General features: G+C 42.8%; 1 protein-coding gene across 2 annotated transcripts; it reads left to right on the forward strand.

Moving 5' to 3' along the window:
* The first annotated feature begins 7,464 nt into the window (after nt 1–7,464).
* cdc25b (cell division cycle 25B) lies at nt 7,465–48,928 on the forward strand. Of its 2 annotated transcripts, XR_010006255.1 has the most exons (17): nt 7,465–7,712; nt 18,687–18,811; nt 22,370–22,421; nt 28,068–28,109; nt 31,243–31,279; nt 31,403–31,513; nt 32,144–32,257; nt 34,149–34,283; nt 36,360–36,446; nt 37,647–37,856; nt 39,094–39,189; nt 39,371–39,433; nt 40,590–40,688; nt 40,874–41,007; nt 42,019–42,130; nt 43,281–45,522; nt 45,627–48,928. XR_010006255.1 is itself a non-coding variant. In XM_062980852.1 (16 exons), exons 1-16 carry the CDS (start codon nt 7,612–7,614, stop codon nt 43,419–43,421), a joined length of 1,659 nt encoding a protein of 552 aa, XP_062836922.1. In that variant the 5' UTR covers nt 7,465–7,611; the 3' UTR covers nt 43,422–48,928. The 2 variants fall into 2 exon arrangements, 1 of the variants encoding a protein (XP_062836922.1); XM_062980852.1 differs by having other exon boundaries at nt 43,281–48,928.
* The last annotated feature ends 23,161 nt before the right edge of the window (nt 48,929–72,089 follow it).

Below are 72,089 nucleotides of genomic sequence, written 5' to 3' on the forward strand. Positions count from 1 at the left end.
TCGCTTATCCAACGTTCTGCCGGCCTGTTTATGCTGGATAAGTGGGACTCTACTGTATTTGTGCCAAACTTGGTCCATTGAATGAGAATACATCCTGCATATCAAATATTTACATTATGATCCATAACAGGAGCAAACTGACAGTTGTGAAGTTGCAACGGAAATAATGTTGTGGTTGGGGGTCACCACCACATGAGGAACCGTATTAAGGGGTCAGTGCTGGGAACCACTGATCTTAACCTTCATCCAGGGATTAATGAAGATGTTGAAGAGTTCTGGGCCCATTGTTTTGGTGTGTGCGAGTGAGGAAACAGTGAGGACATCTCTGCTGTGGCACCCAGGCAGGAAACAATCAGGGCCAGCTAACACCTCCCAAGCAAGGATCCCCACAGGCAGGAATCAGCCAGGCTTTGAAGCTGCAAGGCTACTCAATGCTAATCCAGGTGACAGACAGGAGTTCTTTCTTTCTCCCAACCTGGACGTTATTCCACAAATACATAAACCTTCCTGGCTGAGTTTTTCCAACAGACCTCACCAACTCTGAGGATGCCTGCCATAGATGTGGGCGAAACGTCAGGAGAGAATGCTTCTGGGACATGGCCAGACAGCCCGGAGAACTCACAGCAACCCAGTGATTACCTTGCTTGATGAAAAATTAACACGTGGCCCTTTTACCTCCCAACAAAGGCTTCCCCCAGGCAGGAGGCAGCCAGGCTTTGAAGCTACAAGGCTATTAAATGCTAATCAAGGTGGGCAATGGCAACATTCACACTTGCCTCAGGCAGACAAGAATTATTTCTTTTTCGCACCCTGGACATCATTCCACAGAAAGATATATTTTATTTATTTAGTTATTTATTTATATTACAATACTTATATCTCGCCCTTCTCACCCATAGAGGACTCAGGGTGGCTTACAATAAAACAGACAATTCAATCAATTAAAATTAAATACATTAAACATTGATAAAAATATACATATACATATACATACATATCTATATATATAAAATGATAAAGTTGTTTGTGCAGTGACTATAACAACAAAACTAAACGTCCCAGAAATACGAAATTTGGCAACACAATGCAAAAGGCTTGCCTCCAGGTTACAACAACACAACCACACCACAAAACCACAATCCAGACCCACAAAACTCACAACAACGCATCATGCGATAACAACACAACTAAACGCCCCAGAAATACAAAACTTGGCAACACAATGCAAAAGCCTTGCCTTCCAGTTGTAACAACACAACCACACCACAAAACCACACTGGACCCACAAAACTCACAACAACGCATCGTGACTATAACAACACAACTAAACGCCCCAGAAATACGAAACTTGGCAACACAACGCAAAAGCCTTCCCTCCAGGTTACAACAACACAACCACACCACAAAACCACAATCCAGACCCACAAAACTCACAACAATGCATCATGCGATAACAACACAACTAAACGCCCCAGAAATACAAAACTTGGCAACACAATGCAAAAGCCTTGCCTTCCAGTTGTAACAACACAACCACACCACAAAACCACACAGGACCCACAAAACTCACAACAACGCATCGTGACTATAACAACACAACTAAACGCCCCAGAAATACGAAACTTGGCGACACAACACAAAAGCCTTCCCTCCTGGTTGTAACAACACAACCACACCACAAAACCACAATCCAGACCCATAACACTCACAACAACGCATCGTGAATATAACAACACAACTAAACGCCCCAGAAATACGAAACTTGGCACACAACTAAACTCCCCAGAAATATAAAACTTAATAACACAATGCAAAAGCCTTGCCTCCCAGTTGTAACAACACAGCCACACCACAAAACCACAATCCGGACCCATAACACTCACAACAATGCATCATGACTATAACAACAAACTAAACGTCCCAGAAATACGAAACTTGACAACACAACGCAAAAACCTTGCCTCCCGGTTGTAACAACACAGCCACACCACAAAACCACAATCCGGACCCATAACACTCACAACAACGCATTGTGACTATAACAAATACAAAATTTGACAACACAACTCATCCACCTCCCCAATCCCTACATTCACACTTGGCCTCCAAAAAAACAATTACAATAATAACAATAACAACAACAATAAGAATCAACACCATCACAGGCAAGAAACAGCCAGGCACTGAGGCTGAGAGGCCAGTCAGTGCTACACTGGGCCTCCAAAAAACAATACAGTAGCATCTAACTTATCCAACTTTCATGACCACTACAACAACAATAATAATAAACACCTACACAGGCAAAAAAAAAAGACTATTGTACCACAATAAAAATATAAACCGCACTCAGCAGAATCAGACATTACAATTAACAACAAACCAAAGACAACAGGGATCTCAAGGAATTATCAATCAACACAAAAATTGAAGAAGGTAACAGACTTCAAATACTACTACTAATGTGAGTATAAAGAAGGTGGAGGTCACAGCATCAATACAACCTAATGTAGACTGACCAACACCACCAGACTCAGACACAGCAACGCGTGGCCGGGCACAGCTAGTGTGTGTGTGTGTGTGTGTGTGTGTGTGTGTGTGTATGTGTATGTGTATATATATATATCCCACTTGCCTAGTTCCAAACAGGCCTCACAACCTCTGAGGATGCCTGCCATAGATGTGAGCGAAACGTCAGGAGAGAATGCTTCTGGGACATGGCCAGACAGCCCGGAAAACATACAACAACCCTGTGATCCCGGCCATGAAAGAATTTGACAACACAATAATAATAAATATATTATTACAGCAGAGTCCCACTTATCCAAGCTAAACGGGCCGACAGAAGCTTGGATAAGCGAATATCTTGGATAATAAGGAGGGATTAAGGAAAAGCCTATTAAACATCAAATTAGGTTATGATTTTACAAATTAAGCACCAAAACATCATGTTATACAACAAATTGGACAGAAAAAGTAGTTCAATACGCAGTAATGTTATATTGTAATTACTGTATTTACGAATTTAGCACCAAAATATCACGATGTATTGAAAACATGGCTTGGATAATCCAGAAGCTTGAATAGGCAAGACTCTACTGTATAAATCCCACTTGCCTAGTTCCCAAAAGCCTCACAACCTCTGAGGATGCCTGCCACAGATGTGGGAGAAACGTCAGGAGGGAATGCTTCTGGGACATGGCCAGACAGCCCAGAAAACTCACAGCAAGCAACCCAGTGATTCTAGCCAGGAAAGAATTCGACAACACAATAATAATAAATGTATTATTATTATTACTAGCTGTGCCCGGCCACGCGTTCCTGTGGCTTAGTCTGGTGGTGTTGGTCAGTCTACATTAAGTTGTATTTATGCTGTGACCTCCACCCTTCTTCATACTCACATTAGTAGTAGTATTTGAAGTCCGTTACCTTCTTCAATTTTTGTGTTGATTGATAATTGCTTGAGATCCCTGTTGTCTTTGGTTTGTTGTTAATCGTGATGTCTGATTCTGCTGAATGCGGTTTACATCTTATTGTGGTACAATAGTCTTTTTTTGTTTTGCCTGTGTAGGTGTTTATTATTATTGTTGTTGTAGTGGTCATGAAGGCTGGATAAGTTAGATGCTACTGTATTGTTTTTTGGAGGCCCAGTGTAGCACTGACTGGCCTCTTAGCCTCAGTGCCTGGCTGCTTCTTGCCTGTGATGGTGTTGATTCTTATTGTTATTGTTGTCATTGTTATTATTGTAATTGTTTTTCTGGAGGCCAAGTGTGAATGTAGGGATTGGGGAGGTAGATGAGCACTGAATGGTCTTGTAGACTCAGTGCATGGCTGATTCTTGCCTGTGTAGGTGTTTATTAGTAGTGGGTGAGTGGATGGATAGATGAGTGGATGGATAGATAGAGTGGGTGCTCTCCTTGTTTCCTTTATTCCTATGCTGTTCCCTTTCTCTGCTCCAATCCTGAGCTCGCTGATAAGAACACACTGGTCAGGAAGGAGGGTAAATATAGCCGGATCAATGGTCTTTCTCTCCCTTTTGCTCTTGGCCTTCCGGGCAGAGAGGGAGGGCTCTTGTCCCTGGCGTTCCTTCTCTTCCCTTCCCTCCCTCCTTCCTTCATTCTATCCGTCCCAGCCTTTCCTGCCTGCAGAGCCATGGAACTGGGTCAATGGGTTGGATGGCGGGGAAAGGGAGAAGGAAGAGGCCTCTAATTCAAATGCATGGACTCCATGCCATGGGGTGCTGGGATTTGTAGTTTGCATCCAGTCCAACCCCTTTCTTTCTTTTTGTCATGGAGGAAGAACCCACCCAAACCTCTCAGACAGATGGTCATCTGGTTTAGTTGTGTTGTTATAGTCACGATGCATTGTTGTGAGTTTTATGGGTCCGGATTGTGGTTTTGTGGTGTGGTTGTGTTGTTACAACCAGGAGGCAAGGCTTTTGCATTGTGTTGTCAAGTTTTGTATTTCTGGGGCGTTTAGTTGTGTGCCAAGTTTCGTATTTCTGGGGCGTTTAGTTGTGTTGTTATAGTCACGATGCATTGTTGTGAGTTTTATGGGTCCGGATTGTGATTTTGTGGTGTGGTTGTGTTGTTACAACCGGGAGGGAAGGCTTTTGTGTTGTGTTGCCAAGTTTCGTATTTCTGGGGCGTTTAGTTGTGTTGTTATAGTCACGATGCGTTGTTGTGAGTTTTGTGGGTCCAGTGTGGTTTTGTGGTGTGATTGTGTTGTTACAACCGGGAGGGAAGGCTTTTGTGTTGTGTTGCCAAGTTTTGTATTTCTAGGGCATTTAGTTGTGTTGTTATAGTCATGATGTGTTGTTGTGAGTTTTGTGGGTCTGGATTGTGGTTTTGTGGTGTGGTTGTGTTGTTACAACCGGGAGGGAAGGCTTTTGCGTTGTGTTGTCAAATTTTGTATTTCTGGGGCATTTAGTTGTGTGCCAAGTTTCGTATTTCTGGGGCGTTTAGTTGTGTTGTTATAGTCACGATGCATTGTTGTGAGTTTTATGGGTCCGGATTGTGATTTTGTGGTGTGGTTGTGTTGTTACAACCAGGAGGGAAGGCTTTTGTGTTGTGTTGCCAAGTTTCGTATTTCTGGGGCGTTTAGTTGTGTTGTTATAGTCACGATGCGTTGTTGTGAGTTTTGTGGGTCCAGTGTGGTTTTGTGGTGTGATTGTGTTGTTACAACCAGGAGGGAAGGCTTTTGCGTTGTGTCGCCAAGTTTCGTATTTCTGGGGCGTTTAGTTGTGTTGTTATAGTCACGATGCGTTGTTGTGAGTTTTGTGGGTCCAGTGTGGTTTCGTGGTGTGATTGTGTTGTTACAACCGGGAGGGAAGGCTTTTGCGTTGTGTCGCCAAGTTTCGTATTTCTGGGGCGTTTAGTTGTGTTGTTATAGTCACGATGCGTTGTTGTGAGTTTTGTGGGTCCAGTGTGGTTTTGTGGTGTGATTGTGTTGTTACAACCGGGAGGCAAGGCTTTTGCGTTGTGTCGCCAAGTTTCGTATTTCTGGGGAGTTTAGTTGTGTTGTTATAGTCACGATGCGTTGTTGTGAGTTTTGTGGGTCCAGTGTGGTTTTGTGGTGTGATTGTGTTGTTACAACCGGGAGGCAAGGCTTTTGCGTTGTGTCGCCAAGTTTCGTATTTCTGGGGAGTTTAGTTGTGTTGTTATAGTCACGATGCGTTGTTGTGAGTTTTGTGGGTCCAGTGTGGTTTTGTGGTGTGATTGTGTTGTTACAACCGGGAGGCAAGGCTTTTGCGTTGTGTCGCCAAGTTTCGTATTTCTGGGATGTTTAGTTTTGTTGTTATAGTCACGATGCGTTGTTGTGAGTTTTGTGGGTCCAGTGTGGTTTTGTGGTGTGATTGTGTTGTTACAACCGGGAGGCAAGGCTTTTGCGTTGTGTCGCCAAGTTTCGTATTTCTGGGGCGTTTAGTTGTGTTGTTATAGTCACGATGCGTTGTTGTGAGTTTTGTGGGTCCAGTGTGGTTTCGTGGTGTGATTGTGTTGTTACAACCGGGAGGGAAGGCTTTTGCGTTGTGTCGCCAAGTTTCGTATTTCTGGGGCGTTTAGTTGTGTTGTTATAGTCACGATGCGTTGTTGTGAGTTTTGTGGGTCCAGTGTGGTTTTGTGGTGTGATTGTGTTGTTACAACCGGGAGGCAAGGCTTTTGCGTTGTGTCGCCAAGTTTCGTATTTCTGGGGAGTTTAGTTGTGTTGTTATAGTCACGATGCGTTGTTGTGAGTTTTGTGGGTCCAGTGTGGTTTTGTGGTGTGATTGTGTTGTTACAACCGGGAGGCAAGGCTTTTGCGTTGTGTCGCCAAGTTTCGTATTTCTGGGGAGTTTAGTTGTGTTGTTATAGTCACGATGCGTTGTTGTGAGTTTTGTGGGTCCAGTGTGGTTTTGTGGTGTGATTGTGTTGTTACAACCGGGAGGCAAGGCTTTTGCGTTGTGTCGCCAAGTTTCGTATTTCTGGGGAGTTTAGTTGTGTTGTTATAGTCACGATGCGTTGTTGTGAGTTTTGTGGGTCCAGTGTGGTTTCGTGGTGTGATTGTGTTGTTACAACCGGGAGGGAAGGCTTTTGTGTTGTGCCGCCAAGTTTCGTATTTCTGGGGCGTTTAGTTGTGTTGTTATAGTCACGATGCGTTGTTGTGAGTTTTGTGGGTCCAGTGTGGTTTCGTGGTGTGATTGTGTTGTTACAACCGGGAGGGAAGACTTTTGTGTTGTGTCGCCAAGTTTCGTATTTCTGGGGCGTTTAGTTGTGTTGTTATAGTCACGATGCGTTGTTGTGAGTTTTGTGGGTCCAGTGTGGTTTCGTGGTGTGATTGTGTTGTTACAACCGGGAGGGAAGACTTTTGTGTTGTGTCGCCAAGTTTCGTATTTCTGGGGCGTTTAGTTGTGTTGTTATAGTCACGATGCGTTGTTGTGAGTTTTGTGGGTCCAGTGTGGTTTTGTGGTGTGATTGTGTTGTTACAACCGGGAGGGAAGGCTTTTGCGTTGTGTTGCCAAGTTTCGTATTTCTAGGGCATTTAGTTGTGTTGTTATAGTCACGATGCATTGTTGTGAGTTTTGTGGGTCCAGTGTGGTTTTGTGGTGTGATTGTGTTGTTACAACCGGGAGGGAAGGCTTTTGCGTTGTGTTGCCAAGTTTCGTATTTCTGGGATGTTTAGTTTTGTTGTTATAGTCACTGCCCCCACAACTTTATCCTTTTATATACATAGATGATGATTATTATTAGTGATGGGATAGATATAAAAATGCCCCCCCCTCCGCCCCGTGCCTTTTGGGCGCGTCCACACAGGGGGACTGATGCGGTTTGAGCCCGCTCCCCCCCCCCACTTCCGGTCCGCCTCTCCATTGGCTGCCGGCTGCTCCGCTCTTTGGCGCTGTTATTTTTCGAATATCAAGAGAGGGGGCGTGGCGTGGGCGGGGCCTGGGCGCGGACCCCGCCCCTGGCCTTTAAAAGCGGCTGCTCCTTCCCGCGCCGGCTCATTTCGCGGGGCCTGCGTCTCCCTTCGCCCGGCCTTCTGCCGCTGCCGCTGCCGCTCGGGCCTGGAGGCTGGAGGGAGGGCCGGACCCGCGTCCTTTTGCTGTGTGTGTAGGAGAAGGAGAAGGAGAAGGAAGGCATGGACCCCCGGCGGGGCAGCGCCCTCCCGGGCCTCGGTTGGGGCCTCTCCCCGGTCGCCAGCCTCGCCCTCAACATGGACCGCCTGGCCGGCCTTGGAAGGTCAGAACCTCTCTCTCTCTCTATATATATATATATAAATATTTATTTCTGTCTCTATATAAATATATATTCTCTTTATAAATATATACAGTAGAGTCTCACTTATCCAAGCTAAACCGGCCGGCAGAAGCCTGGATAAGCGAATAGCTTGGATTATAAGGACTGATCAAGGAAAAGCCTATTGAACATCAAATTAGGTTATGATTTTACAAATTAAGCACCCAAACTTCATGTTATACAACAAATTTGACAGAAAAAGTAGTTCAATACGCAGTAATGTTATATTGTAATTACTGTATTTACGAATTTAGCACCAAAATATCACGATATATTGGAAACATTGATTACAAAAATGGCTCGGATAATCCAGAGGCTTGGATAAGCGAGGCTTGGATTAGTGAGACTCTACTGTATCTCTATCCCTCCAAATATAATCTCTCAATAAATACATATATATCATAATATCTATCTATCTATATCTCTAAATGTATATATACGTATATCAGTATATATATATCTAGATGTATATATATCAATCTCTCTATATAAATATATTCTCTCTCTCTGTATATATATATATATAAATGTGTATATATCAATCTCTGTATATATAAATATATTCTTTCTATCTCTAAATATATATCATAATATCTATCTATCTATATCTCTAAATGTATATCAATATATATATGTCTAAATGTGTATATATCGAACTCTCTATATAAATATATTCTGTCTCTATAAATATATCATAATATCTCTATATATCTGTATCTATAAATATGCTCTCTATCTCCCTCTATCTATATCATATTTATGTATATCTCAATATATCTATATATCAATCTCTGTATATATAAATGTTCTCTCCATGTCTACAAATATATATATCATAATATCTGTATATTTCTTTTTAAATATATATATATCTCAATCTCTGTTTATATAAATGTACTCTATCTCTCTATAAATCTGTATATATCATAATATCTATACCGTATATCTATATCTATATCTATATATATCTTTCAATCTCTCTCTATAAATATATTCTCTTTATCTCTCTATATATAGCTATATCTCATAATATATCTATATATCTCTAAATATATATATATATGTCAATCTCTATATAAATATATTCTTTTTCACTATAAATATATATATCCATATAACTATCTCTATAAATATATTCTCTAAATATCTATCTCTCTGTAAAACTCCCATTCTATATATATTTATATCTATAGCCTCTCTATTTTCTATCTCTGGGCCCTTCCACAAAGCACTATATATCCCGGAACATCAAGGTTGAATATCCCACAATATCTGCGTTGAACTGGGTTAACTTGAGTCCACACTGCCATATATCCCACTTCACAGCAGATAATGTGGGGTTTTATTCAGCTGTGTGGAAGGGGCCCACACTCAGAGATATATATTGATGGAGATTTCTCTCTGTTAATCTCTTTGTCTATCTCTCTCAATATACCTATTTATAAATATATATATTTAAACAATATTGATGCATCAATTCAATTAACAAACTTTTGCCATACAAGTCTTACCTCAATATACATTGTTCCAAAAGTCACTTTTTACCTTAATTGAGGCTTTAGATATTCCTTGCATGTGTATCTCTATAAATATATCTATGCATATATCTATAATTATATATATAGTTGTGTAACAATAACATAAAAATAGCAGTGTATTATTACCATTCATAATAATGGTGATAATACATTGCTATGGATATGTTATTGTTATTAATGTTAATAGGTTAGTATTTTTATTGTTATTATTTGGGAAAGGGGGTTACTCAACTTTCCTTTGGTCTTGTTATTATCCTACTATGCAACACGGTTTTTGTCTTCCTGGGTTATCAATGGCATTTCATAATTTTCTCTCTCCTAAAAACATGGGGAAGGGTTTACTAACCTGCCCAAAGTTTTGCAAGGAGGAACATCACCCTCCCAGAGCACATGTTGCTCTCGGTTTTTAATGACTGTCTCATGGTGGAGTCTCATTCAATTCAAACTAGGGCCCATCATCCACCATGCCTGCTTTGAACTGGGTTATCTGAGTCCACGTTGCCATATGGGTGGCCTCTTAAAGCAATTTCTAGACGTGTTGACACGGTAAAGCCCAGTGGTGCAGTAGGCCTACTCTAAATGGAGGCCATGCCATTCAGGCCTGAACATTCCCCCAAAAATGCACGCAGCTTTTGGAAGGGCAAGGGAATGCATGGAATGCTTGTTGGGGAAGGAAGCTTGCAATGGTATCAGCAGTCACAAATGGCATCTTAAAACTATATATATGTGTGTACATATAGCATATATGGTATGAATTGTATGCATATATTGCATGCATATTGGGATATAATATTTGTGTGTATATGTGTGTAGCATATACAATATGAATTGCATACATATATTGCATATATGTAACACATTTTATACATACAGTGCATGCATATAGGAATATCAGTATGTATATGTGTGTACAGCATATATGGTATGAGATAGGCATATATTGCATACATTTAGGAATATATTAGTATGTGTATATAGTATGGATTGTGTACATATATTGCATATATAATGCATTTTATACTTTCATTGCATTCATATTGGAATATTATATCGGCAAATGTGTATATATAGCATATACAACATGAATTGTATTCACATATTTATATATAGTGTATTATATACATAAATTGCATGCATATTGAAATATAATATCAGTATGTGCATATGTATACATGCATGCAATAAATGTGTGCAGTTTATACATAAACACACACATATATACACATACTAATGTTGCATCCCAATATACTTTGAAATCCTAAGAAAAGAACTGGCTGAAGTCCTCCCTCTGGTCCGGGCCTAGCTCCATTGGGTTTTGGGAAGGGAAGGGAAAAAAGAAGGACCTCGTGGTCAAGCCTAGATAACAAAGGGCTAAATTTTTCTTCTTCCTTTCTTTTCATTTCCCTTCCTTCCTTATTTCTTTCCTTTCCATGTGCTCCTGGGGACCTGGATTGAACTGGTCCAGAGCAAAGCATGGCGGTGTTTGCGCCAGTCTTGTGTGCAAGTATATAGTGCATGTAGTGCCTGGGATGTTAACAAAACGAAGGCTGAGACAGCGCTGTGTATCCCAGAGCTGTGACTGTATTGAACTCTATATAAGTCTCACCCTGATGTGACATTGAGTAGGGTCCGGCAATTGCGGCTAGAATGTGGGAGGAGAAGTGCATCGCTTTGTAATTCTGCATGTGTACAGTGGCAGTGAAGTTATTCCATTCTGTTCACACTAGGAAATGAACCCTGGGAGATGTAGTTTGCCAAGGTCTGGTAAATAGTGCCAGACCTCGCCGAACTGCAACTCCCAGAATCCCAGAGCATCGAATTACAACGGTGTCAAATGGCATGAGCCTTTCTCCAGTAAGGAGGCATGCTTAGTTTCAAAGGGACTTTGGGGTCCCTCTATATACTTTTGCAAGGGCATGGGCCAACTTGGGCCCTCCATGTGTTTTGGACTCCAACTCCCACCATTCCTAACAGCCTCAGGCCCTTTCCTTTCCCCCCTCGGCCGCTTAAGCTGGATTGTATAGATATAATGCATCTATGTGTGTTTTATGCATACATTGCATAATAACTTTATTTTTATACCCCGCCCCATCTCCCCAAGGGGACTTGGGGCGGCTTACATGGGGCCAAGCCCAGGCAACAAACAATATAAAACTCAGCAATAAAAAACAAATAAACAAATAAAATCACATATACCAATAAACAATAAACACACTTTGATAAAAAAAAACCAGGGTTGGCTCCTAAAAAGGGTAGTGGGCCAGAAAAGTGCAAATAGTGCATGCATATTAGAATGTAATATCAGTATGTGTTTGTTTGTGTGTAGCATATATGGTATGAATTGTATGCATATATTGCATGCATATAGGAATATAATAGTATGTATATGTATAGCATCTCTACTTCATATATATAGTGCATATAATAACACAGGGTCTATTCCCATCCCAATTTGCACTTCCAAGAATTTGCAGCACTTATCAGTCACCTTGTGTTTGCAATATTTATATGGTGTACCTTACCCAGTCTACTTTTACAACCTCTCCATTTTAATCCATGATTTTATTAGTTTTTGTCATTTATTTTTTATTGGGTAATGCTTAATTTTTTTATAATTGTGCCTGTCTCTTGTCTATTGTTGTGTTTTATATTGCTACTTGCTGTGGCAAAGTGGTGGTGGTGTTGGTTAAAAATTGTTGTGTAATTTTTATTGGACGTTATTTGCATTTTTTAATTAATTTTATTGTAAGTTATATTTTTATTTATTATATTTTATTATTTTCTTGTATTATTTTTAGTTATTTTCTGTTATTATAGTATTTTATTGTATCAATTTTTAGTGTTTTTTATTATTTTTTATTGGGTTGCTAGGAGACCAAGTGGGCGGAGCTTAGCACTCTAACTGGCAGCAATTGGATAAAAGCAATTATTCCTCTCCCTCTAATTAGGACTTTATTTTTCTTTTCTTTTTGTTGTATCAACCTAGAGCCGTGGATGATGGGTTGTGTTGTCAAATTTCGAGGTTGGGGGGCCTGTTGTTTTGTGGGTCGCCGTGATTCCATCACTCTTTTATATATATAGATTGTTTTTATTCGGGCTTGGCCCCATGTAAGCCGCCCTGAGTCCCCTTTGGGGAGATAGAGGCAGGATATAAATATAAAGTTGTTACTATTCTATACCCTGTTTCCCCGAAAATAAGACAGTGTCTTATATTAAATTTTGCTCCCAAAGATGTTCTAGGTCTTATTTTCAGGGGATGTCTTATTTTTCCACAAAGACAAATTCACATTTATGGTTGAATTTTTAAAAATGAAAATTTATTATCTACTGTACAGTAGTTGTCATCACAAAACAGCATAACCAAACTGTGAATCCTTTCAAGAATTTCTATATTATATTTTATTGCTATACTGTTTTAAAATTACTGTTTTAAATTTCTGTTTGTATGTGAATTTATGTTGTTGTTGGGCTTATCCCTGTGTAAGCTGCCCTGAGTCCCTTCTGGGAGATGGAGGTGGGATACAAGAATAAAGTTATTATTATTATATTATTATTATTATTTCTTGTTACTACCTTTATTTCCATGTACAACAATCTATGGTATGTACATTTACTGATCCCGCATGCTTCCAAACAAAAATTTTACTAGGTCTTACTTTCGAGGGAGGCCTTATATTTAGCAATTCAGCAAAACCTCTACTAGGTCTTATTTTCTGGGGATGTCTTATTTTCAGGGAAACAGGGTACATACATTGCATGCATATTGGAATATTATATAAGCATGTGTATGTCTCTCTGTGTGTATAGCATTTAGTACACGGAAGGAGTCCTTCTGTAGCTCCCTGTCCCAAAATCTTTGTTCTCTGGCCCTGTTTTTGACCCAGGAGAGAGCGAGAGAGGCCTTTTTGGGGGCTGCTGCTTTCCTGCAACACGAAACAGCACAGGAAAACTCATTTTGCAGCTGAAGAGGGTTTTGCATTCCTTGCATGGGCCTGGCGGGAGGAGCGCTATGTCCTTTCCTCGGGGGGAAGAAGAAGAAGAAGCAAGGCTTTGTTGGCTTTTTTAAAATAATGACAGGGTGCCCATCCCTGGCAAGGCAGCCGGACGTTGAGTTGCAAAGGAGGCCTCTGTTGCTCTTAGCAGGCCTGGGCCAAGTTGGGACTTCCCTCCAGGTGTTTTGGACTCCAACTCCCACCATTCCTAGCAGCCTCAGGCCCCTTCCTTTCCCCCCTCGGCCACTTAACATTAGTTCCACATTTAGTGCAACACAATGCTACGGAGCCCTGGGAGTTGTAGTTTGGCACTCTCTGTCAGAGAAGGCTCCAGACCTTGCAAAACTGCAACTCCTGTAGGTTCAAGTGACCTCCAAAGGGATCGAGGAAGGCTTTTGCAGGCATTCAGAGGACTGCTTGTATGCAATGTATAGTATAAAATACATTACATATACACATTAAATGTATACAAGTCATACTGTAGATGCTACATGCACATACTGATATAAGATTCCAATATGCATGCACTGTATGTATAAAATGCATTAAATATATATATATATATACCAGGGGTCCTCAAACTTTTTAAGCCGAGGGCCTGTCCACAATCCTTCAGACTGTTGAGGGGCCGGATTATCATTTGAGAAAAATACAAACAAATTCCGATGCACACTGCATATGTTTTATTTGTAGTGCTGCAACAACAACAACAAGAATAATAAAAGAACAATACAATATTTAAAAATAAAAACAATTTTAACCAACATACATTGATCAGGATTTCAATAGGAAGTGTGGTCCTGCTTCTGGCCAATGAGATAGTCAAGTTAATTAGGGTTGTTGTTGTTGTTGTTGTTGTTGTGTGCCTTCAAGTCATTTCAGACTTTGGGTGAGCCCAAGTCAAAAATGTATTTATTTATTTATTTATTTATTTATTATTTACTGCATTTATTTATTGCATTTGTATCACACCCTTCTCACCCCAAAGGGGATTCAGAGTGGCTTACAAATTATATGTACATACAATATATTATATTATTAGCATAGCACAATATTAGCATCATATATTACTATATTGAACTATACCACTATACTGTAATATTATTAGTAATCTTATATGTAATATAGAATATATAATTAATATTACTATATGGTATTATTATTAGTGTTATATTGTATTACATTATAATATTATTATCAATATTATATGTATATACAATATATTATATTATAAAACTGAGGGCGGGGGCCAGGTAAATGACCTTGGAGGGCCGCATCCGGCCCCCGGGCCTTAGTTTGGGGACCCCTGATATATACAGTAGAGTCTCACTTATCCAATATAAATGGGCCGGCAGAACGTTGGATAAACGAATATGTTGGATAATAAGGAGAGATTAAGGAAAACCCTATTAAACATCAAATTAGGTTATGATTTTACAAATTAAGCACCAAAACATCATGTTATACAACAAATTTGACAGAAAAAGTAGTTCAATACATAGTAATGCTATCTAGTAATGACTGTATTTAGGAATTTAGCACCAAAATATCATGATGTATTGAAAACATTGACTACAAAAATGTGTTGGATAATCCAGAACGTTGGATAAGCGAGTGTTGGATAAGTGAGACTCTACTGTATATATATAGATTCACATACAATATATGCACAAAATTCATACTATATATGCTACACACACATGTGTGGGTCGACTGGGCAGTGGGGATATCCAGTTGCCAACCCTGGATGGCGAAGCGCTACGCCCGTCTTCACTGGTAAAGAGTCTGGGAGTCCTCTTGGACCCTTTACTGACGATGGAGGCCCAGGACTCTGCCGTTAGCAAAACCGCCTTCTTTCACCTGCGGCAGGCTAGACGGCTGGCTCCTTATCTGTCCAGGGACAACCTGGCTACGGTGATCCAGGCCACGGTCATCTCAGGACTGGACTACTGTAACGCCCTTTACATTGGTCTTCCTGTGTCGGTGATCCGGAAGCTCAAATTGGTGCAAAATGCAGCTGCCCGGCTCCTTGCGGGAGTCCTGATGAGATGCCACATAACACCAATCTTACTGCAGCTGCACTGGATCACTTCCAAAGTGATGGTGCTTACCTTCAAGGCCTTAACATGGTCCGGGGCCAATGTACCTGAGGGACCGCCTCACCCCCTACCAACCCCAGAGATCCTTCCGTTCTGAGGACCAAGACCTGTTGGAAGTCCCCAGTTTTAAGACCTTGCGTCTAACAACAACCAGACGCAGAGCCTTTTCAGCAGTGGCCCCTTCTCTCTGGAACTCCTTGCCACCTGAAGTTCGTGCCTTGCGGGACTTGTCGGCCTTCCGCAGGGCATGTAAGACACACCTGTTTCGGCAGGCTTTTGAGTTCTGTTATTGATGTTTTTAAATTGTTTTACATTTTAGTCTGTTTTTGGAAGCCGCTCCGGGCCCTAGGGGAGTGGCGGCATCTAAGTTTGAAAAATAAATAAATAATATTCCAATATGCATGCGATGTATATATAAAATACATTATACCTATACAATTCATATTGTATATGCGATGCATGCATAGGAAGTTTAACACAATGCTGTGGAGCCCTGGGAGTTGTAGTTTGGCGCTCCTTGGCAGAGAAGGCTCCAGACCTTGCACATATATATACACACACTAATACATTTTTTTATGCATGCAGTATACACATGTAACTGGTACCGTATATGCTACACACACATATTATATTCCAGTATGCATGCAATGTATATATAAAATCGACTATACCTATACAATTCATAGTTGTATATGCGATGCACGCATAAGAAGTTTAACACAATACTATGGAGCCCTGGGAGTTTGTAGTTTGGCTTAAGCGGCTGAGGGGCAAAAGGAAAGGGCCTGAGGCTGTGAGGAATGGTGGGAGTTGCAGTCCAAAACACCTGGAGGGAGGGCCCAAGTTGGCCCGTGCCTGTCGTATACCTATTAAGTAACATTCGAAAGGTGAAACGAAACCAGCTTGCAGCAAAGCTGCCAATCCCCTGCAAAAGTGCACAAGGCAGAGAGGGAGCATGGAGAGAAGGTTGGATGATTAACTGTATAAATTCAAGGCGTGTGCCATTCGAAAACAAGAGGAAGAAATGCAATTTAAAAGAGTGCCCGCGTTTCCGCTTCTCTGCACAGCGGCTGCACAAAGGAGGAAGTTGGGTTTTGGTGACGCTAACGCACCAAGATGGAAGCGAGAATGAAAGAAAAGGTCACCAAGAAAGCACAGCCTCATTTTTGTCTGCAGGACGGGCTTGGATTGAACCCAGATCCCTTCTGCAGCCTGGGAAGAAGTTGCAGTTAATCAGGCCACTATTTTGTGCAACGTTTTTAATGCAAGCAGTCCCTAAGTTAATAACAAGATTGGTTTCAGTAGGTTTGTTCTTATGCTGAATTTGTACACAAAACAGGAACATTTTAAAGTATAACTCCAGCCATATGCGCACACATATATAATAATAATACAGCAGACAAAGAATCTATACAAGAAGACTGCACTACAAACTAGAGCTGACAGCTGACACAGCAAAACATTGCATGGAAAGTTCCTTGACAAAATTGAAGGAAAAGCTGATAAGGAGAAGACCTGGCTCTGGCTCACGAATGGGACCCTGAAGAAGGAGACAGAAGGCCTGATCCTTGCAGCCCAGGAGCAAGACATCAGGACAAAGGCCATTAATAATAATAATAATAATAATAATAATAATAGAAGACCTGGCTCTGGCTCACGAATGGGACCCTGAAGAAGGAGACAGAAGGCCTGATCCTTGCAGCCCAGGAGCAAGACATCAGGACAAAGGCCATTAATAATAATAATAATAATAATAATAATAATAGAAGACCTGGCTCTGGCTCATGAATGGGACCCTGAAGAAGGAGACAGAAGGCCTGATCCTTGCAGCCCAGGAGCAAGCCATCAGGACAAAGGCAATTAATAATAATAATAATAATAATAATAATAATAATAATAGAAGACCTGGCTCTGGCTCACGAATGGGACCCTGAAGAAGGAGACAGAAGGCCTAATCCTTGCAGCCCAGGAGCAAGACACCAGGACAAAGGCAATTAATAATAATAATAATAATAATAATAATAATAATAATAATAGAAGACCTGGCTCTGGCTCACGAATGGGACCCTGAAGAAGGAGACAGAAGGCCTGATCCTTGCAGCCCAAGAGCAAGACATCAGGACAAAGGCAATTAATAATAATAATAATAATAATAATAGAAGACCTGGCTCTGGCTCACGAATGGGACCCTGAAGAAGGAGACAGAAGGCCTGATCCTTGCAGCCCAGGAGCAAGACATCAGGACAAAGGCAATCAAGGCCAAGATCGAAAAATCAGCTGATGACCCAAAATGCAGACTGTGTTTATTGAAATACTGCAAAACAGCGAATCCGTGAAAAGCGAACTGCGAAGTAGTGAGGGAACACTGTAATGGCACTTCAGTCTTGGATCTTGGGGAGAGGGATAAAATTGTAATTGTGCAATACCTTGGGAGTATTAGTAACATGGGACTGAGAAAAATCTATGTTTGCATGCATGCATGCTTTGGATGGCCTAGGGAAGGGTTGACACCCCTATGATGTTTCCTTTGCTGCCGGTGCTCCTGTTCAGGAGATCCCACCTCACTTTCTTTCCCTGTGAGGCCTGGATTCTGAGAAATGTGGCTTTTTGAGCAAACAAAGATTGGAGTTAAAGCTCCAATGGATGGAGACCCCTTTTCCTCTTCTTTCCCCCCTTCTTTTTCCCCTAAAAGGAAGAGAAGGACAGGTGGAGAGATCTTCAGCCTTCTCTGCCCAAGGGGTTCCTAAGACCACTAGAAATATGTGTTTTCTGGTGGGTTTTGGTGACCTCTCTCAACCCGGCCCAGGGGTCCCGACCCCCAGGTTGAGAAACGCTGATCTAAAATATCAATGAACATGATAATAAAGTGATACTCTAATTCTGAACTTTCTTCTCTTGAAACATACTATGTTTTTAGTTCTGTTACAATTTCCTATCTATTTATGTATATTCTGTTTTGTTATTAGAATTTCCCTTCCCTTTTCTTGTGCCACCTTCATTCACCTGGACCAACTTGTCTTGCCTAATTTCCCCAAAATGTCATTGTTTCTGTTGCGGGTTTGTCCCCTTTCCTTCAATGAACATAAACTCAATACATTTACCCCATACATCCCAATAATACCTGTTTCCAAAGATCCCTTTTAGCTTTAATGTCACGAGTCAATTTATCGTTGAGCGCTGTATTCCAAACTTCCCTTTCGTTTTTCCACTTCTTTGCAATGACCAGCCTTGTAGCCATTAATAAACTAGACCCTCACGTTCCTTTTGTTGTTTTCCTTGCGGTTCCAGCAATTGCGAGACTCCGAAGCGGAAGAAGCGCCTGGGGATGGAGCTCAAGGCGGAGTGGTCCTCCCTGGACTCGGTCTCCTCCGAGTCTTCCCAGGATTCGGCCTACTCGGAGTCTGCCGATTCGGGTGAGTTGGTTGTCCCATGATGATGATGATGATGATGATGATGATGATGATGATGATGATAACTTTATTATTGTATGCAGCCTCCATCTCCCCGAAGGGCTCACATAGGGACAAGCCCCCCTTTCATCTACTTACCTATGAGATTTTATTTTATTTTGCAAAACTGAACTGCGAATGGTTCTTTGGGAGCTTCCTTGTTCCTGGCAGGACGTTCTGTTTTGAATGTCTCGACTTGCCTTGCAGAGCAAAGCAAGCAGGCATTAGGGTTTACAGAATTCCTCTTCTGTACCTTCAGGTTGACTCTGACGTATGGTTAAGGGGCCTGAGGCTGTTAGGAATGGTGGGAGTTGGAGTCCAAAACTCCCACTCCTAGCGGGAGGCTGGTTTCCAATGAACACCAGAGGTTCCTCCGGGAAAGAGCCGCTCATGATCACGGGGAGAAACTAGATTTCCTTTTCTCTCCCGCCTTCTTATCAAGACAAACAAGCCAGAGCTTGGAGAGGTTTCCCCTCCTATCAGCGTAGCTTTGATCTCTTAAGGCTTGGGTCAAGATGACTTCCAGGAAGCCTTCCAGGCTGGCCACGCTTGGCTCTTTCTCCCTTGGCCTCTCCATGCTTTCAATAGAGTTACAAGCTGGGTTGATGCAGGGAACGCCGTACCTGGGTTTCAGGAAGACCTTCCTTCCTTCAACAAGGTCCCTCATGACCTTCTGGCAAGGAAACGAGTCCAAGGAAACGAGTCTGGGAAAACATTGGTTAGATGGATCTGTAATTGGTTAAGCGGATGAACCCAGAGGGTGATTCTCCCCAAGGCTTCCTCTTCATCCTGGAAATAAATAATAATAATAACAATAACACTGGGTGCTGTGCCAAGAGATCTTAGCCGGCATTTGGAAACAATAGGCATTGACAAAATTACGATCTGCCAACTGCAAAAGGCCACCCTACTGGGATCTGCACGCATCATCCGAAAATACATCACACAGTCCTAGACACTTGGGAAGTGTTCGACTTGTGATTTTGTGATACGAAATCCAGCATATCTATCTTGTTTGCTGTGACATAATAATAATAATAATAATAATAATAATAATAATAATAATAATAATAATAATACATCACACAGTCCTAGGCACTTGGGAAGTGTTTGACTTGTGGTTTTGTGATACGAAATCCAGCATGTCTATCTTGTTTGCTGTGACATAATAATAATAATACATCACACAGTCCTAGACACTTGGGAAGTGTTTGACTTGTGATTTTGTGATATGAAATCCAGCATATCTATCTTGTTTGCTGTGACATAATAATAATAATAATAATAATAATACATCACACAGTCCTAGACACTTGGGAAGTGTTTGACTTGTGATTTTGTGATATGAAATCCAGCATATCTATCTTGTTTGCTGTGACATAATAATAATAATAATAATAATAATAATAATAATAATAATACATCACACAGTCCTAGACACTTGGGAAGTGTTTGACTTGTGATTTTGTGATATGAAATCCAGCATATCTATCTTGTTTGCTGTGACATAATAATAATAATAATAATAATAATAATAATACATCACACAGTCCTAGACACTTGGGAAGTGTTTGACTTGTGATTTTGTGATATGAAATCCAGCATATCTATCTTGTTTGCTGTGACATAATAATAATAATAATAATAATAATAATAATAATAATAATAATACATCACACAGTCCTAGACACTTGGGAAGTGTTTGACTTGTGATTTTGTGATATGAAATCCAGCATATCTATCTTGTTTGCTGTGACATAATAATAATAATAATAATAATAATAATAATACATCACACAGTCCTAGACACTTGGGAAGTGTTTGACTTGTGATTTTGTGATACGAAATCCAGCATGTCTATCTTGTTTGCTGTGTCATACAATATAATAATAACTTTATTTTTGTACCTCGCCTCCCATCTCGCCAAAGGGACTCAGGGCGGCTTACATGGGGCCAAACCCTGGTAATTACAATAACCAGAATAAAACACATCAAAAATAAAAATGCAAATATAAATTTTTACACATCCAGATAGTAAAATTGAAATGGTGACCATAGCAAAACATAATTTAGACACCGAAATAGAAGTCATAAAAAGGAACTGGGCAAAGCGCACAGAGTGAGTTTTGTAAGCACAAATGAAATGAGTGGCGTGCCATCAGAAGGGTTCTGTCCTGGTCCTGGTTCTGTTCAGGTTCTTCATTAATGACTTAGATGAGTGGGGTCCAACCTGCAGGCTGCGGGCCACATGCAGCCCACTAATTCATGCTGGCCCTTGCCCTTCTTACTGGAAAAATGTTTTAATTATGTAATTACTGTATATACTCGAGTATAAGCCTAGTTTTTCAGCTCTTTTTTTGGAATGAAAAAACCACCTTGGCTTATATTCAGGTCGGCTTATACTCAAGTATATATGGTATATTTATTATTTTTCTCTATTATTGGTATTGTTACATTTATTATTTTACTCTATTAATTATTACATTTATTGTTTTATTGTTACTTTTACATTTATTTTACTCTATTTTTATTATTCATACATTTATTATTTTACTCTATTATTACATTTATTATTTTACTGCATTTATTATTATTACATTTATTATTTCACTCTTATTATTAAAAGGCTACATAAGCACATTTACGTTGAAGAAGATGAAAATAATGATTTAATCAGAGTTGGACACTCATACCTTAAATTGCAGTTTGAGATAAAGATTCAAAAACATTTAAACTACTGATGCCTCAATTAATGTAATTTTGTTGGTATCTCAGCTTATACTGGAATCAATGTTTTCCCAGTTGTTTTGGGGTAAAATTAGGTGCCTCGGCTTATATTCGGGTCGGCTTATACTTGAGCATATACGGGTATTAGTATTTTAATTATGTAATTCAGTATTAATTATAGTATGTAGTTTGTTTTCTTTCTTGAACATGAGGAAGGACTTCCTCACTCTGTGTTTGTGAGAGAGAGCTGTTCAGCCGTGGAACTCTCTGCCTCAGTGTGGTGGAGGCTTATTCTTGGCAGGCTTTTCAGCAGAGGCTGGCCATCTGCCAGGGGGCTTTGAATGCGACTTTCCGGCTTCTTGGCCGAATGGAGTTGGACTGGATGGAAGCCTTTTGGAAAATATATAGGTGTGGGCCAACTTGGGTCCTCCAGGTGTTTTGGACTGCAACTCCCACCATTCCTCGCAACTCCCACCATTCCTCGCAACTCCCACCATTCCTCGCAACTCCCACCATTCCTCGCTTAAGCAACTGAGGGGCAAAAGGAAGGGGCCCGAGGCTGCGAGGAATGGTGGGAGTTGCGAGGACTGTTCCAAAGTTACTGGGGTGTTGCACGCCCGTCTTCTAGAAGCATTTTCCCTTGACATTTTTCCTGCGGATGCCGCTAGCAGAAAACGCTGCTAGAGCACATTGGCCACGCAGCTCGGAAAACCACACAACCCATACCCAGTGATTCTGGCCACGGAAGCCTTCCAGAATGCAATTTTAACCCAAGCGCTTTGTGTGTCTCCGCAGGCGTCGGCCCAGATTCTCCGCGGGACTCGGACCTGGAGAGCTTCGAAGATGTGTAAGTCGGAGCTCTATTCCTTCAAATCGGATTTCAAACTCTGTAGCGTATATTGTTGGAAACAGCAACCTTCTCCAAACCTCCAGACTTGTGAACCAGGTCTGGGACTGTTCAGGACTCAGACTCCATTTTCAAGGAGATATGGCAACAGATGCTAAAATAGCAACTTTCTCCAAGCCTCCTATACTGGTTGTTTGTTATGTATACAAATCAGATTGCATACTGTATTTACATTAATGTCTTGGTATGCAGTTTTACCTTAACTATGTTGTGGGCGGAGCTGCACACCCTGTGACCCAGATCTGGGTCTGTTCAGGACTCAGACTCCATTTTCAAGGAGATATGGCAACAGATGTTAGAATAGCAACCTCTCCAAGCCTATACTGGTTATTTGTTATGTATACAAATCAGATTGCATACTGTATTTACATTAATATATTGGTATGCAGTTTTACCTTAACTCTACGTTGTGGGAGGAGCTGCAGACCATGTGACCCAGATCTGAGTCTATTCAGGACTCAGACTCCATTTTAGAGGAGATATGGCAACAGATGCTATAATAGAAACCTTCTCCAAGCCTCCTATACTTGTTATTTGTTATGTATAAAAAACAGATTGCTTTCTGTATTATATGTTTGTGTCTTGGTGTAGTTTTACCTTAACTATGTTGTGGGAGGGGCTGCACACCATGTGACCCAGATCTGTGCCTATTCAGGACCTATTTTAGAGATGCTATGAGACTCTCAGATATCATGACACGCATTAGACTTGCAGTTCAGATTCCATTAGACTCTGAGAGATGTTTTAGAGTAGATTTTGGACTGTAGATTCTAAGAAAGACGTGTTACCTACACAGAGAAACTACTTCAAATCCTGTTTGTAACTGGATTGATAAACAATGTACCTGTATGCTGAGTACATGAAGTTTGTGAGTAAACCAACTATGCTATTTTTAATGAATACTACTTTATTTTTTGTCTCTTGAGAGTGTGATTTAAATTAAGATGTTTTAAGGTGGACAAGAGCCTCTTGGCATTAACCACAACCTTTACCCACTCCAAGGCCCCCGGTGGCGCAGCGGATTAAACCGCTGAGCTGCTAAATTTGCTGACCTAAAGGTTGGCGGTTCAAATCCGGGAAATGGGGTGAGCTCCCACTGTTAGCCCAAGCTTCTGCCAAGCCAGCAGTTCTAAAACATGCAAATGTGAGTAGACCAATAGGTACTGCTCCAGAGGGAAGGTAATGGCGCTCCATGCTGTCCACATGACCTTGGAGGTGTCTCCGGACAACGCTGGCTCTTCGGCTTAGAAATGGAGATGAGGACCAACCCACAGAGTTGGACACGACTGGACGTAATGTCAGGGTGAAAACTACCTTTATTAAGATTTTTTTGGGCAGCTGAAATAACCCTTCTGAAACTCTGCTATATATTTTGTGCACTGGCATATCTCAGTTCCTAACAGATCAGAGACAATCGGTTCAGTCTAATAACTAAAGTTCCTAACAGTTCAAAGGGGAAACCAGGGACATCAGTCTAACAACTGAGAAACCCAATGGCCTTGCATGAGTACTAGTGGATATTTGCCACTAAGGAGAAGCTTGACTCAAGCGAGTATTTAACTCTTCTCAGGAAGATGCTATTTTACAAAAAGGTTGTGGTTATTCCAAACAGTGTGAATAATGCCAATTGATCTCCAAAAAAGAAGGGAGTTATGCTTCCAACTGGCTTTGGAGATTCCTGGCTTTCCAAAAGGTTATGATCTCTAATAGAGTCGTGCCTTTGCAAAAAAAAAAAAACAAACACGTCCTGCACGTTTTGTTCTGTGTTCGTTAGAGGCACCCTTTCGGCCTCTCTTTTTAAACAAAGCCAATGAGGCTTTTAACCATTCAATGGCTGGCTCTTGGCCTGCATCCTGCTCCTTCCACAGGCCGTTTTTGGCAGCTGCTGCAAACGTGCAATCGAGGCAGATGGCAGGCGGGAGGGAGGGAGGGTCAGCCTTCCTTTCTTTCTTTCTTTCTTTCTTTCTTTCTTTCTTTCTTTCTTTCTTTCTTTCTTTCTTTCTTTGTAACCGCAAACATCTGCCGCCTGCATTCCATTCTTCCCTTTGCCAAAGAGGCCTCTGGAAAGGCCGGCATGGCTTCCCAGCTCGGGAGCCTCCAGCAAGCGAGCCCCACCGCGTGTTGCCCCATTCCTTTCTCCCCCTTTGTACTTCCGTGTGGCCCCCCAGGACCCCCTTTCTGTCCGTTCTTTGGGGGGAAAGAGACCAGGAGCTGCTTTGAGCTTCACACTTTGAGGTGCAACAGGCCTTTTGGCCCCAGAATCACAGGACCATTGACCGCTTGTTGTATTCGTAGGTGCTTTGCAGACACTCCCTTACAGTGCTAACACTTTAAAAAAATTAATTTTCATATATATCTATATATATAAAAAGGGAATGAAATTTCGGCCTAGGACAATACAAAACTACACATCCCAGAAACACTAAACTTGGCAGCACAACCCCTCATCCATGCCTCTACGTTCATACAACAAAAAGAAAAGAAAAATAAAGTCCCAATTAGAGGGAGAGAAAGAATTGTTTTTATCCAATTGCTGCCAGTTAGAAGGCTAAGCTCTGTCAGGGGAAAACCTTTACCCTTGACCTTAACTACCACCAATACCTCAATACTTTATTTCCCATACCACTATACTTCGCCACAGCAACGCGTGGCCGGGCACAGCTAGTATTTTTATATATATATTTATATATATATATATATATTTTGCACGGTAGAGTCTCACTTATCCAAGCTAAACGGGCCAGCAGAAGCTTGGATAAGCAAATATCTTGGATAATAAGGGGAGATTAAGGAGAAGCCTATTAAACACCAATTTAGGTTATGATTTTACAAATTAAGCACCAAAACTTCATGTTATACAACAGATTTGACAGAAAAAGTAGTTCAATACGCAGTAATGCTATGTAGTAATTATTGTATTTACGAATTTAGCACCAAAATATCATGATGTATTGAAAACATTGACTACAAAAATGCCTTGGATAATCCAGAACCTTGGATAAGCGAATGTTGGATAAGTGAGACACTACTGTACACAATAGAGTCTTGCTTATCCAACATTCTGCATTATCCAATGCAGTCTGCCTTTTAGTAGCCAGTGTTTTCAATGCATTGCGATGTTTTGGTGCTAAATTCGTAAATATAGTAATTACAGAATCTGACACTAATTGCACTTTTTTGGCTCAGTTCTTTTTTTTAGAGACAACCCAGGATTTTATCATAGTATATTTATTGTATCTTGACTTATGACTTGTTTTATTGTTGATTGATTGTTTTATTGTTATGTTTTTATATTGTTTGTGACTTGGGCTAGGCCCCATGTAAGCCGCCCTGAGTCCCTCCGGGGAGATGGGGCGGGGTATAAAAATAAAATTATTATTATTATTATTATACAACATAATTATACTCCTCGACCTTTTGTATTGGTCGCACTTCTCCTGATGACTTGACATTAATTCAGGGCTCCTCCCTACCCAATGTGACTTTAAATGAATCTCTTCTACTTTATCTATTTCTGAATTTGCAACTCATAATGTGCACTTTCCTTATCCACTATTGCAGCCTCATTGTTTTTGATTTGATGTTTTAATACTGCGTTTCTGTTTTTTCGGTTATTGTGTATATATTATTATTGGTTTTAGTTATTGTATTTTGATGTTTCGTGTTTTGTTATTGTTTTGTATCTGATTTTTCTGTAAGCAGCCCCAAGTCCCCTTCGGGGGAGATGGAGGCGAGATATAAATAAACTTATTATTATTTATTATTATTATTATTTATTACTACAGTAGAGTCTCACTTATCCAAGCCTTGCTTATCCAAGCCTCTGGATAATCCAAGCCATTTTTGTAGTCAATGTTTTCAATATATCGTGATATAACTTGGGCAGAAGCAGGGTCTCACTTCCCAATGAAATCCTGATAGGTTTACAGTATGTTGGTTAAGATTGTTTTTATTTTTAAATATTATATTCTTCTTTCATTTACTAGTATTGTGCTATGGTAATAATATGATATATTGTGTATACATATAATATTGATAATAATATTATAATGTAATACAATATAATATTTATTTATTTATTACAGTATTTCTACCCCGCCCTTCTCACTCAATAGGGGGACTCAGGGCGGCTAATAATAATAATACAATATAATAATATGGTATAATATAATAATATTAATTATATATTAAATGTATAGGATAGTACCAGATAGTAATATATAATGCTAATGTTGTGCTATGTCAATAACATAATATATTGTACTAGCTATGCCCGGCCACGCGTTGCTGTGGCGTTATCTGGTGGTGTTGGTGAGAAATTGTTGAGATAATGGTGGTATTGAATGTCTGTTGTATGGTTGTCTTTATGTTTAGTATGCACACTGAAGTGGATTATATGGCAGTGTGGAGTCAAGATAATCCAGTTCAAAGCAGATAATATAAGATTATAAATGGGTTATATAGCTGTGTGGAAGGGCCTTGAGTGAGGCTAACTGTGCCTGTCCCCTGGTCTGAGGAGGTTGCTAGGAGACCAAGTGGGTGGAGCTTAGCCTTCAAACTGGCAGCAATTGGATAAAAACTATTATTCCTCTCCCTCTAATTAGGACTTTATTTTTCTTTTCTTTTTGTTGTATCAACCTAGAGGCGTGGATGATGGGTTGTGTTGTTAAATTTCGAGGTTGGGGGGCCTGTAGTTTTGTTGTTTTGTCCGCTGCCCTGATGCCATCACTCTTTTATATATATAGATGTACATACAACTTGTAAGCCACTGAGTCCCCTTAGGGGTGAGAGAGGGTGGGGTATAAATGTAGTAAATAAATAAATAAGTAAATAAATGTTGTTGGGGGTTTTTTTGCATTACAAATAAGACATGTGCAGTGTGCATAGGGATTTGTTTTTTTTTTTTTTCCAAATGATAATTTGCCCCTTCAGCAATCTGAGGGACCATGAACCGGCCCTCCACTTAAAAAGTTTGAGGACCCCTGCTCTACGGTATTAAAACGTTACTGTGTATTAAACTGCTTTTTCTGTCAATTTTGTTGTATAACATGATGTTTTGGTGCTTAATTTGTATAATCATAACTATTTTGATGTTTAATAGGCTTCTCCTTAATCTCTCCTTATTATCCAACATTTTCACTTATCCAACGTTCTGCCGGCCCGTTTATGTTGGATAAGTGAGACTCTACTGTATATGGACAATGAACATAGTGTTAGAATGGTCAAACCCATAGCATTTAAAACATCCCAGTTAAAAACAGATTAAAACATCATTGCAAGTCAAAACAGTTAAGATCACACCATCCGAAAGTGACAATCCAAGGTGGATGCAATGTCGGTTCTCCGTTGCGTGTGTGGTTCAATGTCTCTTATTGCTGTTGTTCCGCTCGTGTTATATTGCTGTTTTGATCTTATGTTGTACTGTTTATTTTATGTAATGTATTATTTAATTGTATTATGTTATGGTTTATTGTATTGTCTTGGGCATGGCCCCATGTAAGCCGCCCCGAGTCCCCATTGGGGAGATGGTGGCAGGGTATAAATAAAGTTTTATTTTTATTATATTATTATTATTCCCTCCGACAGGTTTGAGAGGACGGCGCTGGAGTCCCGGAAAGGCCCCCAAAGGTACGTCCGGCGCCCGAAGGTTCTGCTGTTGCGTGTTGTGTTTGCGTCTGAAATGGAGAAGCCGCTCCTGCGTGTCTCCAAAGGCCGGCCGGTGCAGGATGATAATAATAATAATAATAATAATAATAATAATAATAATAATAATAATAAAACTTTATTTATACCCCGCCACCATCTCCCCAATGGGGACTCGGGGCGGCTAACATGGGGCCATGCCCAGAGCAATACAACATAATAAAATATAGAAACAACATATCATAACACCATTTAAAATACAATAAATAATAATAAACAGAACATCAAGAAATCAAAAAAACAATAAAGCAAGGGCAGGCCGCTTGAACACAGAGATAAAACCCGGAGTGAGAGGGTTAGGGTTAGGGTTAGGGTTAGGGTTTAGTGCCCGTTCCCTTTCTCTTTCCCTGGTTGCCCCAAAAGAGCATTACTGCCTTGACTTGCTTCTCATGCGTCATCGCATCTAACGCGCACCTCCATTTCCAAAGCCCTGAAACTAACAAAAAAGATTAGCTGGTTAATACAATGTATAGTGGCAAAAGCTGCACTGTGTTGCCAAAGGGTTTCATGTCCAGAATCACTGGGTTGCTGTGAGTTTTCTGGCCTGTCTGGACATGTTCCAGAAGCATTCTCTCCTGATGTTTCACCTGCATATGTGGCAGGCATCCTCAGAGGTTGTGAGGTCTGTTGGAAACTAGGCAAGTGGCGTTTATATACCTGTGGAATGATGTCCAGGGTGGGGGGAAAACTTCCATAGGTATATACACCCCACTTGCCTGGTTTCGAACAGCCCAAATGGCCATGTTCCAGAAGCATTCTCTCCTGACATTTTGCCCACATCTATGGCAGGCATCTTCAGAGGCTGTGAGGTCTGTTGGAAGTGAGGCAAGTGGGTTTGTATATAAAAAAATATACTTGTGGAATAATGTCCAGGGTGGGAGAAAGAAAGAGCTCTTGTCTGTTTGAGGCCAGTGTGAATGTTGCCATTAGCCACCTTGATTAGCATTGAATGGCCTTGCCGCTGCAAAGCCTGCCTGCTTCCCTCCTGGGGGGGGGGGTCCTTTGTTGGAAGGTGTTAGCTGGCCCCTGATTGTTTCCTGTCTGGAATTACCATGTTTTTTAAAAAATGTTGCTCTATTTACTATCCTGATTTTAAAGTTGTTTTTAATACTGGGAGCCGGATTCACATTTTAATTGCCTTGATTCAGTGCAATGGAGTCGCCTAGTTTGACACAGCCTTCTCTGCCACAGAGTGCCAGTTCCTCAGCAAACTATATATCCCAGCCCATGTGCACCCTAATTTTGGGAAGGAAGTTTGATGAGCATTAGATTCAAGTAAATACGGTGCTCTTTCCTTGCTCTTCTAAGTAACTCTCGGACGTTCAGCCTTGGCTAACCTGTCATCATCCAGAAGAAAAAGGCCCTTTTGACCGTTTCCCGGGTCCTTTGGACAGAAGCCGGGGACCGTCTCCATGGTGTCCTCTCAGGGCAAAGCACCACTTGGTGTTGCTTTGAAAAGGGCATTCTTCTCCAGGAAGTTCCTGGCACATAAGCTCCTCTTGCAAAGCCTTGGAGTTTTCCATCCATTCCCTCCTCGCTTCCCTCTCTTTTGCACTCTCTTCCTTCTTGTTTGTCCCCAAAACTTGGCGTTTGAGGCATTGTTTCTCCTTGGCTTCCAGGCAGGCTTCCCCTTAAAGAGGCTCGGTTGCGAGGCCTCTTTTAAAGGCAACCCTCTGAGTTCTGTTTCCCAATAAAACTCTTAGGCTAGGAGTTGAAATACACAGATTTATTTGCAAGTAGAGACCTGCGGGCGACGGCTCTGGAAGGAAAGCATCACGTGAATGAAGTCTCTCACAAGGTTCTTGTGACAAGTACATTTTGCACCTTTGAACATCCTGGTTCTCGTGCCCCTTCTTCTTGTCTTTCGTCTTGTCTCTTTCCCTTTCCGTCCTGCACGTGGTGGTTTGATCAGTTGCTTATCAAAACAGTTCAGGAAAGCAGTTTCCCGTAATTTCCCCGATTACAGTCCTTCAAGATATCCATGTGTTGTCGAAGGCTTTCGTGGCCGGAATCACAGGGTTGTTGTACACATGTATACATGCACATATACTCATATATACTGTAATGAAGTATGAATTTTGGGTTTACAGATGTTATGTTTAATTGTGTGTATATGTTTTAAATGGGTAAGTATTAGAGTTACTAGTGCGTGGGGATGGTAGCCAGCTCAGCATTCTGAGGCAGGTTGCTAGGAGCTAGCTGGATGAAAAAGGAGGGAATGTTTTAAAAAGAGTTCAGTCTGTGATCGAAGGAATCACAGGGAAAGACTGGTTCTGAGGTGGTTAGAACCAGGGAAGTTCAAATGTCAGTCTGTGCTCTGATGAGGCACAGGGAAGATTGATTCTAGATTGATGGGATCAAGGAAACTCAATTGTTCATTTTGAGTCGGTTTTAAATAAGTTTGGTGACTTATTTAATGTGGTCTGTGTCCTGGAAAGGCACAGAGAATCTGTGATAGTATATCACAGGGGTGACTGGTTTGAAGTCACTCGATAGTCCAAGTTTCAGACTTTGGGAACCAATTCCAGCTGGACTCACAGAGATCCATTGAAGTAACAGAAAGGAACAGAGGAATAGGTTTGAACTACTTTAAGTAAAAGAAGTGATGCTTTAGAGAGTTTGATTCATCTCATTCTAGTATTGTAACTGTTAATAAGAATACCTCTAAGTGAAACATCTTTTGTAACCACCAAGCATGTGCCTGAATAAACTTGATATTGTTCTTTCAACATCCAAGCCTCTGTCGCATATATTCTAAACCAAGTTACGCTACCCTTTAAAGTAAAACATCTCCCTGAGTCATTGGTGGCTGCATCTTTCTAAATTGGTGGCAGAAATATAGGGAACAGCTAATGCAAATAGCCCATGATAGTCCTTCGCAAGTTGGTGGTAGCGGTGGGATAAAAAGATTCTCCCTGCCTGAAAGAACCTTGGACGTTCATAGTCCCTTACAAATTGGTGGCAGTCGTTACAAATCCTTTGCATATACACATCCATACAGATACATATATGCCCATAGAAAAGGCTGTGGCCTGATTGTGCCTTTTTTCCTTCCTAGGGATTCCTTCCCCATCCGACGGATCCAGTCCTTGCCGGTAAGTGAATGCACCAAGAAGGCCAATGTGTCTTGCCCAGAAAATCCCTCTAACTTTTGATGTTCAAAAGAGTCCGGGACCTCTATTACATGTCTTCTTCTCTCCGACCGACCTTCTCGGCAGGTGAGGCTCCTGGGGGCCAGTCCTGCCCTGAGGAACATCTCCAACTCCAAGGAATTCAACAGTCCGGCGGCTCTCGAGCGGGACTCACCGCTGGGCAACAACGCGGAGAATGTAAGTTGCGCATGTTGTTTTTGCGTTACGTGGGAGACGGAGCCGTCGGGAATCCCTTTTGGGGCTTCGGTCCAGATGCCGGTCCCATCCGCTTCATTGGTGGGGTTTGCATTATTGTTGGGGATAGTGGTTATTGTAATATTTACATTTCTACCTTTTGGACTCAAATCGGTTTATGATTCCATTGTTGATTCTAGCACAGGCACGGTCCAACTTCAGCCCTCCCTCCAGGTGTTTTGGACTACAACTCCCACCATTCCTGGCAGCCTACACAGCCTCAGGTCCCTTCCTGAAGCGGCTGAGGGGGGAAAGGAAAGGGCCTGTAGGTGTTAGGAATGGTGGGAGTTGTAGTCCAAAACAACTGGAGGGAGGGAAGAAGTTGCGTCCCCCTTTCTTCGTTGTGCTCTGAGCATCTTTCACAAAATTAAACCCAAGGGAGGGAAAAGGAACATCCTAATGTCCGAAGGTTGGAAGGGGGGACCTCAAGGGCCATGCAGTCCGACCCTGTTGTGCCAGGCAGAGGAGGACACAAGCAAAGCCCTCACGACAGATGTCCTTTCAGTGTCTCCAGAGAAGGAGACTCCATCAGGGATCTGGAAAACTGCAGCTCTTTCTCTTTGTTGACTCCAGGAGGGTGTCCTTTTCAAGAAGCCCCTGCGTCCGAGTGGCCGGTCGGGTTCCTCGCGTGGCGCGGCAGAGCGGGACCCCTTTGCACATCGGCCCAGTTCGGCCCCGGACCTCATGGTGAGTGAGTGAGGGGCAACGGGGGCTGGATGTTTTGGAAAGTTCAAAGAGATACCTAGGTATATCAGTCTAACAACTGAGAAACCTAATTGCCTTGCATGAATGCTAGTGGATGTTTGCCACTAAGGAGAAGCGAGTTTTTGACTCTTCTCAGGGAGATTCCTGGCTTTCCCAAATGGAAATGGGTGCCGTTTTCCAAAAGGTTATGGAGATTTCCATTTCCCAAAAAGGTTATTATGGCATCATTTTCCCAAAATGTTATGATCTAAGGTAGTGGTTCCCAAACTTTGGGCCTCCAGGTGTTCTGGACTCCAGCTCCCAGATGGTTGGGATTTCTGGGAGTTGAAGTCCAAAACACCTGGAGAGGCCCACAGGTTGGAAACCACTGCCTTAGATCATAACCTTTTGGGGAAATGATGCCACAACCTTTTGGGAAATTGAAATCTCCATAACTTTTTGGAAAACGGAATTCATTTCCATTAGGGAAAACCAGGAATCTCCTAGAGGGGAGTCAAAAACTCACTTCTCCTTAGAGGTAAACATCCACTAAGCATTCATGCAAGGCAATTAGGTTTCTCAGTTGTTAGACTGATATACCCAGGCATCTCTTTGAACTGTTCAGGACAAAGATATGCCAATGCACAAGAAAAAACACGCACACACATACAGTAGAGTCTTGCTTATCCAACATAAATGGGCCGGTGGAACATTGGATAAGTGAAAATGTTGGATAATGAGGAGGGATTAAGGAAAAGCCTATTAAACATCAAATTACATTATTATTTTACAAATAAAGCACCAAAACATCATGTTTTACAACAAATCGACAGAAAAAGCAGTTCAATACACGGTAACATTCTGTAGTAATTACTGTATTTATGAATTTAGCACCAAAACATTGCAAAATTGCAAAATGTTTTCAATGTTGTACTGAAAACATTTACTACAGAAACACGGACTACTAAAAAATTGACAACATTGACTTGCATTTTTGCGCATGCCGGCCTTCCCTTGCAATTTTTAATGGTTCCACTTTTGTTCTGACACCCGCTGATGTATTTTATTTAGGAATGTTTATTTTATTGTTGTAATTATGTATGCTGTTATTGAGTTCTGTTTTATTTGTTGATTTTTGGGCTTGGTCCCCATGTGAACTGCTCCGAGTCCCATTATTATTATTACAAATAAAGGCCCCAACTCTCCTGGGCTTCAGGAAGAACGTTAAGATATTGCTTTGCGCAAGCATTTAATGAATAAGTACTGTATTGACATGGTCTGAATTTAGGTTTATGTGCAGTAGGTCCTTGGAAGAATGGTATTAAGTAACTACAGTAGAGTCTCACTTATCCAAGCCTCTGGATTATCCAAGCCATTTTTGTAGTCAATGTTTTCAATATATCGTGATGTTTTGGTGCTAAATTCGTAAATACAGTAATTACAACATGACATTACTGCGTATTGAACGACTTTTTCTGTCAAATTTGTTGTATAACATGATGTTTTGGTGCTTAATTTGTAACATCATAACCTAATTTGATGTTTAATAGGCTTTTTCTTAATCTCTCCTTATTATCCAAGATATTCGCTTATCCAAACTTCTGCCAGCCCGTTTAGCTTGGATAAGTGAGACTCTACTGTATATGTTTTAAGCTTGACTAATGTATTTTATGGATTATTGTTAATGGTTTTAGAAGTGTTGCTGTTATTACTGATCTGTTTGGCATTGAATTTTGACGGTTGTTGTAAGTTGCCCTGAGTCCCCTCGAGTGAGAAGGGCAGGGTAGAAATGTTGTAAATAAATAACTAACTAAATAAATAAAGATAGAATTGCATAAAAAGCATCTCCTCTCCCTGAAGAGACCTTGGTCCATGCTCTGCCTGTGCCCTTTAGTGCTGCAGCCCAGAGAAGGAGAACGCGGGGCCCGCACCCCGGAGCCCGGCCTTCCTCCGCCGCTCCTCCTTGGCCTCCTTCCTCTCCGACGAAGACGACGGGTTCATGGAAATCCTGGACGAGGAGCAGATGAAGGTGAGGGTTGGGGGGTCTCTAAACCGTGATGGCCTGGATGGCACAGTGTGGAGTGGGCACAGCATGCCTCTGAGTTGGTACATGTCTTCTGCTTTGAAGATTTTTTTTATCAGATCTCTGCACCTGAAGTTGCCAGGAATACTTTTTGAACCTTAATATGCTTTTTAATCTGTTTTCAGTGGCCTAGATTGCTATCAGGCACTTTCAGAGAAAGAAGTACACACAGAACCCAGTAAGGGGCCGGGCTGTGGCGCAGCTGGCTAGTAACCAGCTGCAATAAATCACTACTGACCGAGGGGTCATGAGTTCAAAGCCCGGGTCGGGACCATTAAATAGCCCGGCTTGCTGTTGACCTATGCAGCCCCAAAAGACAGTTGCATCTGTCAAGTAGGGAAATTTAGGTACGCTTTATGCGGGAGGCTAATTTAACTAATTTACAACATCATAAAACTGCCAGCAAAACACGAGGAAAGGAATGAAGAAGTACAGCCACTAGTGGACAGTGAAGCAACAGCTCCCCCTGTGGCCGGAATCGTGAAGCTGGAAAAAAATGTTAAATGCCTCTGTGTCTGTCTACTGTATGTTGTTTGTCTTTTGGCATTGAATGTTTGCCATATATGTGTTCATTGTAATCCGCCCTGAGTCCCCTTCGGGGTGAGAAGGGTGGAATAGAAATACTGCAAATAAATAAATACTGGGTTATATAATAGTAATACTGGTTTCATAGGCAAAGGGGAAGCATCACATATACTCTTAACTCATAATCCATTCATTCACTCATTCATGCTCACCACCCGTTTTCATTCAGTTCATCCCATATACTCAAACATGTCAGGGAATCAGCGACCCCGACTGTTTGATGAGCCAGGTCCCACCTGTTCTCACCTGTCAGACCGCTCTGCAAACGGCGAAAGTGGCACCGACCAAAAATGACAACTTTGTTGATTTATATCTGCTGAAACTCAGTGGCACTGAAGCTTTATTTACATTATTTACAGTGCTAAATAACCAAAGCTATCAGGACACATGTTGCATCCACACAATCAAATATGGAACATGTCAGTCTCTACCAAAGTCTGTTCTCTGTACACAGAAGCACCTCCTCTGCATTCCACAGCCTGTGATGTATCTTCCTGTCACGTAGCACAAACAGAAGTCTTTGCCATTTGCCCTTCCAGCAATCAATCAGGGCTCACTGCAATTAACCTCTTGACTGCTGGAATGCTTGCTGGAATGAAACACACAAATTTCCACAGCAACAATAGATTAAACATTTCACTACATATCACAAAAACACTGGGAGGTATATTACAGAACTAAGGAAGGGAGGTTTATAATTGTTGTCGAAGGCTTTCATGGCCAGAATCACAGGGTTGTTGTGTGTTTTTCAGGTTGCATGACCATGCTCCAGAAGTATTTTGTTCTGATTTTTCGCCCACATCTATGGTATACCTCCCAACCTCTGAGAATGCCTGCCATAGATGAGGGGGAAACATCAGGAGGTAATACTTCTGGAACATGGCCAAACAGCCTGGAAAACTCACAACAACCAAAAGTTTTATATATGTGTGGAAGGTCCAGGGTGGAAGAAAGGGCTCTTGTCTGTTGGAAGCCAGTGTGAATGTTGTAATTAATCACCTTGATTAGCATTAATGGCCCTGCCAGATTCATTCCTGCCTGGGGAATCCTTCGTTCAGAGGTATTAGCTTCTCCTGATTGTTTCCTATCTGTAATTCCTCTGTTTTCTGAGTGTTGTTCCTTATTTACTGTCCTAATTTTGGAGTTTTTAAATACTGGGAGCCAGATTGTGTCCCTTTTCATGGTTTCCTCTTTTCTGTTGAAATTCCCCACCTGCTTCTTCTGGATTTCAGTGGCTTCTCTGTGTCGTCTGACATGGTAGTTGTTAGAGTGGTCCAGCACTAATCTAAACTAACCTCCTTTGCTTAGTTGCCTTCTTTGGGGACGATGGGACAAAGGACTAGAGACGGGCCTCTCTTGCCCTGAGCACTTTGTAGCCGAGTCCCTTGAAGGGGAGCCGGTTCTGACCCCCGTTCCTCGGTTCCTCTCTTCTTCCAGGGCGACGCAGAGGTTCCTCCGGGGATGGAGAACCTGCTGATGGCTCCCTTGGTCCAGAAAGAAGAAGAAGAAGCCGGCGCTGAACTGGTGAGTGGGCCCGGTCCCCTCCCCTTCCTTATTCTGGGGTTCTGGTCGGCTGAACCGTCCTGGAATGGAAGGGAAATGCCTCGGGAGACTCAGAGTACTGGAAATAACTGCACCCAGTCTCTGGGCACATGTTCTTTTGGAAATAAATGGCAATCATAACCTTGTTAAAAAGGAAAAAAATGATGTCATATCAGTTTGGCAAATGTGAATCTCCATGGATATGTGGAGACCACCTTTTTAAAAACGGTCATCAAGAAAAGCATGGCCTTGTTAGAAGCCAATCCTCTGAACAAGCGATATTCACAAGCATTCATGTCATGGCACACAGGTATCACAGCTGTTAGACTGAAGAACCATGTCTTTGAACTGCCAAGGATGAAGACGTGCCACTACAAAATATATTTCGTTAGCAGAGGATGGTTGTTTTTTTCAGTTGCAATTGCCCAAAGGATATACTCGCCCTTGAAAACTCTTAGTTTAAAATATGCACTTAGAGATAAAAAAAAGTCTTCCTTGAAAAATAACATATCTTGTTTACTCACAAACATCTTGTATCAATTCACCATACAGGCACATTTCTTATTTAAAGTTCAGTTACAGATAGGATGTAGTTTCTCTCTGTGTGTTGAGTACACAGGGTATCATTCTTAATCAAGAGTCCTTAGTCTTTAGGTATAGTTGCACTCACTGGACTCCATAAGTCATACTTCTTTACTGGAGTCCAAACAGCAACGTGCATCCACCTCCACCGAGGTGTAAAGCAGACAGAATAAAATGGTAGAATCGTAGAGTTGGAAGAGACCTTGCGGGCCATCCAGTCCAACCCCCTGCCAAGAAGCAGGAAAATCTAATTCAAAGCATTCAAATACAAAATGGAGTCCTGAGTCTGAACATGCTCGGTACAACCACTTGTCTATAACCCCTCCCACACCAAAGAGCTACAGTTAAATTGGCAAATCAGCATACGCATAGAATACAGATTAGCAAATATATATATATATTAAGAAATAAATAGTGAAAGGCTTTTACGAGGTTGCCATTTCCAACACAGAGGTTGATTCTAGGGAGACGGGAGTGGTTCAGAGAGGCGCATGAGGGATGCATATGGGGTGCGTTTTGTGCTGAAAACCCTCAACGGGTCAGAGGCGCACGGCCAACGACACCTCTTTCCCTCTCCCCTCTTGACCCTGGATCCCTCAGACCCCGGTGAACGCGGGCAAGTGCCGCCGCCTCTTCCGCTCGCCCTCGATGCCCAGCAGCGTCATCCGGCCCATCCTCAAGCGCCTGGACCGGCCTCAGGACAGGGACGCCCCGCCGGTCAAGAGCAAGCGCCGGAGGAGCCTGGCCGACAGCAACGCCTTCTCTGCTGCTGCAGCCGAGGAAGAGGAGGAGGAGAAGGCCGAGGAGCCGGTACACTCGCCGCAGGAGGATGGGTGGATGTGGGGGGGGGGGTGTTGTGTGCTTTGGGGTGGGGATGATAGTTTGCAGGCTCCCGTTTCCTCCAGAAAAAGGGGCAGGCGGACTTCACCTCCCAACAGAGCCAGTGCCGGGGTGTTGTGTGGTTTCCGGGCTGTATAAAACAGATCATTGAAGAAAGTACATATAAAAAGGGAAAATCGCCAAGAGTAATCGGAAGTTAAAAAAAGCCCAACCAAGCTGGTGAGGAGTAAAACACTTCAAATAATAATAATATTAATAATAATAATAACAACTTTATTTTTATACCCCGCCCCATCTCCCCGAAGGACCCGGGGCGGCTTACATGGGGCCTTGCCCGATAAAACAATCAAATATCAATAACACTGCAATAAAACAATTATCCCATTAAAAACATCAATATCAGTAAAAACAGTCGTTAAAATCGACATGAAACATACAATATTGAAAACAGGAGACTAATTCATAGAACCCGGGCAAAGTGCAGAATGTGCCAAAATGAGGAAGGTAATTTCACAGTTGAGAATGGACAATAAAATGCAGTATAACATTGGCAACACCTCAAGAATGGGGCTATTATAAAATGGGCAGATAGATCAATCCAACAACAAATTAAGCGTCAAAGGCAATAATCCAAAAGGTACAGGAAAACAGGAGTCAACATGAGAGAAAAACCAATCACTTTGGCTAAAACATGAACTGGAAACAGGACTTGAGATCCGCGCTATCTAGCAGCGTTGCCTGATCTGAATCCTCAAAGAGGGCCTCAAAACATGAAGGCATTTCTTTGACCCTGACTTTCTTCTTGTGAGATTTTCTCTTCTCTTCCTTCTCACGGAGCCTTTTGCATTTCCTGAGCTGGATGTTTTCCTCCCTCAGCTCAAGCCCGATTCCCCTGTCCAACACACTGTTCTCTCGGGCGAGCTATCTCTGCCTTCCAAGCCTTTATCAGGGGTTGCTAAGCTAAATGTAGGTGAAAGGTGCCCACCATTCACTGCATCTCCCTGTCTGCTGGAGTCCGAAACAGTTTCACTTCCAAGCCCCGTCTTGCAGGCAGAATCTTTCTCTAAAACCCCCTCATGTCCCTCAGTGAAAGAACCATCCACCGCTCTCCCAGTCCCTCCCAGTTTCCTCATCTTCATCACTCTGAACCACAACCTTCTGCGCCTGCGTTGCTCACGCTCAGGCTCCTTCCCTCCGTTCCCTGCAGAAGCCGCGCATGGTGCGCTCCCGCTCCTGCTGCCCCAGCGAGATCGCCAGCATCTTGGACAACGACCAGCGGGAGCTGATTGGGGACTTCTCCAAGGTAAGGCACGCGTGACTTTGAAGGAGGGAGGGAGGGAGCGAGAGGGGAAAGGGGCCTCCCCTTGGAAGCAGGCTTTGCACCCAAAATGGAAGCAAGAAGCATTGGGTGGAGCCGATGCCGCTGCTCTGTTGCCGATCCTTCACGGTCCGTTCTCTCCCTCTCGCCCCTCTTCCAACACCAGGCATACATTCTGCAGACGGTGGAAGGGAAGCACCAAGACCTCAAGTACATCTCTCCCGAAATGGTAAGAAAACCGGCTTCGTGGGTTTCCTTTTGCATCCCATCACCATTGGCAGGAGCTAAGGCTAACAGCAGGAGCTCACCCTGTCCTGCAGATTCGAACTGCCAACCTTCAGGTCAGCCGTTCAGCAGCACAAGGGTTTAACCCATTGCGCCACTGGGGCCCTAATGGAGCTATGGGTTTAAATTACAGGAAAGGAAATGAATACAGTAGAGTCTCACTTATCCAACACTCGCTTATCCAACGTTCTGGATTATCCAACACATTTTTGTAGTCAATGTTTTCAATACATTGTGATATTTTGGTACTAAATTCATAAACACTAAATGGTACTAAATTCGTAAATACAGTAATTACTACTTTTTCTGTCAAATTTGTTGTATAACATGATGTTTTGGTTCTTAATTTGTAAAATCATAACCCACTTTGATGTTTAATAGGCTTTTCCTTAATCTCTCCTTATTATCCAACATATTCGCTTATCCAACATTCTGCCGGCCCGTTTACGTTGGATAAGCGAGACTCTACTGTAATAATGATAACAATAATAGCTTTATTTATATTCTGCCCGCTCTCCCCAAGGGGACTCGGTGCGACTTACAGGAAGAACACAATATAAATCAAAATAGGCGCATAACAATATGGGATAATTAAATCAACAAAGTAAAGACATCATAATACATAGGAAAGAAGAATAACAATAGACATGTTGAGTATAACTCTTAAGATTCCATTGAACATCAGGAAGAACTTCCTGATTGCAAGAGCTGTTCAGCATGGAACTCTGCCTCAGAAACTCCTTCCTTGGAGGCTTTTAAACAGGCTGGATGGCCATCTGTCGGGTTGTTTTGATTGTTCTTTTCCAGTATGGAAGAAGGGGTTGGACTAGATGGCCCACAGGGTCTTTTCTTGCCATTATCCTATGAGTCTTAAATCAGGTGAAAGTGGTGAGCTACTATACAAGGTCAGAGGCTGTGCTATGAAATCTCTGCTAACTGATCAGGACTCTGCAGTGTTTTGGATCGGAACAAGCTGCGTGTCCGTCCCATTGTGCAGCTGGAGGAGGCTTTAAGAGGATTGAATTCTCATGCCTACCTAGCAGGGATATTGTGTTGTTTGGAGGCAGGGATCTGACCGTGGGTCCCTTTCTCTGCCCCAGATGGTGGCTGTTCTGACGGGTCAGTTCAGCAGCCTCATTGAACGCTGTGTCATCGTGGACTGCAGATATCCGTACGAATACGAAGGTGGTCACATCAAGGTTGGTCCCTTGCATGACCGTGTGGCGGGGGGGGGGGGGGGGTCCAGGTCCAGGTCCATTTCTCAACTGGACTTTCCAGTGTCCTGGGTTGCTTGCCTTTCTGCAGTGTCTCCCTCCAAGCACAGTCTTTACACCGCTGTACAACTGGAGGGGTCCGGACTGACCCATGTAACGTGTGTCTTCAGGGCGCGGTGAACCTCCCTCTGGAGAAGGACGTGGAGGAGTTCCTCCTCCAGAAGCCGATGGTGCCGTCGGATTCTTCGAAGCGAGTGATCGTCGTCTTCCATTGCGAGTTCTCCTCCGAGAGGGGCCCCCGCATGTGAGTAGCCCTTTCGAGCAATGGCCCCAGGAGGGAGAAAGGGGAGGATGGGAGCTACAATAGTGAATCGCTGTCGCGGTTCAGTCAGCTGAAGATTGGTATTTCATAATCCGAAAGAGTGGAGGATGGTTCTTTCAATAAGGGAATTTTAGAGCAAGATTCTGTCTGTGAGAGTAGGTTTGAAAGCGAAAGCGAACAGGGAGATGCAGTGCCTGGTGCAGACCTTTCTCCTACTGATAGCTTAGCAACCCCAGAGAACGAAATAGAGGGGAGAGAAAGCTCACCCAAGAGAACATCTCTGCTCAACAGGCGTATCGGGCTTGAGCTTACGGAGGAATCAAGCAAACTGAGAAAATTGAAAAGACTTTGTGAGAAAGAAGAACATAAAAAGTCTCACAGGCACGGAGGTCCAGGCCACAGAAGTGACTTCATGTTTTGCAGTCTTTGAACCAGAGAAGTGTCTCTTTGGGAATTCAGATCAGGCAGCATGGCATAACAGTGAGGATCTCGAGCCTTGTTTCCAGTTCATGTCTTAGTCCAAGATCTTGGGCGTCTGGATGCAAAGTATAAGAAGTTTTTATAGTTTGGCTTTTGGATTCATGCTCATGTTTTGGTCCTTGTTTCTCTGGACTTAGGCTCATATTGGATTTTGAGATTTCTGTGCCTTGTTTATGAACCAGCTTTGAACCGTTTGGATTATTATCTTTGGAGTGTTTTCCTACTGCCAGTGTGGTTTGGAGGAGGAGGAGGCTGGAAGTCACAATAGTGAATCACCCACTTTGAACACTCTGATCCCCGCATAGACAGATGTGCCTTGCGCTCGTGGGTCTTTGCAATACAGATCCATCAGAGCTGTTGGTGTTTAGGTGGCATTAATTCGCATTCAGTCCGCAGTGTAGATGCTGCACTCCTTGGTCTCTGTCACCCAAACAGGCAAGGGGTCGCACCCCGCTTCGTCTACAAGGGGAGCGCCGTCTGATGGGTTTTTGTCCGGTTTCCCCCCCCTCGCAGGTGCCGCTTTGTCCGGGAGAAGGACCGGGCCTGCAACGATTACCCTTCCCTGCACTATCCCGAGTTGTATGTCTTGAAAGGAGGCTATAAGGAGTTCTTCCCACAATACCAAGTGAGTGAATTGTTTTGGAAAAAGGATGCCATAATCTTTTGGGAAACGGCATTCATTACCATTTGGGAAAAACAGGAATATCCCCGAGAAGAGTCAAAACCCGCTTCTCCTTAGTGGTAAATATCCACTAGTATTCATGCAAGGCATTTAGGTTTCTCAGCTGTTAGACTGATGTCCCTAGATCTCTCTTTGAACTTCTAGGGACAAAGATGGCTCTTCCGGTGTGCTTTCGGAGAGTAACTGTTCCTTTGCTACTCCCCCCAACATTTATCCTCTGGACTGTTTCACTATCTGACGTCCCTGTCTCCCCAGGTTTTTATTCTGATCCCTTTCTCACCCCGAGTTTTAATTTAGTGTTCATGCAGCCCGCCCTTGTTATATTGCTTTCTTGATCTTATGTTGTACTGCACATTTTTATTTATTGTATTATTTAATTGTATTATGATATGATTTTTATTTATTTTTTATTTTTATATATTTTGTTATATTGTATTGTCCTGGGCATGGCCCCATGTAAGCCGCCCCGAGTCCCCGTTGGGGAGATGGTGGCGGGGTATAAATAAAGTTTTATTATTATTACAGTAGAGTCTTGCTTATCCAACATTCGCTTATCCAACGTTCTGGATTATCCAACGCATTTTTGTAGTCAATGTTTTCAATACATCGTGATATTTTGGTGCCAAATTTGTAAATACAGTAATTACTACATAGCATTACTGCGTATTGAACTACTTTTTCTGTCAACTTTGTTGTATAACATGATGTTTTGGTGCTTAATTTGTAAAATCATAACCTAATTTGATGTTTGTTAGGCTTTTCCTTCATCCCTCCTTATTATCCAACATATTCGCTTATCCAACATTCTGCCGGCCCGTTTATGTTCGATAAGTGAGACTCTACTGTATTATTATTATTATTATTATTATTATTATTATTATTATTATTATTATTATTATTATATGCTAATGCACAAAACATATATAGAGAGAGCAAAGTTTCAGAAGTGTTCTTTTAGTTGCCCCAAAACATCTCCTCTCTATATCTTGCTCTCAAGAGACAAAAATAAGCACGCTTCTTTAAAAGTAACATAGTTGGTTTACTCACAGACGTCATGTCCTAACGTGGCTTCCTCTGTCGTCCTCTCCCGCAGTCGCACTGTGAGCCGCCCTCCTACCGGCCGATGCACCACCAGGACTTCAAGGAGGACCTGCGCCGCTTCCGCCTGAAGAGCCGCACGTGGGCCGGGGAGCGGAGCAAGAGGGAGCTCTACAGCCGCCTCAAGAACCTATGAGCGCAGGGCGGCAGCAGCAGCAGAAGAAGAGGCACTTGGGGGTTGGGGGTGGGGGGCTAGACAGGACTGGATATACGGGGCCTTCGCGGGCAAGAAGGAAGCCATCTCTGCCGTGCATCAGCAGGAAAACCAAGAGAAGGGACATCTGCGGAAGGAATTTGACGCCGAGTAGGAGAGACAATTTGCAACAGTTCCAACAACGAGGACGTCTCCGTCGATCTCCAATAGTGACCCAAATGAAACACTGAACTTCCTCTGGTGTCGCGGATGCGGAGCTCTTCTTGGGACACTTGTATCCGCGTCCTTCTCGACGCCGAGGAGGAAAGGGACACAATTTGCAACTTCCAACAACGAGGACATCTCCATCTCCAATAGTGACCCAAATGAAACACTGAACTTCCTCTGGTGTCGCGGATGCGGAGCTCTTCTTGGGACACAATTTGCAACTGTTCCACCAACAAGGATGTCTCCATCCATCTCCAATAGTGACCCAAATGAAACATTGAACTTCCTCTGGTGTCGCGGATGCGGAGCTCTTCTTGGGACACAATTTGCAACTGTTCCACCAACAAGGACGTCTCCATCCATCTCCCAATAGTGACCCAAATGAAACATTTAATTTCCTCCAGTGCCGCGGATACGGAGCTCTTCTTGGGACACAATTTGCAACTGTTCCACCAACAAGGACGTCTCCATCCATCTCCCAATAGTGACCCAAATGAAACATTGAACTTCCTCTGGTGTCGCGGATGCGGAGCTCTTCTTGGGACACTTGTATCCGCGTCCTTCTCGACGCCGAGGAGGAAAGGGACACAATTTGCAACTTCCAACAACGAGGACATCTCCATCTCCAATAGTGACCCAAATGAAACACTGAACTTCCTCTGGTGTCGCGGATGCGGAGCTCTTCTTGGGACACAATTTGCAACTGTTCCACCAACAAGGATGTCTCCATCCATCTCCAATAGTGACCCAAATGAAACATTGAACTTCCTCTGGTGTCACGGATACGGAGCTCTTCTTGGGACACAATTTGCAACTGTTCCACCAACAAGGATGTCTCCATCCATCTCCAATAGTGACCCAAATGAAACACTGAACTTCCTCTGGTGTCGCGGATACGGAGCTCTTCTTGGGACACAATTTGCAACTTCCAACAACGAGGACGTCTCCGTCGATCTCCAATAGTGACCCAAATGAAACATTGAACTTCCTCTGGTGTCGCGGATGCGGAGCTCTTCTTGGGACACTTGTATCCGCGTCCTTCTCGACGCCGAGGAGGGAAGGGACACAATTTGCAACAGTTCCAACAACGAGGACATCTCCGTCGATCTCCAATAGTGACCCAAATGAAACATTTAATTTCCTCCAGTGCCGCGGATACGGAGCTCTTCTTGGGACACAATTTGCAACTGTTCCACCAACAAGGACGTCTCCATCCATCTCCCAATAGTGACCCAAATGAAACATTGAACTTCCTCTGGTGTCGCGGATGCGGAGCTCTTCTTGGGACACTTGTATCCGCGTCCTTCTCGACGCCGAGGAGGAAAGGGACACAATTTGCAACTTCCAACAACGAGGACATCTCCATCTCCAATAGTGACCCAAATGAAACATTTAATTTCCTCCAGTGCCGCGGATACGGAGCTCTTCTTGGGACACTTCTCGTCTCCATTGCTGCAACCGTGCGCCAACGTAAACAAACAGAGGGTGGGCCATAGAAAAGAGTGGGAACATGTTCATTTGTTTTATTTTTACCTGCGTACAACACACTGATGTCTCAGGGAATCGTCCCTTTCCGGGAAGGTGCGGAGTAACAACGGGGAGAGAAAGAGGAACCCACCTTCGGAAGGGAAGGGGAAGCTACCGGCTGAGCCAAACAAATCCTGGAACTTTTCTGAACATCGAAGCCTTTTGTGTGCAGTTTTAAGGGGGATTTTTAAGTTTTACTGTGACGCCTGTTTTTACTTATTTTAATCTTGAGATCATGCAGAAGAGCCTTTTAACTTGAAGCCCACCCCTCTTGATCCAAGCTTTCTGGAGCGTAAGAAGAAAGATTGTTTTTAGCCACGGAAGGAGCAAATTTTGTCGCTCCCTGCAGGTGTTTTGGACTTCAACTCCCACCATTCCTGGCCTCAGGCCCCTTCCTTTTGCCCCTCAGCCGCTTAAGCGGCTGAGGGGCAAAAGGAAGGGGCCTGAGGCCAGGAATGGTGGGAGTTGAAGTCCAAAACTCCTGCAGGGAGAGCCCAAGTTGGCCCTTGCCCGATCTAGTTGAGTTGGTGCTTTGTATTGTGTGTCGGAATCACTATGGGGGTGTTGTTGTGTGGTTTCCGAGCTGTACGGCCAACATAATGTGCGCTTGCAGCCTCCGCAGGGGAGAGAGACGTTGGGAGAAAACCGTCCCCTTTTTGCAAACTTCATTGCTAGATCACATTGGCCATCCAGCCTGGAAACTGCACAACAACACCCCACTGTGCATTGTGTGACGGATGCTTCTTCTCATGTGCCAACCCCCAGCTGGCTCTCTACCTCCACTAATATGTTGTTATGTGGTTTCCGGGCTGTGTGGCCAACGTAATGTGTTCTAGCAGCACCCGCAGGCCAGAGAGACGTCAAGAGAAAAGCATTTGCCTTTTGCAATCTTCGTTGCTAAGAACACATTGGTCATCCAGCCCAGACACCGCACAACAGCATCCTACTGTGTGCATTGTGTGTTTGACGTGCCTCATGCGCCAAACCCAGCTAGCTCTCTGCTGGAATCACTAAGGTGTTGCGTTTTTCGGGATGTATGTCCCATGCAAGGTGTCAGGAGAGATGTCAGGAGAAAATGCTGCCAAGAACACTTTGGCCTGGAAACGACACAGCAACACCGCACTGTGCTTTGTGTGATGGATGGTGCCTCTCGTGCACCAAACCTAGTGGCAACACTTTACTAAGAGGAGTGGGAACGTGGTTTAGTGGCGCACCTTTGCTCGCCACTTTGCTTTACAGCCGTTGCCTATTTCATGGAGAACTCCCACTGCCAGCACATGATGCAGAAGCCAGTGAGGAAAGTCATTTTAAAAAGATTATTAAGAAAAAAAAGTTAGCAACATTAGCACCGATGCATAAGGGTGATAGGCTTGTGTGCTTTGTATTGTGTGGTTTCCAGATTGTATGGCCAATGTAATGTGCTCTAGCAGCATCCACAGGAAAAGCATCAAGAGAACACATTGGCCATAGAGCCCAGAAACCGCACAACAACACCCCGCTGTGTGCTTTGTGTGATTGATGCTGCCTCTCATGCGCCGAACCCGGCTGGGTCTGTACTTCCAAGCGTCTGCTCTTTACTGGGAGGAGTGGGAACATGGCTCAGTGGCGCACCTTTGCCCACCACTTCGCTTTACAGCCGTTGCCTATTTCATGGAGAACTCCCACTGCCAGCACATGATGCAGAAGCCAGTGAGGAAAGTCATTTTAAAAAGACAACACATGTGATTATTAAGGGGGGAAAAGAAGCAACATTAGCACTGACGCATAAGGGTGATAGGCTTGTGTGCTTTGTATTGTGTGCCAGAATCACTAGGGTGGTGTTGTGTGGTTTCCAGATTGTACGGCCAATGTAATGTGTTCTAGCAGCATCCACAGGCGAGACATCAAGAGAACACATTGGCCATCCAGCCCAGAAACCGCACAACAGCATCCTACTGTGTGCATTGTGTGTTTGACATGCCTCATGCGCCAAACCCAGCTAGCTCCCTGCTGGAATCACTAAGGTGTTGTGTTTTTCGGGCTGTATGTCCCATGCAAGGTGTCAGGAGAGATGTCAGGAGAAAATGCTGCCAGAACACTTTGGCCTGGAAATGACACAGCAACACCCCACTGTGTGCTTTGTGTGATGGATGGTGCCTCTCGTGCACCAAACCTAGTGGCAACTCTTTACTAAGAGGAGTGGGAACGTGGTTTAGTGGCGCACCTTTGCCCGCCACTTTGCTTTACAGCCGTTGCCTATTTCATGGAGAACTCCCACTGCCAGCACATGATGCAGAAGCCAGTGAGGAAAGTCATTTTAAAAAGATTATTAAGAAAAAAAAGTTAGCAACATTAGCACCGATGTGGTTTCCAGATTGTACGACCAATGTAATGTGCTCTAGCAGCATCCACAGGAAAAGCATCAAGAGAACATGTTGGCCATAGAGCCCAGAAACCGCACAACAACACCCCGCTGTGTGCTTTGTGTGATTGATGCTCCCTCTCATGCGCCGAACCCGGCTGGGTCTGTACTTCCAAGCGTCTGCTCTTTACTGGGAGGAGTGGGAACATGGTGCCTTGGCGCACCTTTGTCCCCACCTTCTTCGTGGAAGATGCCTTTCCTGTGGATGCTGCCGGAGCACATTACATTGGCCGTGCAATCTGGAAACCACACAACAACCCTAGTGAGTCTGGCAGAGGCCAGTGATGAGGAAAGTCATTTTTTTAAAGATAGCAAGAAAAAAAGGAAGCAACCTTAGCATCGATGCATAATAGTTTTTTTTAAAAAAGTATAATTTTAAAGTTGTGTTTTATTTAAAATGCATAGCAATGCAATCAGTCCCCTTCTTGGAGGCATGTGTGTGCGCGTGGCCGGGAAGGAGCCACGGAAGAAGTGCCTTGTGCATTGCGCAGCCCGTGTCTGGCGGGGAAGCGCAAGGGAGGGAAGAAAGGAAACCCAGTGGTTGGATATCGAGGGCGGAAAGGAGGAGACTTGGGGAGCCCTGGGGAAAAGGAAGGAAGGAAAGAAAGAAAGAAGGAAGGAAGGATTGGTGCCAGTTGTGTCTTGGTTTTGCTGCGCGAGAGAGCGAGGGCTGGGGGAGTGTTTTTGGTGTTACGGGACTTTAATGTGTTCACCGCCTTATTTATGCTTCTTGTGTGCATGGATGCATCGAGCAAAGTTCACACTCTGGCAAATTTGTAGGAAGGAGGCAAAGATGTCCGTGGTGCCAATTTTATAATCCAATTCTTAGACGCAGAATATTCAGATCCGGCTTTGCCAGTCCCGGTGACCTCTTTGCGGGGAAACAGAAGATGCTTTCTTCCTCCTCTGTGTGGACTGGGCCCAAAACCACTGTGGCTTTGCTGCTGCTGTGATGCTGCACTGAGCCTGGGCCCGAGTGTCACTCTCTCGCCTTCACGCCTGGGCTTTCGGGAGAGGCCGCACGGACCCCACACTTGACCCCACACTTGACCCGAGACCCTGCGTTCCCTGAGCCAGCCCCTCCTGGGCCCACGAGTGGGTGTGTGGGTGGGTGGGTGCCCGCGTGCATTGATGCAGGAGCGAGTGTCGAGGGGGGAGCCAGCCTCTTCCGCTTTGCAGCCCCACATCACGGGAGGGAGTCGGGGTGCCTTTTGTGCGTCTGTTCACTTGTGTTCCTCCCGTGCGCTTTTGTGGTAGGATAGGAGTGAATGCCAGTGTAAATGCTCTTGGTGAAAAAGTGGGCTCCCTGTGCAATCGGGGAGCAAATAAAACTGCCGGGTTGTGGATAAAAGAAGGCCTGGCGGCGTGATTTTTGCATTGGGGTGGGCTCTCACGGCGTGCAGACCCACAGAAGATTCCTCCTTTGTATACTCAAAAAAGTAACACAAGTACAGTACAGTCTCACTTATCCAACATAAACGGGCCGGCATAAGCTTGGATAAGCGAATATGTTGGATAATAAGGAGGGATTAAGGAAAAGCCTATTAAACATCAAATTAGGTTATGGTTTTACAAATTAAGCACAAAAATATTATGTTATACCACAAATTTGACAGAAAAAGTAGTTCAATACGCAGTAAATTACTGTATTTACGAACTTGGCACCAAAATATCACAATGTATTGAAAACATTGACTACAAAAAAGCGTTGGATAATCCAGAACGTTCGATAAGTAGAAGAAAATGCAAAACTCAAGGTTTATGTGTTGAAGGCTTTCATGGTTGGGATCACAGGGTGGTTGTGTGTTTTCCGGCTGTCTGGCCATGTTCCAGAAGCATTCTCTCCTGACATTTCGCCCACATTTATGACAGGCATCCTTAATATACCTCACAACCTCTGAGGATGCCTGCCGTAGATGTGGGCGAAACGTCAGGAGAGAATGCTTCTGGAACATGGCCACACAGCCTGGAAAACACACAACAACCCTCAAACTTTACTCTTCTGTAAAAAATACAGCTATCTCAACGCCAACTTTCAAGTAATAGTCACGTTTCCTCTGAGTATCAAACTCACATATGGCCCTTGCATTTAGTTCATGCAGTGCTTTCCATCAGAAAATACGTATATCTTCTTCCAGTCTCAATTTCTGATTCATGGAGTCAAGCGTGGAAGACAAATTTGCCAGCATCAAATAGGCTGCAATCCAGGAGCTTAGGCAAGCAAGCCCAAAGAAATAAAACAAACTCCTTTGAGGGTGGCCCAAACCTGTTGACCTTAATTACTCAGCCTGTGGGTTGTAAACATTGACTACAAAAATGCGTTGGATAATCCAGAACGTTGGATAAGCGAGTGTTGGATAAGTGAGAGACTACTGTACATAAAATCCAGAGAGCCAAAATCCACAGCAGATATAAATACATAAGCATGAAAACAGAAACTTAATCCAAGGCAATCCCTTCAAAGAACGTAGGAAAACGGTAAACTTGAATGTGAACATAGGCAGATAGGATACTTGAATCATGAACTTGAGGGACGGGACAGAAGAGCCATCTTTAAGGCAATGTTGTTTCTGAAAGCCTGAAGCCCACAGTCCTTAATTTAAGCCTGACCAAGAAGCCATGAGATCATGCCAAAGGCACCTGGGCCTCACAGATTCTCTCAAAACATCTAAGTCAGTGGTTCTCAACCTGTGGCTCCCCAGATGTTTTTGGCCTTCAACTCCCAGAAATCCTAACAGCTGGTAAACTGGCTGGGATTTCTGGGAGTTGTAGATGAAAACACCTGGGGAGCCAAGGATTGAGACTACTGGTCTAACTAGTCTATTTTTCACTCCCTCTGTTCTCAAGCCTAATCTAGCTTCTCTTGAAAACTCGTCAGATGAAGGCCGTTTCCCAAGGGACCTGGGACTTCCACTTTCCTTTGCTTCCCCTGTTGCTTGGGAACAGGTGCTGGAATCCAAAACATTGGCCACATTTGATTGTGATTGTCTCCTAACAAACAGACTTGTCACTAAAACCTATGAAATCCTTTGTCCTCTGAAATACCAGAAAAATCCTCAGCCGCTAGCTGAGCCACAACAGTCCCTTGGTGTTTCTGCCAGGTCAAGAGCCAGGACTGCTCATGGAGATCCACTTACATTGCTACCGTGTTTCCCCGAAAATAAGACAGTGTCTTATATTAATTTTTGCTCCCAAAGATGCTTTAGGTCTTATTTTCAGGGGATGTCTTATTCTTCCATGAAGAAAGATTCTCATTTATTGTTGAACAAAAAAATGAACATTTATTATATACTGTACAGTAGTTGTCATTACAAACCAGCATAACCAGACAAACTGTGAATCCTATCAAGAATTTCGTGTTACTACCATTATTTCCATGTACAACAATCTATGGTACGTACATTTACTGATCCTGCATGCTCGGGTGTTCTGTTCGGAAGGAGTGCTTCCAAACAAAAACTTTGCTAGGTCTTACTTTCAGGGGAGGCCTTATATTTAGCAATTCAGCAAAACTTCTACTAGGTCTTATTTTCTGGGGATGTCTTATTTTAGGGGAAACAGGGTAATGGAGATCTCAGAGTAGCTCTCCCGACCTTTTAGAGATCAGCTCCAGGATTCTGGACCATTGGCCAAGGCCACAAAGGTTTTTGGGAAACGAGGTCCAAATGGTCAAAGGTCCAGCACAGGCCTTGGCCGACGGGCCTTGGGTGCCTCCCTTGGTCCCTGCAGATTGTCAATCAGATGGATGGAAGTTGAATAATAAGCACCAACAGCTCTGGGAATCCATGGCTTGTCCATATTCTGGAAAACCAGCCTTGATTTTGCCCTTTTGCATAAGGCAGGCCCCTTTGCAACACCATTATCATCTCTATCTTTATTTATATCCTGCCACCATCTCCCTGAAGGGACTTGGGACGGCTTACAAGGCACTTCCGGGTGCACATGTAACATGTAAAAATGGTACAAAAGTATTAAACAAGTCACATAAAATTATAACGGCAACCCCCATCAACACATCTATATACAGTAGAGTCTCGCTTATCCAAGCCTCTGGAAAATCCAAGCCATTTTTGTAGTCAATGTTTTCAATACATTGTGATATTTTGGTGCTAAATTCGTAAATACAGTAATTACAACATAACATTACTGCATATTGAACTACTTTTTCTGTCAAATTTGTTGTCTAACATGATGCTTTGGTGCTTAATTTGTAAAATCGTAACCTAATTTGATGTTTAATAGGCTTTTCCTTAATCCCTCCTTATCATCCAAGTTATTCGCTTATCCAAGCTTCTGCCGGCCCGTTTAGCTTGGATAAGTGAGACTCTACTGTATATAAAAGAGTGATGAAATCACAGCACCGGGCAAAACAACAAAACTAAACACCCCACAATCTCGAAAATTGACAACACAACCCCTCATCCATGCCTCAAGGACAAGACAACAAAAAGAAAAGAAAAAGTCCTAATTAGAGGGAGAGGAATAATTGTTTTTATCCAATAGCTGCCAGTTAGAAGGCTAAGCTCCACCCACTTGGTCTGCTGACAGAAGGTTAAGCTTCGCCCACTTGGTCTCCTAGCAACCCACTCAGCCCAGGGCTGTTTCGCTGTTTAGTTTAAATTAGAAATGGTCAGAACATTAGAGAGTCATCTCTGGTTGCTTGAGAGTTTGTATTAATATTATGACAGTCAACTCTCATTTAACCGGCACCTCTGGGGAGCAGTTGATGTCAGATAACTGAGAGGTGACTAATAACAGCATGCACACCTGCCACACCGAGACTATTCAGTGTATTCCAGCTCACCAAACTAGGATTACAATAGGAAGAAAACGGCCACACTTTGTGGCTGCAAGGCTATTCACTGCTAATCCACCTGGCCAACAAACAAATCCAAAAAGCCACAGCAATGCGTGGCTGGGCACAGCTAGTACAACATAAAATCAAAATAATAAAATTTTATAACAACAGTGGATAACTGCTTTCAATTCATGAAGTGCCAAGTGTCAGCTTCATAGGGACCCACTCAGCCTACTCAAGGCCTATCTGAACATCCATGTGTCCTGGTTGGAAATGAAGGACTGAAGGGTGGGGGCTAATCTAGTCTCTTTGATGGGACTAGAGAAGGGCCTCCCCCGTCATTTTGGAGCCCGTGCTGGTTTGTAGAAAGAGATGTGATCATGGAGATAGTTGGACCCAAAGCATATAGGGCTTTATAGATCATAACCTGCACATTGAATTGTACCCGCAAACTTGTCAGAAGCCAGTGGAGTTGCTTCAGCGACGGGACAGAAGTGCCCTTGGGTTTGGGGCCCTGGAAGCAGACCCCAGCAAATAATAATAACAACAATAATAAATAATAGTAAAGGCAAAGATCCACCCAGAGGAAAGGTGTTCTCACCATACATCAAGGGAATCACTGACAGCATAGGGAAGCTGATGAAGAAGCACAACCTACAAACCATCTACAGACCCACAAAGAAAATCCAACAAATCAGCGAAAGACAAGAGGGATCCTCTCTCCTCTGCAGGAGTCTACCGTACACCATGCAGCTGTGGACCGGTCTACATAGGGACCACCAAACACGAGTCAAAGAACATGAAAGGCACGGCAGACTCACTCAACCAGAGAAATCAGCCACAGCAGAGCACGTGATGAACCAGCCTGGACACAGAATACTATTTGAGAACACAAAAATGCTGGACCATTCTAACAACTATCATGTCAGACTACACAGAGAAGCCACTGAAATCCACTAGAAGCATGTGGACAACTTCAACAGAAAGGAGGAAACCATGAAAATGAACAAAATCTGGCTACCAGTATTACAAAACTCCAAAATCAAAACAGTAGATGGGAACCAACACAATGAGGGCTTGACTGAACAAAGGATGCCCCCAGGCAAGAGACAAAAACCTTTCCAATGCTAATTAGGGTGATTAACTGAAACATTAATGCTGGCTCCCAGTGACAAAGGACTCTTGCCACACCCTGGACTCTACACAGATATATATATTCTTTCCTTACTTAGTTTATCCATACCTCACAACCTCTGAGGATGCCTGCCATAGATGTGGGCCAAACGTCAGGAGAGAATACTTCTGGAACATGGCCACACAGCCCGAAAGACATACAGCAACCATTAATAAAGACGTTGAACAGAACTGGGCCCAGAACCGAACTCTGCAATAATATAATAATAATAATAATCATCATCATCATCATCATTTGTGATACGAAATCCAGCATATCTATCTTGTTTGCTGTGTCATAATAAAATAATAATAATAATCAATTTATATACTGCTCTATCTCCTCAAGGGACTCAGAGCGGTTTGCAACATAGCATAAAACAACTTAAAACCATGCAACAACTAAACAAAATATAGTAATGCACATAACTACACTTAAACATACAAATCAATCAATTAACCACAGGCTTAAGAACTAATAACAAAACACTCCATCAGCAGGCCAGGATACAGTGATCAAGGGTCTCCGCTAGTCACTCCACATCAACAGCTGTGGACAAGGCTACATAGGGACCACCAAACTCAGCATGGCCCAAACACGAGTCAAAGAACATGAAAGGCACTGCAGACTCACTCAACCAGAGAAATCACCCATAGCAGAGCACCTGATGAACCAACCTGGACACAATATATTATTTGAGAACACAGAAATGCTGGACCACTCCAACAACTATCATGTCAGACGACACAGAGAAGCCATTGAAATCCACAAGCATGTGGACAACTTCAACAGAAAGGAGGAAACCATGAAAATGAACAAAATCAGGATCCCAGTATTAAAAAAAACTCTAAAATCAAAGCAGTATATAAGGAACAACACTCTGAAAACAGTTCCAGACATGGGAACCAGGGGCAGCTAACGAGACTGAACAAAGGATGCCCCAGGCAGGAAGCCAGGAGGTGAAGCTATTCAATGTTAATTGAGGTGATTAACTACAACATTCACACTGGCCTCCAACTGACAAGAGTTGTAATAAATAATAATAAAACTTTATTTATACCCCGCCACCATCTCCCCAACGGGGACTCTTCTGTCCCGTCCCTCAAGTTCACGATTCAAGTATCCTGTCTGCCTATGTTCACATTCAAGTTTACTGTTTTCCTACGTTCTTTGAAGGGATTGCCTTGGATTAAGTTTCTGTTTTCATGCTTATGCATTTATATCTGCTGTGGATTTTGGCCCTGTGGATTTTATGTACAGTAGAGTCTCACTTATCCAACACTCACTTATCCAATGTTCTGGATTATCCAATGCTTTTTTGTAGTCAATGTTTTCAATACATTGTGATATTTTGGTGCTAAATTCGTAAATGCAGTAATTACTACATAGCATTACTGCGTATTGAACTACTTTTTCTGTCAAATTTGTTGTACAACATGATGTTTTGGTGCTTAATTTGTAAAATCAACCTATTTTGATATTTAATAGGCTTTTCCTTAATCCCTCCTTATTATCCAATATATTTGCTTATCCAACATTCTGCCAGTCCGTTTATGTTGGATAAGTGAGACTCTACTGTATATATTAACCTTCCTTGCTTAGTTTATCCATACCTCACAACCTCTGAGGATGCCTGCCATAGATGTGGGCGAAACGTCAGGAGAGAATACTTCTGGAACATGGCCACACAGCCCGAAAGACATACAGCAACCATTAATAAAGACGTTGAACAGAACTGGGCCCAGAACCGAACTCTGCAATAATATAATAATAATAATAATAATCATCATCATCATTTGTGATACGAAATCCAGCATATCTATCTTGTTTGCTGTGTCATAATAAAATAATAATAATAATCAATTTATATACTGCTCTATCTCCTCAAGGGACTCAGAGCGGTTTGCAACATAGCATAAAACAACTTAAAACCATGCAACAACTAAACAAAATATAGTAATGCACGTAACTACACTTAAACATACAAATCAATCAATTAACCACAGGCTTAAGAACTAATAACAAAACACTCCATCAGCAGGCCAGGATACAGTGATCAAGGGTCTCCGCTAGTCACTCCACATCAACAGCTGTCTACATAGGGACCACCAAACTCAGCATGGCCCAAACACGAGTCAAAGAACATGAAAGGCACTGCAGACTCACTCAACCAGAGAAATCAGCCACAGCAGAGCACTTGAGGAACCAACCTGGACACAGGATATTATTTGAGAACACAGAAATGCTGGACCACTCCAACAACTATCATGTCAGACGACACAGAGAAGCCATTGAAATCCACAAGCATGTGGACAACTTCAACAGAAAGGAGGAAACCATGAAAATGAACAAAATCAGGATCCCAGTATTAAAAAAAACTCTAAAATCAAAGCAGTATATAAGGAACAACACTCTGAAAACAGTTCCAGACATGGGAACCAGGGGCAGCTAACGAGACTGAACAAAGGATGCCCCAGGCAGGAAGCCAGGAGGTGAAGCTATTCAATGTTAATTGAGGTGATTAACTACAACATTCACACTGGCCTCCAACTGACAAGAGTTGTAATAAATAATAATAAAACTTTATTTATACCCCGCCACCATCTCCCCAACGGGGACTCTTCTGTCCCGTCCCTCAAGTTCACGATTCAAGTATCCTGTCTGCCTATGTTCACATTCAAGTTTACTGTTTTCCTACGTTCTTTGAAGGGATTGCCTTGGATTAAGTTTCTGTTTTCATGCTTATGCATTTATATCTGCTGTGGATTTTGGCCCTGTGGATTTTATGTACAGTAGAGTCTCACTTATCCAACACTCACTTATCCAATGTTCTGGATTATCCAACGCTTTTTTGTAGTCAGTGTTTTCAATACATTGTGATATTTTGGTCCTAAATTCGTAAATGCAGTAATTACTACATAGCATTACTGCGTATTGAACTACTTTTTCTGTCAAATTTGTTGTACAACATGATGTTTTGGTGCTTAATTTGTAAAATCAACCTATTTTGATATTTAATAGGCTTTTCCTTAATCCCTCCTTATTATCCAATATATTTGCTTATCCAACATTCTGCCAGTCCGTTTATGTTGGATAAGTGAGACTCTACTGTATATATTAACCTTCCTTGCTTAGTTTCTCCATATACCTCACAACCTCTGAGGATGCCTGCCATAGATGTGGGCGAAATGTCAGGAGAGAATACTTCTAGAACATGGCCATACAGTCTGGAAAACATACAACAACCCCAATAATAATAAAAAATTATTTGTATCCTAATGTGGGCCTCTCAATCCCTTCAAAAGCCGGTTCTAGGGTCCTTTTTTTTATTTATATTCATTTATTCAAATATTCATACATGGCAAGTGTTTGTTGCATACAGTGCAATACTTTCATCTATTAGTCTTTCAAAATCATTTCTCAGACAATATATTTTCAATAAGGGGTCACAGGCTTCTATTTGTATAGTACATATAAAAATATTATAAGTTCCAAATTAATATCCGTTTCCTCCTTGCCTTCAGTGTATTAGCTTCCTCTATGTACATTTTTCATAGAATCATAGAATCATAGAATAGTAGAGTTGGAAGAGACCTCACGGGCCCTAAGAAGCAGGAAATTGCATTCAAAGCACCCCCGGCAGATGGCCATCCAGCCTCTGCTTAAAAGTCTCCAAAGAAGGAGCCTCCACCACAGCCCGGGGCAGAGAGTTCCACTGGTGAACAGCCCTTCTCACTGTGAGGAAGTTCTTCCTGATTTTTTCTGCCGAAGTGAAGTCTCTTGCATTTGTCCCTGTTGAACTTCATTTTGTTAGTTTTGGCCAATCATCTCTCTAGTCTGTCAAGATCGTTTTGAATTCTGCTCCTGTCTTCTGGAGTGTTGGCTCTCCCTCCCAGTTTGGTCCCGTCTGCAAACTTGAGGATCGTGATGATTTTTAGATTACTTTTACATTGAAATGTTGGATCATTGGTTACCATTCATTCACAAAGTTCTCTAAAGGTTCTCCTCTTAAGTGCATTGTTATTTTGTCCATCATCGTTCTGGGGTCCTTTTTAAACAGACTGGTAGGCTGTTAGAAATGGTGGGAGTTGCAGTCCAAAACAAATGGTGGGAGTTGCAGTCCAAAACAAATGGTGGGAGTTGCAGTCCAAAACAAATGGTGGGAGTTGCAGTCCAAAACAAATGGTGGGAGTTGCAGTCCAAAACAAATGGTGGGAGTTGCAGTCCAAAACAAATGGTGGGAGTTGCAGTCCAAAACAAATGGTGGGAGTTGCAGTCCAAAACAAATGGTGGGAGTTGCAGTCCAAAACAAATGGTGGGAGTTGCAGTCCAAAACAAATGGTGGGAGTTGCAGTCCAAAACAAATGGTGGGAGTTGCAGTCCAAAACAAATGGTGGGAGTTGCAGTCCAAAACAAATGGTGGGAGTTGCAGTCCAAAACAAATGGTGGGAGTTGCAGTCCAAAACAAATGGTGGGAGTTGCAGTCCAAAACAAATGGTGGGAGTTGCAGTCCAAAACAAATGGTGGGAGTTGCAGTCCAAAACAAATGGTGGGAGTTGCAGTCCAAAACAAATGGTGGGAGTTGCAGTCCAAAACAAATGGTGGGAGTTGCAGTCCAAAACAAATGGTGGGAGTTGCAGTCCAAAACAAATGGTGGGAGTTGCAGTCCAAAACAAATGGTGGGAGTTGCAGTCCAAAACAAATGGTGGGAGTTGCAGTCCAAAACAAATGGTGGGAGTTGCAGTCCAAAAGTGAGGGCCCAAGTTGGCCCAGGCCTGCTTCGGAGGCACGGAGCAGACTGCTCAGAGCTGCAGCTGGAGCTTCGGTTACAACTTTTTAAACCACAGCAAGCGGTTGTGCCAAGAAAGAGGCCTCCGAGCGGTGAGCACGTTCCTGTTCTTTGGCTCCAGACCTTGTGGGAACCCTGCCACACGTGTGGCTCTGGCACGTTTAGCGAGGGCCAAGCCCAGGCAGCCTCTCCTGCAAGCCAGCCTTGGAAAGGGAGTCACGAGGGAAGAAAACGTGCCGCTTTGGCAGCCGGCGATGTGCAAGCCACACTTGGCCCGTGCCCTGCCCTTGGCTCTCCTTGCCTTTCTTTCTTTCTTTCCTGGCCTGGCCCTTCTCTTCAAGGCTTAACTCATGCCGTTTCCTGCTAAGAGACCCGGGCTGTGCATTTTGTACCACTGCCCTCTTTCCAGAGCGGGATCCAAAACAAGGTTTAAAATATAATAATAATAATGTGTAACAAAGCATGATACAAAACACATAGTGTATGCTTTAAAGGGGATACAATATCCCCATTGGAATGCCTTCCTGCTTCCTCCAAAACAAGGTTTAAAATATAATAATAAAAATGTGTAACAAAGCATGATACAAAACACATATTGTATGCTTAAAAGGGGATACAAGATCCCCATTGGAATGCCTTTCTGCTTCCTCCAAAACAAGGTTTAAAATATAATAATAAAAATGTGTAACAAAGCATGATACAAAACACATATTGTATGCTTAAAAGGGGATACAAGATCCCCATTGGAATGCCTTTCTGCTTCCTCCAAAACAAGGTTTAAAATATAATAATAATGTGTAACAAAGCATGATACAAAACACATAGTGTATGCTTAAAAAGGGATACAATATCCCCATTGGAATGCCTTTCTGCTTCCTCCAAAACAAGGTTTAAAATATAATAATAATGTGTAACAAAGCATGATACAAAACACATAGTGTATCCTTAAAAAGGGATACAATATCCCCATTGGAATGCCTTTCTGCTTCCTCCAAAACAAGGTTTAAAATATAATAATAATGTGTAACAAAGCATGATACAAAACACATAGTGTATGCTTAAAAGGGGATACAAGATCCCCATTGGAATGCCTTCCTGCTTCCTCCAAAACAAGGTTTAAAATATAATAATAAAAATGTGTAACAAAGCATGATACAAAACACATAGTGTATGCTTAAAAGGGGATACAAGATCCCCATTGGAATGCCTTCCTGCTTCCTCCAAAACAAGGTTTAAAATATAATAATAAAAATGTGTAACAAAGCATGATACAAAACACATAGTGTATGCTTAAAAGGGGATACAATATCCCCATTGGAATGCCTTTCTGCTTCCTCCAAAACAAGGTTTAAAATATAATAATAAAAATGTGTAACAAAGCATGATACAAAACACATAGTGTATGCTTAAAAGGGGATACAATATCCCCATTGGAATGCCTTTCTGCTTCCTCCAAAACAAGGTTTAAAATATAATAATAAAAATGTGTAACAAAGCATGATACAAAACACATAGTGTATGCTTAAAAGGGGATACAATATCCCCATTGGAATGCCTTTCTGCTTCCTCCAAAACAAGGTTTAAAATATAATAATAAAAATGTGTAACAAAGCATGATACAAAACACATAGTGTATGCTTTAAAAGGGATACAATATCCCCATTGGAATGCCTTCCTGCTTCCTCCAAAACAAGGTTTAAAATATAATAATAAAAATGTGTAACAAAGCATGATACAAAACACATAGTGTATGCTTTAAAAGGGATACAATATCCCCATTGGAATGCCTTTCTGCTTCCTCCAAAACAAGGTTTAAAATATAATAATAAAAATGTGTAACAAAGCATGATACAAAACACATAGTGTATGCTTTAAAAGGGATACAATATCCCCATTGGAATGCCTTCCTGCTTCCTCCAAAACAAGGTTTAAAATATAATAATAAAAATGTGCAACAAAGCATGATACAAAACACATAGTGTATGCTTTAAAAGGGATACAATATCCCCATTGGAATGCCTTCCTGCTTCCTCCAAAACAAGGTTTAAAATATAATAATAAAAATGTGTAACAAAGCATGATACAAAACACATATTGTATGCTTAAAAGGGGATACAAGATCCCCATTGGAATGCCTTCCTGCTTCCTCCAAAACAAGGTTTAAAATATAATAATAAAAATGTGTAACAAAGCATGATACAAAACACATAGTGTATGCTTAAAAGGGGATACAATATCCCCATTGGAATGCCTTCCTGCTTCCTCCAAAACAAGGTTTAAAATATAATAATAAAAATGTGTAACAAAGCATGATACAAAACACATAGTGTATGCTTTAAAAGGGATACAATATCCCCATTGGAATGCCTTTCTGCTTCCTCCAAAACAAGGTTTAAAATATAATAATAAAAATGTGTAACAAAGCATGATACAAAACACATAGTGTATGCTTTAAAAGGGATACAATATCCCCATTGGAATGCCTTCCTGCTTCCTCCAAAACAAGGTTTAAAATATAATAATAAAAATGTGTAACAAAGCATGATACAAAACACATAGTGTATGCTTAAAAGGGGATACAATATCCCCATTGGAATGCCTTTCTGCTTCCTCCAAAACAAGGTTTAAAATATAATAATAAAAATGTGTAACAAAGCATGATACAAAACACATAGTGTATGCTTAAAAGGGGATACAATATCCCCATTGGAATGCCTTCCTGCTTCCTCCAAAACAAGGTTTAAAATATAATAATAAAAATGTGTAACAAAGCATGATACAAAACACATAGTGTATGCTTTAAAAGGGATACAATATCCCCATTGGAATGCCTTCCTGCTTCCTCCAAAACAAGGTTTAAAATATAATAATAAAAATGTGTAACAAAGCATGATACAAAACACATAGTGTATGCTTTAAAAGGGATACAATATCCCCATTGGAATGCCTTTCTGCTTCCTCCAAAACAAGGTTTAAAATATAATAATAAAAATGTGTAACAAAGCATGATACAAAACACATAGTGTATGCTTAAAAGGGGATACAATATCCCCATTGGAATGCCTTCCTGCTTCCTCCAAAACAAGGTTTAAAATATAATAATAAAAATGTGTAACAAAGCATGATACAAAACACATAGTGTATGCTTAAAAGGGGATACAATATCCCCATTGGAATGCCTTTCTGCTTCCTCCAAAACAAGGTTTAAAATATAATAACAACGCATCGTGACTATAACACAACTAAACGCCCCACAAATACAAAAATTGACAACACAACGCAAAAGCCTTGCCTCCCAGTTGTAAGAACACAACCACACCACAAAACCACAATCCGGACCCACAAAACTCACAACAACGCATCGTGACTATAACAACACAACTAAATGCCCCAGTAATACGAAACTTGGCAACACAACACAAAAGCCTTGCCTCTCAGTTGTAACAACACAACCACACCACAAAACCACAATACGGACCCACAAAACTCACAACAACGCATTGTGACTATAACAAATACAAAATTTGACAACACAACTCATCCACCTCCCCAATCCCTACATTCACACTTGGCCTCCAAAAAAAACAATTACAATAATAACAATGACAAGAACAACAACAATAAGAATCAACACCATCACAGGCAAGAAACAGCCAGGCACTGAGGCTGAGAGGCCAGTCAGTGCTACACTGGGCCTCCAAAAAACAATACAGTAGCATCTAACTTATCCAACCCTCATGACCACTACAACAACAATAATAATAAACACCTACACAGGCAAAACAAAAAAAAGACTATTGTACCACAATAAAAATATAAACCGCACTCAGCAGAATCAGACATTACAATTAACAACAAACCAAAGACAACAGGGATCTCAAGCAATTATCAATCAACACAAAAATAGAAGAAGGTAACAGACTTCAAATACTACTACTAATGTGAGTATAAAGAAGGTGGAGGTCACAGCATAAATACAACCTCATGTAGACTGAACAACACCACCAGACTCAGACACAGCAACGCGTGGCCGGGCACAGCTAGTACTGTAATATTATATGTAATATTTAACATATAGTTAATATTATTATATGGTATTATTATTAGTATTATATTGTATAACACTATAATATTATTATCAATATTATATGTATATGCAATATATTATATTATTAAAAATGATATAAAATACATTATAAAACTGAGGGCGGGGGCCAGGTAAATGACATTGGAGGGCCGCATCCGGCCCCCCAGGCCTTAGTTTGGGGACCCCTGGTTTAAAATATAATAAAAATGTGTAACAAAGCATGATACAAAACACACAGTGTATGTTTAAAAAGGGATACAGTATCCCCATTGCAATGCCTTCCCACTTCAATGTCATCATCAGTAATTAAAAAACAGGTTTGAGTGTTGGGCTCGGGCTCTGGAGGCTCGGGTTCAAATCCCTGCTCGGCCATGGAAGCGAAGGAGTGGCCTCCACCAAGTCACACTCTCTCAGCCTCGGAAGGCGGCCATTGCAAAGCCATTCCGGACAAACAAGCCCATGAGAGCCTCACCTTCAAGCCCCCTTGTTGTCGACCGCGTTTTAGGGGATCGGGCCCTTAAGGAGAGACCCGATCCGGTCCTGAGAGAACGGACCTTGGCGAAGCCAAAAGGAGAATTATGAGCCGCAATACAACCTGAAGCCGAAATGAAGAAGGTCCGCCAAAGTTGAAGGAAAATCCGCCAAGGAGTCTTTATTGAGCAATTCAGCTGAAGAGGACTCTAGTAGCGATCATTCGGTCTACTAGGGTACCATACAATCAAAATAAAGCCATATTTATACAAAATTTCAGTCTGACAGCCCTTTGAATTTCCCGCCCTGCTCCCCCGCCCATCTGATCGTTGATAGGCTAGAAGGTTGAACGAGGCGGGCTTTCGCTTCCCGCCTCGTTTCGTTGGCCCAATAGGAAGCTGCCTTATGTCTCTACTCAGTCCAATCAGGAAAGAGAAGGCGGGAGTTATCGAAACAATGAGGTGACGGGACAGGAACTAGCGGATTAAGTCCTGCTAGACCGATTTCTAAAGGGTGCTTAATTTATTAATGGCAGCAATCAAGGGTGTCCGGGTTTCTGTCACGTATACAGATTTCAGATATGCCTTGGGGTGTCAGAGGTGGAAGTAAAGATGGGTGGTGATGAGCCATATTGACAGGCTCTGCAGGGCGCCTTCCTGAGGTGTCCTGGATATTTGTTTTGGGTGAGATATGACAATGTTTGCCTTGGGGCGAATCTCCTTTAGGTCAACAACTCCGAATTCGGTGACTCAAGCCCTATATTGTCCATGCAATCTGAATTTGATTGGGTTTAGCGGTGGCAGATTATCCTTTTGTTTTTGGGAAGGGAAACCTGGGTCATAGGAAATGGGATAAGTTCTGGGGTTCAGGTTGAGTTCAAAATATTTCCTATTTGATTTCATGATTTGACAATTATATGAAATAAAATGAAAAATAAAATAAAGTTGGAATATAACCCAGGCTGGGAAAATACATATTTTCCAGGGATCCCAAAGAGTACAAATACATATAGGCAGATAGATAGATTTCATGGAAATAAGGGAGAATCCATAAAAGTGAGTTACATTGCATAAAAGGGAATCATGAATGATATAAACAATTGAAAATATTTGATAAGAACGAAGTTCATAACATCTGGAGAACCCAGCATGGAAATTCATAAAAGTGGAGTTTTAGCAGCATGATTTTACAATTCATGAAGTTGTTATCTCTTGCCTCAGAGTGCAGGGATAATCCACAGTAAACTCCAGTAAAAAGTCTCAATCACCTTCTACTATAAATATATGGAATATAGAACATAAAGTCTTGATTTTTGAACTATCTTTTACAAAGTCCTGGGGGGGGGGTCACCTCGATCACACCCTCCCCACCCATGGAGACCCCTATAGACCTTAATACGGACTTCTTAGGTAGTTGGCCATTCATTCCTATCCCTGAAATGTTGCCTCTCCAGGTCGACACTCCTGTCCAAGTATTGGCCACGTTCAAAGGTTGAGGCTGGGATCAGAAAATCAGAAACAACTCCAAGGCACGCGGCACACTCTTAGTTTATTGGATAGTGCTTTCATTTCAAATAGTTTTTGCACACAAGGCACATGGATTCATCAAGTTGGAAGGGACCCTCTAAGGCCATCCAGTCCACCCCCTTTATTCTACCATTATGCAGGAAAAGTACAATCAAAGCACCCCCAACAGATGCCCATCTGCCTCTGTTTAAAAGTCTGGGAAGCCCTTGAGGCCCCTTCTGCCTTTGCTGAAAGAAAGGGATTTTGCAATTTGCAGGCAGCGGATGTTGATCTCAATCTGTGCCTGGAATGCAAAGCCCATGAAGGGAGGAGAGAAGGAGAGGCGGCTGCCTCGCCTTGCCTGGTTTTTTTATTTGGAAACAAAACATTGCTTATTGTCAGCAAAAGGGAAAACAAACAACACGCCTTGGTGCCGGAACCAGTATTTGAATTGGTTCCTTCCAAAAGGAAAATGCAGTGCTGGGGGTGTTGGCTTTCTTGGGGCACATCTGCACCGCAGAATATAATAATAATAATAATAATAATAATAATAATAATAATAATAATAATAATAATAATACAAACAAAGGCACAACTATGTGGCCCAAATGATCCATTGGAACTTATGCCTCAAGTACCACCTCCCAGCAGCAAAGAACTGGTGGGATCACAAACCTGCAAAAGTCTTGGAAAATGACGCAAATAATAATAATAATAATAATAAAGAAAATAGCACAGACTGACTACAAACAGAGGCACAACTATGTGGCCCAAATGATCCATTGGAACTTATGCCTCGAGTACCACCTCCCAGCAGGAAAGAACTGGTGGGATCACAAACCTGCAAAAGTCTTGGAGAATGAGCACACAAAGATACTGTGGGACTTCTGAATCCAGACTGACAAAGTTCTGGAACACAACACACCAGACATCACAGTTGTGGAAAAGAAAAAGGTTTGGATCATTGATGTCACCATCCCAGGTGACAGTCGCATTGACGAAAAACAACAGGAAAAACTCAGCCGCTCTCAGGACCTCAAGATTGAACTTCAAAGACTCTGGCAGAAACCAGTGCAGGTGGTCCCGGTGGTGATGGGCACATTGGGTGCCATGCCGAAAGATCTCAGCCGGCATTTGGAAACAATAGACATTGGCAAAATCACAATCTGCCAACTGCAAAAGGCCACCCGACTGGGATCTGCGTGCATCATCCGAAAATACATCACAGAGTCCTAGACACTTGGGAAGTGTTCGACTTGTGGTTTTGTGATATGAAATCCAGCATATCTATCTTGTTTGCTGTGTCATACAATAAAATAATAATCATAATTATCATAATCATAATCATAACAACAACAACAACAACAACAACAACAACAACAACAACAACAACAACAGTACACTCATAGAATCATAGAGTTGGAAGAGACCACATGGGCCATCTAGTCCAACCCCCTGCCATGCAGGAAAAGCACAATCAAAGCACCCCTGGCAGATGGCCATCCAGCTTCTATTTAAAAGCCTCCAAGGAAGGAGCTTCCCTCAGACTCCGAGGCAGAGAGTTCCACTGCTGATCAGCTCTTCTTACGGTCAGGAAGTTCTTCCTAATGTTCAGGTGGAATCTACTTTGAACCCATGGCTCCATTGTTTGAACCCATGGCTCCATTGAATCCCAGTCTCCAGGACAGCAGAAAGGAAGCCAGCTCCTTCTTCCTTGCGATGGCCTTCCACATGTTCATCCATGGCTCCTCTCCAGGCTCCTCTCCACCTTCTGTTTTGCAGGCTAAACAAACCCAGTTCTTTAAGACGCTCCTCAGAGGGATTGTTCATGGTCTCCAGACCTTGGATCCTTCTACCCTGTTTCCCCGAAAATAAGACAGTGTCTTATACTAATTTTTGCTCCCAAAGATGCGCTAGGTCTTATTTTCAGGGGCTGTCTTGTTTTTCCACAAAGAAGAATTCGCATTTATGGTTGAATTTTTAAAAAATGAAAATTTATTATCTACTGTACAGTAGTTGTCATCACCAAACAGCATAACCAAACTGTGAATCCTTTCAAGAATTTCTATATTATATTTTATTGCTATACTGTTTTTAAATTAGTGTTTTAATTTTCTGTTTGCATGTATATTTATGTTATTGTTGGGCTTGTCCCTGTGTAAGCTGCCCCGAGTCTCTCCTGGGAGATGGAGGTGGGATACAAGAATAAAGTTATTATTATATTATTATTATTTCTTGTTACTACCTTTATTTCCATGTACAACAATCTATGGTATGTACATTTACCGATCCTGCATGCTTCCAAACAAAATTTTTTACTAGGTCTTACTTTCGGGGGAGGCCTTATATTTAGCAATTCAGAAAAACCTCTACTAGGTCTTATTTTCTGGGGATGTCTTATTTTCAGGGAAACAGGGTAGTTGCCCTCTTCCTCTGGACACTTCAAGCTTAGAGTCAATATCGCTCTTGAACTGCTTTGCCCAGAACTGGACACAGTGTGATTCCAGGTCAAGAGGTCTGACTAACGCAGAAGAGAGAGGCACCGGGACTTCTTCCTGCGTCTGGACACTGGACTCCTCTGGATGCAGCCCAGAATCCCATTGGCTTTTTGAGCTGCTGCATCACACGTTTGGCTCATGTTCAACTTGATCTCCATGAAGACTCCAAGATCTTTCTCACATGTATCTCTGTTGTTGAGCCAGGCGTCCCCCATCCTGTATCTTTATAATAATAATAATAATAATAATAAAACTTTATTTATACCCCGCCACCATCTCCCCAACGGGGACTCGGGGCGACTTACATGGGGCCATGCCCAGACACCATACAATATAACAAAATAAAACAACATATCATAACACAATATAACAGTGCAAAAATAATCATATACATTACAGCACAAATCAGAGAAAACAGTAAAAAACAGGGCGGGCCACATGAACACTTAATTAAAAACTCGGGAGAGAGAGGCATACGAATAAAGGGAACAGGGATATAAAATGGTGGAGCAGTCTAAAGGATAGAATCCAAGGGGAATAACCAAAGAGGTATATTACATTTACTCCCCAAAGGCACATCGGAAAAGCCATGTTTTTAGATCTTTCTTAAAGGCTAACAAGGTGGGGGCTTGCCTGATCTCAGTGGGCAGTGAATTCCACAGTCGGGGGGCCACAGCAGAAAAGGCCATCTCCCTCGTTCCCACAAGACGGGCCTGGGACAGAGGCAGTGGCAAAAGAAGGGCCTCCCCGGATGAACGAAGGGATCGGGCAGGTTTATGATACGAGATACGGTCACTAAGGTAGGTGGGTCCCAAACCGTTTAGGGCTTTATAGATGATGGTCTGCACCTTGAATTGGGACCGGAAAGTGAACGGCAGCCAGTGGAGCTCTTTGAACAGGGGAGTAGATCGTTCCCTGTAGCTCGCCCCTGTTATTAATCTGGCCGCCGAACGCTGAACCAATTGTAGTTTCCGGGCCGTCTTCAAGGGAAGCCCCACGTAGAGCGCATTACAGTAGTCCAGTCTAGAGGTAACTAAGGCATGCACCACCGTGGTCAAGTCAGACTTCACGAGGTATGGTCGCAGTTGGCGCACAAGCTTGAGTTCTGCGAAGGCTCTCCCGGCCACCGCCGACACCTGCGCTGAATCCAGGAGGACCCCCAAACTGCGGACCTGTGGTTTCAGGGGGAGTGCGACCCCGTCCAGCACAGGCTGCCTCCCAATACCCCGATCCGACGCGCGACTGACCAGGAGGGCCTCTGTCTTGTCAGGATTGATCCTCAGCTTGTTCCTCCTCATCCAGTCCGCCACAGCGGCCAGGCACTGGTTCAGCATTCGAGGGGCTTCCTTGGAGTCAGATGGGAACGAGTAGTGGATTTGCGTGTCATCTGCGTAGAGATGGCAACGCCCTCCAAAACTCCGGATGACCTCTCCCAGCGGTTTCATGTAGATGTTGAATAGCATGGGGGATAGGATAGACCCTTGCGGGACCCCACAGGTCAATGGCCAGGGGTCCGAGCAGGTGTCCCCCAGCTTCACCATCTGGGAACGGCCCTCCAGGAAGGACTGGAGCCACAGCAGAACCGTGCCACCGAGCCCCATCCCAGAGAGCCTCCCCAGAAGGAGACCATGGTCGATGGTATCGAAAGCCGCTGAGATGTCCAAGAGAACCAGCAGGGTCACACTCCCCCCGTCCAGCTCCCTGCGGAGGTCATCCACCAAGGCCACCAAAGCCGTCTCGGTACTGTGCCCAGGCCTGAAGCCAGACTGCGAGCGGTCCAGAAAATCAGTGTCATCGAGGAACTCCTGGAGCTGCATGGCAACCACCCGCTCCAGAACCTTGCCCAAAAATGGGAGGTTGGAAATTGGTCTGTAGCTGTTACATACAGATGGGTCTAAAGAGGTCTTTTTTAGTAATGGTTTTACTACTGCCTGCTTAAAGCAGGATGGAACTGACCCCTGACCCAAGGAGGCATTTATAATAGCCACAAACCAATCCAACAACCCATCTTTGGCCAGCTTAACCAGCCAAGAAGGACAAGGATCCAGAGTGCAAGTGGTCGCCCTCACAGACCCAAGAATCCCCTCCACGTCATCAGGAAGAACAAGCCGGAAAGAATCCCATAAGATCGAACAGACAGATACCTCCGTTACCTCCTCTTTGCAGTTCATTTTTTCCTGCAAACCTGATAAGAAGCGTGCCTTCCAAACCTTCATGCAAGTCATGATGAGTAAAGATATTGAACAGAACTGGACCCAGGACCGGACCCTCTTGATGGCCCCGACTGGCCACTTCTTTCCAGGATGAAGAGGAGGAACCATTGGAGAGAAGCACCCTTTGGGTTCCGTCTCTTAACCAAATGCAGATCCACCTAATACGTAGTAGTAGCCTTGCCTATCCCACATCGGACTAGTTTCCTTGCAAGAAGGTCACTGGAGATCTTCCTGAAACCAAGATCTGCTCCATCCACGACATTCCCTGCATCTCCCAAGCTTGTAACTATATTGAAAAATGAGATGAGTCTGGCATCACTTGTCTTTCAGGAATCCATGCTGATTTTTAGTAATCCCAGCATTCCTCTCTAAGTGGTTGCAGGCTGCCTCCTTACTTATCCCCACTCCAGAATCCTTCCTGATATGGATGTCAGGCTAACTATATTATTATTATTAATAATAATAATAATACATGTTATTTATTACTCTTTATTTTCCTGATGGCTCGAGGTGGGGTGCAACAAACTAAAAAAATGAACATAAAATACTATACATTACTAAAGTTAATAATAATAATGATGATGGTGATTATGATGATGGTGATGATGATGGTGATGATGATGATGGTGGTGATGATGATGATGATGATGATGATGATGATGATGATGATGGTGGTGGTGATGATGGTGGTGATGATGATGATGATGGTGATAATGATGATGGTGGTGATGATGATGATGATGATGGTGATGATGATGGTGATGATGATGGTGATGATGATGATGATGGTGATAATGATGATGGTGGTGATGATGACGGTGATGGTGATGATGATGATGGTGATGATGATGGTGATGATGATGGTGATGATGATGATGATGGTGATAATGATGATGGTGATGATGATGATGGTGATGATGATGGTGATGATGATGATGATGGTGATAATGATGATGGTGGTGATGATGACAGTGATGATGATGATGGTGGTGGTGGTGGTGATGATGATGGTGATGATTTTTTTTTTCATGTCAGGAGCGACTTGAGAAACTGCAAGTGGCTTCTGGAGTGAGAGAATTGGCCTTCTGCAAGGACGTTGCCCAGGGGACGTTGCCTGGATGTTTTGATGTTTTTACCATCCTTGTGGGAGGCTTCTCTCATGTCCCCGCATGAAGCTGGAGCTGACAGAGGGAGCACATCCGCGCTCTCCCCAGGTGGGATTCGAACCTGGCAGCCTTCAGGTCAGCAACCCAACCTTCAAGTCACAAGGGTTTAACCCACTACGCCACTGGGGGCTCCATATGGTGGTGATGATGGTGATGATGATGATACTTTATTTCTAGACCACCCTCTCTCCCCAGAGGGACTCAGCGCAGTTAACATACATATAACATACATGGGCTTGGGCTGTGGCGCAGGCTGGAGAGCAAGCCAGCTGCAACCAGCTCGAATGAATCACTCTGACCAGGAGGTCATGAGTTCGAGGCCCACTCGGAGCCTATGTTTGTCTTGTCTTTGTTCTATGTTAAAAGGCATTGAATGTTTGCCTATATGTGTAATGTGATCCGCCCTGAGTCCCCTTCGGGGTGAGAAAGAAGGGCGGAAGATAAATGCTGTAAATATATAATAAATAAATAAATAAATAAATAAACAGCAAACATTCAAAGCCACAACTTCTTCTCTAATATCAAAACTATAAGATGACAACAACATGCTCATTATAATAAAAATTCCAAATCAGAAAAATAAATACATTTAAACATGACACTCAGTAAAAACATTATTGGACAGAGTGATAGATAAAAACACACATGAAAACTTCTACCAAAGACGGTTACGGAATTGACTGCGTAAAACTGCAACTTCCAGGATCCCATAGCCCTGGAGCATGGCACTGAAAGTGGGGCCGGACTGCCTTCCTTCCATAGTGGAGGGTGCTTTGCTTGTGCTGCTAGGAACCGTGTGGGGAGTGTGCCCACGCCTGCTCTAGGCCAAGCCTTCTGTTTTGTGCTTTTAAATCCTCCTCTTCTGCCGCTTTGGGGGAATTTCCCGACACCGGGAAGCGCGCTGGCGGCTGCGCATGGGTGGGCCCCGATCCAAGGGAGGCTTGCCCCGTGCGGCCCGGGCACGTTGGCCTCCGCCAAGAGTCTGGCCCAGTCCTGGCGCTGCTGCATCTTGGCCCGTCTCTTAAAAGGGAAACGGGCCGGGCGTTTCCGACCTCCAGACACAAATAGTTCATTTTCCAAACTTTATAAACAAACACAGATGCAGAGGTCTGAGTGTGCCAAGCTTGGGCGAAGCGACGGCGCAACAAACGTTAACCATATGTGCAATTTCACAGAGACCACGATGAAGAACGGAATAACCTGCACCTTTGAGACTGACTGTAGGTCCTGAAGAATATACCAGGGACCCCAGATCTGAGTTTAAGCACTAGGCATGTAACTTATATTCAGCACTATCTTGCATTGCCCAGGCTATTTGAAAAAGTCAATATTTTAATTGTACAAAATGCCTAAGGTTGTGGGTGAACTACAGCTCACACCATGCCAGGTGGACCTCCAGAAACTCCATCAGTACTCAAAGATTGTTATGTCGGGCAAGGTTCCTCTAGATGCATCATGGGTGGGGTTGAGTGTGCTCTCTGGCTGTGGGGTGAACTATAACTCCCACTATGGCGAGTCCATCCCCCTCAACCCTCCACTTGGTTGAGTTAGTCTTGGGGGTTGGTGGGGACGAGGGAAAGCGCCTTCTCCGTGGCGGCCCCCCGGCTCTGGAATGCACTCCCTAGGGAAATTAGGCAAGCCCCCACCCTGGCAGCATTTAAAGATAAAGGAAAAAAATTTCCTTGACGTTATGTCCAGTCGTGTCCGACTCTGGGGGTTGGTGCCCACTTCCATTTCTAAGCCAAAGAGCCGGTGTTGTCCATAGACACCTCCAAGGTCATGTGGCCACTGGCATGACTGCATGGAGCGCCAAT

This window comes from Anolis carolinensis, chromosome 5 (assembly GCF_035594765.1).
Source record: "Anolis carolinensis isolate JA03-04 chromosome 5, rAnoCar3.1.pri, whole genome shotgun sequence".
In the NCBI taxonomy this organism is placed as follows: domain Eukaryota; kingdom Metazoa; phylum Chordata; class Lepidosauria; order Squamata; family Dactyloidae; genus Anolis; species Anolis carolinensis.

Excerpts from the sequence above, each read along its gene's own strand:
- cdc25b (XM_062980852.1), top strand. The coding sequence starts at position 7,612 with ATGGACCCCCGGCGGGGCAGCGCCCTCCCGGGCCTCGGTTGGGGCCTC. Across the intron at positions 34,284-36,359 it reads TGGACGAGGAGCAGATGAAG|GGCGACGCAGAGGTTCCTCC; the intron begins GTGAGGGTTGGG and ends CTCTTCTTCCAG. Across the intron at positions 39,434-40,589 it reads AGTACATCTCTCCCGAAATG|ATGGTGGCTGTTCTGACGGG; the intron begins GTAAGAAAACCG and ends TCTCTGCCCCAG.